General features: G+C 37.8%; 1 protein-coding gene, 1 long non-coding RNA gene and 1 pseudogene across 10 annotated transcripts; all 3 read left to right on the top strand.

Moving 5' to 3' along the window:
• The first annotated feature begins 5904 nt into the window (after positions 1-5904).
• Positions 5905-9315, top strand: LOC6620694 (annotated as a pseudogene).
• Positions 9316-31492: 22177 nt separating this feature from the next.
• Positions 31493-60706, top strand: LOC6621301. 9 transcript variants are annotated; one of them, XM_032717856.1, is made up of 9 exons: positions 31494-31655; positions 32403-33219; positions 33275-33447; positions 48505-48874; positions 48930-49102; positions 58785-59154; positions 59210-59382; positions 59892-60091; positions 60148-60238. In XM_032717856.1, the coding sequence occupies exons 2-8, from the start codon at positions 32822-32824 to the stop codon at positions 60017-60019; spliced, it is 1785 nt and encodes a 594-aa protein (XP_032573747.1). In that variant the 5' UTR covers positions 31494-31655; positions 32403-32821; the 3' UTR covers positions 60020-60091; positions 60148-60238. The 9 variants fall into 9 exon arrangements, with proteins under 9 accessions (XP_032573754.1, XP_032573747.1, XP_032573746.1 ...); XM_032717855.1 differs by lacking the exon at positions 59892-60091 and having other exon boundaries at positions 32850-33219; positions 60148-60706; XM_032717854.1 differs by lacking the exon at positions 59892-60091 and having other exon boundaries at positions 60148-60706.
• Positions 55054-58777, top strand: LOC116800958. Its single transcript, XR_004361697.1, has 2 exons — positions 55054-58511; positions 58567-58777. It is a non-coding gene; the product is annotated as an uncharacterized LOC116800958 (long non-coding RNA).
• Positions 60707-72089: the final 11383 nt, after the last annotated feature.

Raw genomic sequence — 72089 nt, 5'->3', positions numbered from 1 at the left:
GATAAACGCAAGGAAATCAAAGTACAGCAGATTTCTACCAGCAAGTTTATACCCACTTATCCCATATTTTGAACAAAATTACATGCATGGAAATGGGAAAAGAATCAATAGATCTTTTTTCCAAATCCTACAGAGGCAAGGCACTTGACACCTTCGTCAGAGGCCTGAACGGCGACTTGCCCAGACTGTTGGGAACCAAAGAGCCCGCAGATCTCCCATCAGCACTTCAGTTATGCGAGAAGTTAGAAAACCAAAAATTTAGGACCAATTACGCAAATAATAGCCAAACCCATTTAAGAAAATTCGAAGGCCCTGGTAGAGGACCACCCCTACCAAGAAAACCCGTACAACAATTCTCAAACGCAGGTCGACAACCATTCATTCCACACTTGGCTTATGTTCCACAGACCCCTAGAATAACTCATTATGTACCACAGCAACAATATGAAGGGAATTATCAACAACACTATGGCAACCTACCAACACAGCCACCAAGACCATCGGCCCCAATGCCACAACCGAGGCCAGAGCCTATGGACATAGATAGAAGTATGCAGACAAAACAAGTTAACTACATGAACAGACCCAGATTTGGACAGCAGAAAAACAGAGAAATTTTCATATCTTCGTTACCCTACTCTTCGTTACCCTACTTCCCATGTAAAGCAGGTAATGGAGAGATGATCAACATTCTGATATACACTGGATCCAACAAAAATTACATCCAACCAAGATTAGCTAAGAAACCAATCAAAAACAACCAACCCTTTTTCGTTAACTCTATGGGCGGAAAAATTCTTATAACACACCATACAATCGCCAATCCTTTCGACCTAAAAAATACTTTTTTGCGCGAAGTAAAAGCCCAAATTAATATGCAAAAGGGGTATATTTCAATACAGAATACGAGAGCCCAATATACTCAAGACACTACCCAGAGGCTCTTAGACCAGAATTAGAAAAACAAATACAAGAGCTACTCGCAAACGACATAATTAGACCCTCACGATCTCCATACAATTCCCCAATATGGATTGTCCCAAAAAAAATGGACGCATCAGGACAGAGAATGCACAGAATGGTAATTGACTATAGGAAATTTAACATGGTTACCATTCCAGACAGATACCCCATACCGGACATTAGCAACGTACTTGCACAACTAGGACAGAATAAGTTTTTCTCAGTCATTGACCTCAAAAGCGGCTTTCACCAAATCCCACTAAGAAAATGCGATATTAAAAAAACGGCATTCTCGTTTAACCAGGGAAAATACGAGTTTACCAGACTACCCTTTTGGGCTCAAAAACGCTACTTCAATTTTTCAACGGACACTGTACGATATCCTTAGAGAACATATAGGAATAAGGTGTTTCGTATACATCAATGACATCATCATCTTTAGTTAAAATGAGGAAAACCATCTAAAAGACATCAAGATAATATTTTCTAGAATACTAGAAGAAGCAAATATGCGAATTAAGCTTGACAAATGTGAATTCTTCAAAAAAGAAGTGGAATTCTTAGGGTTTTTAGTGGCCGATACTGGAATAAAAAAGAATCCTGAAAAAGTCAGGACTATCAAAGAATTTCCCGAGCCAAAGTCCATCAAAGATCTTCGTTCCTTTTTAGGACTCTCAAGGTTTTACCGTCGCTTTATCAAAGATTATACGAAACTCGCAAAGCCCCTTACAGCCCTTTTAAGAGGGGAAGAGGGCCGAGGCCATATTTCAAAAAATGTCTCAAACAGAACGCTAATCTACATGGACGAAAACGCTAGGGAAGCATTCAATAAACTAAAACAAACTCTAGCTTCCGAAGAAGTCATGCTGGCTTATCCAGATTATAGTAAAGAATTTCAATTGACCACCGATGCCTCCGATTATGCCATAGGAGCCGTATTAGCTCTGGAGGACAAACCAATAATGTTTATTTCTAGGACCTTAAGTAAGGCAGAAGAAAGTTACGCACCGAACAAAAAAGAAATGCTGGCCATAATTTGGGCAATACAAACTCTTCGAAATTTTTTGTATGGTCCAACCAAAATAGAGATATTCACAGATCACGAGTCTCTCACACACCCAACCAATCCAATGTTGAAAAAATGACGGTAAGAATGAATAAAAGGCGAAGCCCTCGCAGCAGCGAGACAGTTAGATTCAAACACCCGAATTGAACTCATTAAGTGTACGCACAAGTATATAGTGTGAACAGCATTTATTATCAACTACGTGAAATAACAATTCAAGATTAAATTCAGAAATTTTTACAGTGGACAGAATTTGCAAATTACTCTTGACAACATTGTCGCCTATGCCTCTCAAAACTACAAGATTATGGCGTCTCTTGCCGGCAAGCTTCTCGCCAATAGTCTCTTTTATTAACGAGCATTCGGAACCAGAATCAAAGAAAAATGGAAACCGCTCTATGGTTATATTCGCTGTTGCTGTTCGCGCCACATTTGAAACACGTAACTGTAGATCTGCCGCTGCTATCGCCTGGTCTCGTCTCGTTTCTCTCGTTCCTTTCTTCTGCTCTTCTCTTTCGGCACTCCATTGCCTTGTGTCCGAGTTTACCACAACTATGGCATCTAATCGCTGTTTGCATTTTGTGCCTCTTCTTTTCGGGACCTTGCTCGATTCCAGCCAATTCGGCATTTCTGACGAACGAGTGAGCTCTGAGTTGTTCTTGTAGCTCCGCTCGTGTCTTTACGTTCGTTGTGAAAACCAAATGCTGAAGTCTGGGGTCTATTTGCGATGTATGTGCCAGGGCCAATGATACCGCAATCTCCTCGTGCCTTCCACTTCCACTTGGTCAGTAAAGTTGTAACCAAACGGCTGGAGTACACCGAAAGGCATTTATGTTGCAACAGCACGTGCGCCAGGCACCGACGCTTTTAATAATTCAGCTATCACTTTTTTTTGCCTTTCGACTATCGCGCGTAAACTTTGTTCCGAATTGTTTTTTAGATGTGGTGATCCCACTTCTGATGTCGGAGATGTATTTTCGTTAGCGTCGTTCATATTTTATGATTTATTTCACGGCACACGCAGCGAGTCGCAATGGTCACTTCTGTTCTTCTTGGAGGCCAATTCGAACTGTCTTTCATCTTCCTGTTTCTTCTTCCTCCTCACCTCCCATTGCGCCACGATCAACAGGGATTTTCGCTCTCCTTCCCCACAGCGCTCTCATACAGAAACTCTCATACACGCGCTCTCTCAATATAGCGCTCTCTCTCTCTTCTCATTCCTTTTCATCATAATTTATTTCCATAGCGAATACACAGAAAGACTTGTAATTAACATTAAATCTTATAAACCAAGTATATTCCCGACATGTGTATAATAAAATTTAATAGTTTTAATTATAATAGTCAGGGCGTGAATTATTAATTTTAATTTTTTTCATTTTGGCAATATAAATTCCAAATATGTAAATTCGTTTCTTCGATCAGAATTGATTTCGTCCCGAAAATCGTCTTCTAGCACAACATGCACACATATATGCGTTCTCGTCTCTTGTTTTTACTCACACAAGCAAGCAAATTCTATTTTTAACTTTCTTACGCTCTTTTGTTGTTGTAAGCACGCTCAACTTCTTGATCTTAATCATTAATGTATGCAACGAAAAGATATCTGTACAAGCAAGACCACCACACCCAACGCCATGAGCTAGAGCCAGCCTCTAAAGCGTACACCAGCAAGTACAGGTACTCTCGTTTTCCATCCCTTTATTTCGTTACACGTTACACCTTCCATCTCTGCTAAGTCCCAATTCTGTTAATTTTTCTCGAACCTCTGCAACTGGCAGTGCCTAAATCTTGCCTGTTCATTCTCAAACTTAACTATAGTTCTAGAAAATACCTTTAGAATATTATATTAAATATCAAGGTAATGTAAGGTATCAAACATAACAGTTTAAATCAAAAATGCCACTTGGCCAATGAAATAATACAGTTTAACTCCAAGAAATGTTAATTTAAAATACTGCAACTCTTAACACTACTTAAAATTGAACTTCTGTTAATGCAACATCGCAATTACGTAATATTCATCCGTTAACATGGTATCATCCAGTTCTGTCTTCTTTTTGTGGCGTCTTTCGCTGGCAATCGCCTACCGCCACTCGTTAAGTTTGCTGCCAGTTGCCAATGTTGCAACTATCTGAGTGTCTCGCCAACTCACAAATACAAATTCGGTCTCGTTGTCTCACCAATACTTCTCCCTATATGACGAGTTCGTTTTTTTCCAGATCATTCTTTTTTCCAGCTATTCGGCGTCACCAATACTTCTCCAGATATATTTGTAACTCGTTCTTCTCCTTCTCTTTCCCTACACAGCGCGTTACCAATACTGCTCTACCTTGGATTTCTCGATCTTAGCTGCCACTTTGCATATCCAAGCGCCACCTCTTCAGATCCTCTTGTAGACTAGTGACAACTTTCCCAACATTCTTGTAGATCGCTACCGCCTTGTTATCGCTCCGCTTCCTTTACTTGCTTTTACTAGCCACTTGAAGTTCTCTGCTGATGCACAACTTCTGCTATCCGCCATCCACCAAAACTGATTAACGCCTTGCACCTTGTCCAGTTGACTACGTCCACAATCCTGTCTCTAGATTTTTGACGTCCACCACAAAGTCGTTACGCTGCTCTCCGATTTGGTACTCTCGCTGATCAATCGCCTTCTAGGTTGCTCACATCAATTCTCTTAGAGTCGGTTTCTCTGTCATTCCATCACGTTGCAGCAAGACAATTTCACAATATCATGCAATTCGCAAATTTGCCTTCTCGATCCCACACAAATCGTTTTCTTTGCAAATTTTGCACCAGAGTTTTATAATTTCTTTAATTACTGCCAACACCACCGCATAGCACAAAGGCTTACATACTTTTTACACACAACCTTGTTTGATGACTGATTTTTGCAAATAACCTGGTTGAGCCCCAAAATTGTGGCCCAATGTTCCGTTTAATGGCACAAAACTCCTACGGCGACGTTGTGTTATTATAATTGTTTAATATATTATTATTAACATTTAGCATAACGTGTGGTTAAACTTTAAAGAGTTTACAACAATGTGTGGTTCATGTGTTACGCTTGAGATCTCGGCACCGACTCCCCATCAATTTTATTCATCTCTCTCTCTCTCTCATGCTCTCTTGTGGCGTTATTAGAACCGAAGACCACTCCGCGTCTCACGGCATATTTGCTCTTCGAGCTTGGTTCCGATTCCTACATATGTACATAAATATCCTTCATATAGCTGTAAACGCTTCCTTCTGCCTGTTTAATACTTTTCAACGGATCTATGTAGTATGTTTTGATATTTTTCATATTATTTTAAAATAATAAATTTCTATGGATTTGCACAAAACGTAAGAGTCGGTGTGACGATTAGACATAGTGCACGATAAAATTTTAGCTTTTGTTATTTCTAGCTTATTAGTTTAAAGATCTTGACTAACATGAATAGATCGAGTCTGTAATGATTCTTATCAAACTAATATACCAATTCTGTCCTTATCTTTGCCAATATGAACATTCATAAAACATTAAGGACAATTATTTGCCAAGTAAACAGCTCATCAAACTAAAAATCGTAATGTCGGTTTAATATGTGTATTGTCTTCAAAAAGTTTAATCCAGATCAGTTAAACAATTTTTGAACAATTAAAAACAAATTTTAAATACTGGTCTCCCATAAAATATATAGCAGAAGAAAAAACATTGTTTATAAAAAGGGAAATAGAGGGAATCCGCTCCTTGCAGTGACTTGAAACTCAAAATTGAGTCGACATATGTTTTAAGATCTGAGTGACTTTTAAAACGAGCCTTATTATTAATACTGTATGTATAGGTACATCTCAAGTAAGTGAGAGCTGTTAAATATACAATAATTTATAAATATACACGTAGTCGTCAATTGAGCAGAGCCAGTTCAAGCTCATCCCATTTTATGGAATAGAAAATAACAAAAAGTAGCACGAATTTTAGTTTAAACCTAACGAACCGTGTTGACATGAAGTATACAAACAAACATTATTTAGCTTAACAACGATCTTCACGTAAGTCATTCTTTAATGATAATTAGCGAAAAAAATACCTAGTAAAGAATAAACAATATTATAAACAAATATATATATAAAATCCACCAATAATTAACTTTTACCAATTTGAGATGAACGTTGATGAACGATAAAAGTTAAAAACGATGCATTCTGATGTTAAACGAAAACCTCTCTTAGTTTGAATTTGAATTAAGTGAAGACATATTCTGTAATGAGAGACCCCAAATAAAGGATTAACTCAAAATACACCGGCTAAAAATGCAACGGCTTTCAATTCTCTAAAAATTCAGATATGTTTAGCAGTTTATGACTAAATTAGCGCGTCTAATTTCTTTTTAGCAATCCCACTAGCCTCGACAGAAGTATCTGATAGTGGAGGAGCTGAACTATAGCGTTCTCTCTTGTTTATGTTGTAGATCACGTAGAGAATGCTTTGACTTAATAGTTTTATTGGTGATTCACAAATCAAAAGTAGTTACGGAGGATCCCTGAGAAAAGTATCCCATTTACAGTATAAAAGCTTAAATATTGCAAAGCTCCAAATAGAACTTGTTAAATAAAATTGGCAACTGTCGGGCTTCGTGATTAAACTAAATATTTTACAACGGACGAAGCTATTCTATCCTCCTAGATCAGCTTTGACTAAGTATGTTAAGCACCATTCAAATCTGTACTCTATGAAAACTCTTCTCCTCGGAAGGCATACCTACTTTTAATGAGTTATATTTTTATGTCTTTTTCCAGGAAGTTGGAAACGGCTTGAGTTACATATCCATAAGTCTACATAATTAGCTTTAAAAACTTCCACTTCCACAGATTCTTTTATATTTTAAATTCTTTGAGTAATTTTACTCTCCAGAATCCATAATCTAAGCACCCAACATAACATAAAAAAACTGTTGTTTTACGAAAGGTATAGAAGATCATTACATTTATAGGCATAACGTAAATCTTACTATATTTATTTCTGCAGATTTAAATACGCAATTTTTTAGAAGCTACCTATAAGATATTACCATTATTACCTATAATTATAATTAATTATTAATTAATAATTATTAATAATTATGATTATATTACTTACTCATGAACTCGTTAATATTTGATAATAATCGTAGACTATAAAAAAATTTATATGATAATTAAGCTTTGTTTATATTTAAATGAATATTTTGAATTCCCGACTTAAAGCATTTATGCCGGGAACGAACATGGTATTTGCAGTGAAATGGTACATTGCCTTCTTTTTTGCTGCTTCAATTTTTGTAATGTCGTGTAGTGGCCATGGCAGACTGGTCGAACCACCCAGTAGAGCATCAGCTTGGCGTTTTGGATTTCAAACACCACCAGACTATAATGACCATGAACTATACTGCGGAGGGCTTAGCCGGCAATGGCAAAGAAACGGCGGTAAATGTGGAGAATGTGGAGACGCGTGGGATGTTCCAGAACCCACGAATATGGTGGCCACTGGGGAAAAGGCTTAATTGTGCGAAGCTATTTGCCTGGATCTCAAATGACGATTCGTGTAGAATTGACAGCTAGTCATATGGGGTAACTAATTTTTTTGTGTTGCTTAAAATCAGTATATACATAATTATATTTCCAGATATTTTGAGTTTCGAATATGCCCAAATCCAAATGCTAAGCAGTCATGCTTGGATAAAAATGTATTGTCAATTCTTAATGGATCTCCTTCTCAGCCAAATAAATCAGATCTAGATAACCGATTTTATCCTCGGAACGGAAGTTGCATATATGAAATTTTGGCACAGTTACCAGGTGAATATATTTTAACACTAGATCAGAATCTTACTTTGGTAGAAAAACCTGCAATTATAATCTGTCTAAGTAGATTTTACCATAAAATAAAGAATATCAATATTTTATGAAATAAATTTTATCTATATAAATTAATTTATATTCAAATATAAACATGGTATATAAAGTAACAAACATGGTAAACAAGAGAGATTGCTATAGTCGAGTTCCCGGACTATCAGATACCCGTTACTCAGCTAGTGGGAATGCTAACGCAAATTCATAACTTTTCTGATTTGATATCAAAAGGTGAAAGGAGGGGCGTGGGCACAGTGTTTTTGGTATACCGATACAGTTGACAAGACAAATAATAAAACGAAGAAAAATCTATACATTTTTAGTTCTGGGCGGTTCTGGGCGGCTTGTGGGCGTTAGAGTGGGCGTGGCAGTATGGATCAACAAACTTGCGTTGCGTCTATGTCTCTAGAATCTGTGTGCCTAATATAAACCTTCTGGCCTTTAAAGTTCGTGAGATCAAGGCGTTCATACGGACGGACGAACAGAAGGATATGGTCAGATCGACTGGACTATTGATCCTGATCAATTATATATACGCTTCCTTCTGCCTGTTACATACTTTTACACGAATCTAGTATACCCTTTCACTCCACGAGTAACGGGTATAACAAAGGAGACTGCTATAGTCGACAGCAAGATATTTAAACGTAATTCTTAAAAAATTTGTTAATATAATCAAATTAACTATTTCAATAACATTGCAGATTTTACATGTGAACACTGTGTTCTGCAATGGCGTTATGTTGCAGGCAATAATTGGGGTATGTGTAGCAATGGTATAGGAGCTATTGGATGTGGTCCACAAGAAGAATTTCGTTCGTGCTCTGATATTGCCTTAACTACAGAATATTTGCACCCATATCTAGGTCCTATTAGCGCACCACCTACACAATATAATGGAATGCCTGCGAACACGACACATAATTCTGTTAATACACAAAGTGACAAATTAAAGTATATTTTCATCATTTTACTGCTGTTAATACTAATATTAGTTTGCCTTGTTGTTATACGTTTGAAGTGCCACAATCACAACAGCTTTTGTATTCAACAATTTGTTAATAATCTTAAAAAATATTTATTTTGGAATTCATTTCAACACAATAATTTTATATGTGATGTATTTACCCCTGGCAATGATAAATTAGGTAGCCGACCCAGTCCACTTCCACGAAATAAGAGATTAAATAATGAAGTAAAAAATTTAGTAATAGAAACAAGCACAGTATAAATACCTGTAAGTTGTAATTATTTTTGCACGTTTTTAAACACATTAATAAAATAGTTTACAATTAGTTTATGTTAAGAATGGTTATATATATCATGTGATTAAGTAAATATTTATTACAAATTGTTATTTTATGTTAAGCTGTGCACTATAAAAAACCAAATTCAACGTGTCCTCATAATTTTTGTATTTTACGCACTCAAAGGATCGATCTACGGTTTTATACGAAGGGTAAGTTAATTGTTTTAAATATCATACTAGAACAAAAAGCCTTTTAATTAAAAGAATCAATGGGGCCGAACGAACCCTTTCTTGGGGTGAAGTCAAGTGGGTAGAAGAGTACCACCACATACTTTCCCAAATACTGGCACAGCGACAGCTTCACAATATCCTTATTAACTACTGGTCGGCTTGGCAGCTCCAACAAGTGCCGCGGACAGCAGTAGGATAGATAAGTACTTGGCCATGACTGGGACGAAATTTGAACAGTAACGGACGACACATCGTGCGGCCCACCATAGCATCCTTGGTCTTATTGGATTTGGGTTGTCGGCGAAGATCCGAATGCACAAGCTTTCTGAGCTTACCACTGCTAGTTGCTTTACTTTGTCTTACAAAAAAATGACCTGCCTTCAGGGTCAGCAAATCTGTCGAATTCTCAGTAATAAGCAGATCGCTCTGGAGTTGATGCACGTAAGCACATAGAACACATAAAACATAACATTCTACGCCTGCTTTCCAAAGGCCTATATTGCCCAAATAGTGAAGGCGCTACACTCTCTTGGAAACAAAACTACTAAAACTAAAAAATCTTTTCTAAGAGCTTGTTGAGCTAATAAGATTTTTAATAGCTGGCTTTAAAGAACCGCAAAAAAAATGCCACAAATTGATATTAGTCTTGTAAATTTCATTTTTAAAAAATTGCTGGATATTTTTTCGCTCTGGAGTTGATGCACGTAAGCACATAGAACACATAAAACATAACATTCTACGCCTGCTTTCCAAAGGCCTATATTGCCCAAATAGTGAAGGCGCTACACTCTCTTGGAAACAAAACTACTAAAACTAAAAAATCTTTTCTAAGAGCTTGTTGAGCTAATAAGATTTTTAATAGCTGGCTTTAAAGAACCTCAAAAAAAATGCCACGAATTGATATTAGTCTTGTAAATTTCATTTTTAAAAAATTGCTGGATATTTTTTCATAATTTTATTAGTCTTGTAAGTTTCTATCGGTTTGCCAAAAACTTTTTGCCAAGACTAGTCTAACGCATTTAGCCGCCCAAAACCGCCACGTCCACACTTTCGAAAACTGTTTAGATTTTCCATCGTTTTATTTTTCATTCATATTCACGCCCCTCCTTTCACTTACAAAACGACCAAACTGGTCACGTCCACACCTTTGAAAATTTTTTAAATATCTGTCGATATCCCAGATAAATTATGAAATTTCGAATTCACACTAACGGATATGTGATAGTCGGGGAACTCGACTATAGCATTCTCTAAAAATAAATTAAAATAATGATCCACTAAGATATATTCCAAACACTTTCACTTTTTCCCGAAATAAGCTTTGATTTTATAAAGAATACAAAAGGACTTAATCAGTTGTCGATTGTAGCAAATCCTTAAATGTTGCTATGATCGGCAGATACAAAATTTTTAAAGCAATCCGATTAATTCGTTGTGATAGTCGCAGCACAAACTTTTCTTTCCATTATTATTCGCCACACGTACGATAGGTGAAGTGTACTCCGAAAAAGTGTGCTTAATAATCTTTTGGTCAAGCCACTCTTGAACCAACGACACTAGAATAACAAGATGCGTAACGCCATACAAATTTTTGGCACGCGATTTTTTGGCCGTGGCTCTAGAGGTGGCTCCAGGCTCTCTCGAGTTTTTTGTTCGATAGAGAAAGAGCGGAGAGCGCTACAGCAAACAGCTCTTTTCTACGCATACAGTGATAGCAGACAACTGTATGTGTGCACACGTATGCTCATGCATTGTAAATTTGACAAAATATGCCCTTCACCTTAGAAGTTCTTAGACTTTAAATGTATATTATTTTTCATCAATTGGCACCATGCGAAAAATTCTTGTTTTGCATTGTCTTAACGTTATTATTATTTAAGTATAGCTTAGAAATAGTAATAACCGAATCTATGTACATAATATACCAAAATAAATTTCACAAATGACTTTATATTAGAATATTTGTCATTAGAGTATTCAGCTTGCGACGTGAGATGTTGTAGTTTATAATTTATATTTCCTTTCTTAATAAATAAATAAATAGTCAAGTTTGTGTTTGAGTTTTATGTTTTATATTTTAAGTTATTTTCAACTGCAACACCAGCACCACGACCTACTCTCAGCAAAAAAACGTACAAGAATGAGAAAACAAACAAAAAGTGTGGCCATTCATGTTGAAGTGGAGTGGGCGGAAAATCCTGGGGTGGTGGTTGCTGCGGCTGCTGCTGATTTTTTCCCTGAAATGAAACACTCGGGAACGACTTCACGAGAGTTCCGCTCTTTATTCGCGCACTTGTAACTTAAGACTACCTTAACACTAACAGTGGAAATACCGCGGGACCGCGGAGTGGTGAATACATTGCGGGAAGGGAGGAGAGCGAGAGAAGAGAAGGAGAGCGCGAGCAGCGGTGCTTGCGAGCCGTGGAGAAGCTTCGAGTAAAAGCATTGGCCGCTTACACTGCCGCTCAACTGTTTGCGCCCTTCTGGCGTGAACATTCTCCCCCCCCTTGCGTAGGCAAAGGTATCCCTGGCCGGCTAGACATCAGGATCGGCCTCTTCATTCCGTGCACGCTCCAGAAACGGTCCATCCGAACACCGTGTTCTGCGCGACGGGCAAGCCATCATCAATTTTTAGGAACCCCGGTTGGATCAAGTTGGCATATACATCTGATCCCAACACGAGGGAGATGGAGGCCGGCCGGTGGAAGCGCTCGTCCGCGAGACGAACACCGTCAAACTTGGCCCTGGCGGCGTCGCTCAGAGCTTGGATGGGTGTCCGGATCCTTAGGCTGGGTTCGACCTTCAGGACGACGTTGAGTCGGAAGGTGCTTGTTCGGGACCGGAGTGTCACCGAGCAGACCTCGTTGCCTCCCAGCCGGGCGATGGGCAGCCGGAACGCAGCCGCCAACGACCGGTCGATGCTGCTCACCGGCATGCATGGGTCGATCATGGCCCCGGTCTCGAAGGTCTTCGAGCCCGTGTCCAGCACGACGATGGCTGTAGGCAGAATGGGAACAGCCTTCTGCTGCCCCGTTGCCACCGCCGGAGACGCGACGGAGACCTTCGGACGCCGCTGATTGTTGGCGACTGGGGCTGGTGGTGGAATGCGGGAAATCCGGACCGGACGAGGTGCAGCGGGATGGCGCTCTCTGCGCGTCGGAGCTGGTAGCGCTGCTGGGGACGGAGCGGGACGGACCTCGTGCATGTGGAGTAGAGTGTGGTGGTCTCCTCCACACTTCTTGCATCCCTCTTGGCTTCGGCAGTCTCCTCCTGAGTGCTGATGGGCGAGGCAGTTCGAGCAGTACTTATTAATAAGTACTGCCCGAAGGCGCTTTTCAGCGCTCAGTTTGTGGAACCTCTTGCACTTCCGAAGAGGATGGATTCCAGAGCAGACTCGGCAGCGGTAGGATTTGATACCTCGAGTACGTCTGCTCTCCAACGACTGTGTGGCACGAGGACGAGGAGCCATTATTGGAGGAAGTGAGTAAGTCTGCCAATAAAAGAAATGAAGAAGCTTAGTATGAGCCGACTACTCTTTTGGCCCCGGAATGGGGGAAGTGCCCTAATCCCTAGGAACGGAGGACTCTTTGTCCTCCATCGGTAGCAGAATAACTTTGTGGATAGGGCGTTTTATGGTGCCGCGAGACGTACGGATCTCGACGACTCGAATGCGGTCGTCGGCTCCTGGAAAGGCAGAAACGATTCTGCCGAGCCGCCATTCGTGCGGTGGTAGATTGTCCTCCTTGACAACTACCATATCGTCGGCTTGGAGATTCCTGGTCGGAAATTGCCATTTGCTTCGTTTATGGAGTTCCTTAAGATACTCCTCTTTCCACCGTGCACTAAACTGCTGATGTTGTGCCTTTTTTTTCTTGCGGCGTGCAGCGGATTGTAGGACTGGACCAGCATGAAGGATATCATTTTTTGCCGACGGACTCGAAGCGTTGAATACAACGCGAAGCTTTGTAGTGGTGCTTTCGGGCTTAACTACCGCTTGATGAGGAAGATGATACGATGGAGAATTGTGAGTCGGCGGAACTTCTTTCATATGACCCAGATCCAGGTACTCCTGGATCACGCTGTCATATTGCTCTTTTAATGGAAAGTCTCTTTTTAAACGATTTTCGTTTCTAAGAAACTGAGCTAGCGCAATGGACCTTGAATATCCTAAATCGGATCCGATATTCTCGGGATCCCGGAACGGGAGCGTCACCACGTATCTCCCGCTTGCGTCTTTTGTCGTTGTTTGGAGGAAGTTCCTTTCACAATAGGAGTCCGACTCTTTTACCATCTTTACTGGTAGATCCTCCACCTCCCAGAACTTGCTGAGAAGCGTGTCGAGCGTATCAGGGTCGCCTATTTCATGCACCTGGGTCGTGAAGGATGCGACCCGTTTCGGCTTGCCCTTGGAAATCGGCCCCGTTAGCACCCACCCGAAAATAGTTTCTTGGCCCAGGAGCGAGCCGCAAATATTTTGTCGGGTGCCATCCATCATTATGGATGGTAGAATGTCAGCCCCGATCAATACATCAATTTGAGAGCTCTCAAAAAAGGTAGGATCTGCCCAGCGGAGTGCGGGCAGGTCCTTCAAGGAATTCCGAGGGATCGGATAGGAGGGCAGTTTGCCTGAGAGCTCCGGAAGGACGTAAGCTTCAGTGTCTAACTGTAGACCTGGCTTAGTAGGAGAGCGAATCCCGAAGTGACACAGCTTCGAGGACTTCGCGGAGACTGAATGATTTAACCCGGAGACTTGGGTCTGGGTGTTGCGGAATGGCAACTTGATGAGGTTGAACAGGCGTTCTGAAATGAACGTCGCCTCGGATCCCGAGTCGATTAAGGCTCGGGCTCGGTAGCTCATCCCCAAATGGCACACGTCAATCATCGCTGTGCTCAGTAGGACGGCTGAAGTGCCGGACGCGAAAAAAGTTTGCACCGCTGAGGTGCCTGCCGATGCATTTCTGCTAGACGGTCTCGGAAGTTGCTGTGTAGGGGGCGAGGTTGAGGAACTCGCGTTTTCGGAATTTGGGGGGCTGCGATGCAGCAGCGTATGGTGCCTGCCCTTACATGTAAAGCAGCTGTGCGTGCTTGTGCAGTCACGTAGCTGATGACCTCTGGCAAAACAATTCAGACATAGCTGCTTCTTTTTGATATACCCGGAGCGCGAGTCAACAGACATTTGAAGAAAACGCGGGCACAATCTTACCGGATGGTTCTCCTTCGAACATAAGTCACACCCTTTCTGTTTGGTGCTGACCTTTGTCTCGAAGGATTGAAGCCTTTTTGGAACTGCCTGAGTCGGTTTCATATCTTCGATGGCTTCCAATGTCCGATACCTTTCGCTCAGGAAGGCATTCATTTCTTCCCAAGCTGGGATCTCGGATTTAGCAGTTAGCGACTGTTCCCATAAGGACAGGGTCTGCTTGGGCAGTTTGCTCGCGCAAAGGAAAACCAAGATACAATCCCAGTTCTCTGTGGATACCTGGGAATGCTCTAGTGCTATTAAACACCCCTGAATCGTGGATTGTAGCTCTTTTAGAGCATGACCAGATTCTTGTGAAATTGAGCTCAAGTTAAAAAGAAGCTTGAGCTGGCTGTTGACTAAAAGTCGCTTATTTTGGAACCGATCTCGAAGCGCCTCCCAAGCCGAAGCAAAACCATCATTCGTGAGAGGAGATTTCGCCACGATGGCTTTTGCTTCGCCACTTGTTTTGGTAAGGAGGTGGAATAGCTTCTCGACCGGAGTCAACCTGGGGTTGTTTACGTAAATTGCCGTGAATAGGTCCCGGAAAGTGGGCCATCGGAGGTAGTCGCCATCGAAGACTTCCGTGTCGCATGGAGGTAAGCGGCAGCCGGACGAAATTAGCGGCTGAGAGGGTGCTTGCGCGACTTGAGGCGTTGCTCTGTCGATTGTTTCGCCAATTTGTGCTGCACATGACTCGTATACTGAGTAGCAGTAGTCATATTTGGCCTGGAGAATAGGCACTGTGTCGAGGGATCCTTGTTGGGCCATTAGGTCAGAGCATGTTTCGTACTCTCTTTCCACTTTGTCCCATAAGGCTCGCACCTGTTGCAGACGGACTTGTAACGTGTGTAGGGACGGAGAGGCTTGATCAGGAGTGTTGATCTTCGCTTCGAAAAGGCTTACGCGATCGCTGACGGCGATGAATTTATGCAACGCTGCGTTTGCGGGCGTTGGCTGCTCAGAGGATGCCATTTTTCTTGTGTTAGAGCGTGTGACGCGGAGGAAATCAGTCCCGACAGCGGAGGGACTCTCGGATTTTCTCGATAGAGAAGACTCACTAGACGCTCGCGTCACTGGTCGGGAAATGACCAACCTAGGAGTTGTCTTCGAACTGGTCGATGGCAAACCCTTTGCTTTCGGAGTGGGAGTCGCGGGTTTGACCCTAGGACTAACGGACTTGGGTGCTGGCTTACCGCGAGTGGATAGCGGAGATTGCGGGTTGAACTTTTGTTCTTTTCCAGGTGCGGTGGTCTTTTTCTTGTCTCCCTCTAGGGGCATGCTCAGCTATGCCCTAAGAGAAGGAAGTCACGAAGGCCTGCACGCCGCAAACAAAAAAAGTGTGGAATTGAGAAAAAAAGAACAAGAACCAGACACAGAGGGCACCAAATCTGGATGGACAAAGGATCCCGTCGGAATTCGGGAGAAAGTTGCAATTGGGATCTGGAGATTGGAGCACGAAAGAAACAAAAATCGCAGTCTTTGTGAAATAAGGCCCAATAGATCTTCAATCAACTTGAAAAAAGCTTAAATGAAGCACAATATAGCTAAAATTCAGTGTGAAAAAAAAATAGCTAGGAGGATTCACAAAAGAAAACCAACAGCTAGAGTGAAGTCCACAAGAAGATATAGCTATATTGGTGGTCCAGAAAAACAATAGCTCAAATTTATATAAAAAAAAAACTATGAATTGCAATTTCTGAAAAAATTGCTAAAAAATTGCTACCAGCTGGAGTCTGGAAAATAGCCAAGGATTTATAAAAAATCGCTATCGACTGGAAATCCCAAAAAATCGCTAATATATAGAAAATGGCTAGAAAATAGCTAGAAAATAGCTAGAAATTGGCTAGCTAATAGCTAGCTATAGCTAGAAAACTCAAGTTTAAATTTATAAAAATAGCTACCGGCTGGAGTCTGGAAAATTGCCAAGGATTTATAAAAAATCGCTATCGACTGGAAAACCCGAAAAAAATAGCTAATATATGGAAAATAGCTAGAAAATTCAAGTTTAAATTTATAAAAATAGCTACCGGATTTAGGACCACAATTTTATTATTTTAATTTAGTAACCAGAAATGGGAGCCAGAAATAGCTTGTAAAAAAAAAAATTATTATTTGGGTTAAATAATTATTAAATAATAATTATTAAATAATAATCAATAATAATAATAATTAAAACAATCGTTTATTTCCCTTTTTTTTTTTTTATTAAATTATTTATTTTTAAATTTTATCGTCGGACTTATTTATTTTATTTTATGTCTCGACAATAGGGTATTCTCTCGTCGCTATGCGCTGGTTTTTGTCAGGGCAATAACGAACAAAGAGGAGACGAAAGACCTTGCACTTGGAAAGTCTGCGTAAGTCGCGACTGTGTGTATGTCAATATCGTTGGAAGCTAGGTCTGACAATGGATATGTCGTAATGTATGTATATGGCTATGTATATTTGTGTGTATGTGAACTTTATTTGGGATATTTTGTATGTGAATATATTTGGTGAATATATGTATGTATATATTTAATTTACAATAATTATATATTTAATATATATGTGTATATTTAATTTAATTTAATTGTATTTGTGGATTGTATTTTATTGAGGCACACACAAAAAAAACAGCAGTTTAGCAGCGGACGATAACAGTGAATTTTGGACAGTGTATATATGTGTGTACATGCGCTTGGATATCAGCGGAGCACCGTAATTAGGAGGCCGGTATTGGCAAAGTGCTTGTTTATGCACTTAAAAAAAAGTAATCACGGTGGCTGGGCGCATGTACTTATATATTTTCACTTTTCACTTGATACGGATGGACGGAAAGAATAAACGCCGTTGGAAAAACGAAAATGGCGACCACGGACGGAATAGGATTTAAAGCCGTACTTATCTTGAATTTTCCGCAAGGAGCGCTGGCAGGATCAGAGCTCATCCGGCTCGAAGGACCATGAAGTGGAGTGGGCGGAAAATCCTGGGGTGGTGGTTGCTGCGGCTGCTGCTGATTTTTTCCCTGAAATGAAACACTCGGGAACGACTTCACGAGAGTTCCGCTCTTTATTCGCGCACTTGTAACTTAAGACTACCTTAACACTAACAGTGGAAATACCGCGGGACCGCGGAGTGGTGAATACATTGCGGGAAGGGAGGAGAGCGAGAGAAGAGAAGGAGAGCGCGAGCAGCGGTGCTTGCGAGCCGTGGAGAAGCTTCGAGTAAAAGCATTGGCCGCTTACACTGCCGCTCAACTGTTTGCGCCCTTCTGGCGTGAACATTCTCCCCCCCCTTGCGTAGGCAAAGGTATCCCTGGCCGGCTAGACATCAGGATCGGCCTCTTCATTCCGTGCACGCTCCAGAAACGGTCCATCCGAACACCGTGTTCTGCGCGACGGGCAAGCCATCATCAATTTTTAGGAACCCCGGTTGGATCAAGTTGGCATATACATCTGATCCCAACACGAGGGAGATGGAGGCCGGCCGGTGGAAGCGCTCGTCCGCGAGACGAACACCGTCAAACTTGGCCCTGGCGGCGTCGCTCAGAGCTTGGATGGGTGTCCGGATCCTTAGGCTGGGTTCGACCTTCAGGACGACGTTGAGTCGGAAGGTGCTTGTTCGGGACCGGAGTGTCACCGAGCAGACCTCGTTGCCTCCCAGCCGGGCGATGGGCAGCCGGAACGCAGCCGCCAACGACCGGTCGATGCTGCTCACCGGCATGCATGGGTCGATCATGGCCCCGGTCTCGAAGGTCTTCGAGCCCGTGTCCAGCACGACGATGGCTGTAGGCAGAATGGGAACAGCCTTCTGCTGCCCCGTTGCCACCGCCGGAGACGCGACGGAGACCTTCGGACGCCGCTGATTGTTGGCGACTGGGGCTGGTGGTGGAATGCGGGAAATCCGGACCGGACGAGGTGCAGCGGGATGGCGCTCTCTGCGCGTCGGAGCTGGTAGCGCTGCTGGGGACGGAGCGGGACGGACCTCGTGCATGTGGAGTAGAGTGTGGTGGTCTCCTCCACACTTCTTGCATCCCTCTTGGCTTCGGCAGTCTCCTCCTGAGTGCTGATGGGCGAGGCAGTTCGAGCAGTACTTATTAATAAGTACTGCCCGAAGGCGCTTTTCAGCGCTCAGTTTGTGGAACCTCTTGCACTTCCGAAGAGGATGGATTCCAGAGCAGACTCGGCAGCGGTAGGATTTGATACCTCGAGTACGTCTGCTCTCCAACGACTGTGTGGCACGAGGACGAGGAGCCATTATTGGAGGAAGTGAGTAAGTCTGCCAATAAAAGAAATGAAGAAGCTTAGTATGAGCCGACTACTCTTTTGGCCCCGGAATGGGGGAAGTGCCCTAATCCCTAGGAACGGAGGACTCTTTGTCCTCCATCGGTAGCAGAATAACTTTGTGGATAGGGCGTTTTATGGTGCCGCGAGACGTACGGATCTCGACGACTCGAATGCGGTCGTCGGCTCCTGGAAAGGCAGAAACGATTCTGCCGAGCCGCCATTCGTGCGGTGGTAGATTGTCCTCCTTGACAACTACCATATCGTCGGCTTGGAGATTCCTGGTCGGAAATTGCCATTTGCTTCGTTTATGGAGTTCCTTAAGATACTCCTCTTTCCACCGTGCACTAAACTGCTGATGTTGTGCCTTTTTTTTCTTGCGGCGTGCAGCGGATTGTAGGACTGGACCAGCATGAAGGATATCATTTTTTGCCGACGGACTCGAAGCGTTGAATACAACGCGAAGCTTTGTAGTGGTGCTTTCGGGCTTAACTACCGCTTGATGAGGAAGATGATACGATGGAGAATTGTGAGTCGGCGGAACTTCTTTCATATGACCCAGATCCAGGTACTCCTGGATCACGCTGTCATATTGCTCTTTTAATGGAAAGTCTCTTTTTAAACGATTTTCGTTTCTAAGAAACTGAGCTAGCGCAATGGACCTTGAATATCCTAAATCGGATCCGATATTCTCGGGATCCCGGAACGGGAGCGTCACCACGTATCTCCCGCTTGCGTCTTTTGTCGTTGTTTGGAGGAAGTTCCTTTCACAATAGGAGTCCGACTCTTTTACCATCTTTACTGGTAGATCCTCCACCTCCCAGAACTTGCTGAGAAGCGTGTCGAGCGTATCAGGGTCGCCTATTTCATGCACCTGGGTCGTGAAGGATGCGACCCGTTTCGGCTTGCCCTTGGAAATCGGCCCCGTTAGCACCCACCCGAAAATAGTTTCTTGGCCCAGGAGCGAGCCGCAAATATTTTGTCGGGTGCCATCCATCATTATGGATGGTAGAATGTCAGCCCCGATCAATACATCAATTTGAGAGCTCTCAAAAAAGGTAGGATCTGCCCAGCGGAGTGCGGGCAGGTCCTTCAAGGAATTCCGAGGGATCGGATAGGAGGGCAGTTTGCCTGAGAGCTCCGGAAGGACGTAAGCTTCAGTGTCTAACTGTAGACCTGGCTTAGTAGGAGAGCGAATCCCGAAGTGACACAGCTTCGAGGACTTCGCGGAGACTGAATGATTTAACCCGGAGACTTGGGTCTGGGTGTTGCGGAATGGCAACTTGATGAGGTTGAACAGGCGTTCTGAAATGAACGTCGCCTCGGATCCCGAGTCGATTAAGGCTCGGGCTCGGTAGCTCATCCCCAAATGGCACACGTCAATCATCGCTGTGCTCAGTAGGACGGCTGAAGTGCCGGACGCGAAAAAAGTTTGCACCGCTGAGGTGCCTGCCGATGCATTTCTGCTAGAGGGTCTCGGAAGTTGCTGTGTAGGGGGCGAGGTTGAGGAACTCGCGTTTTCGGAATTTGGGGGGCTGCGATGCAGCAGCGTATGGTGCCTGCCCTTACATGTAAAGCAGCTGTGCGTGCTTGTGCAGTCACGTAGCTGATGACCTCTGGCAAAACAATTCAGACATAGCTGCTTCTTTTTGATATACCCGGAGCGCGAGTCAACAGACATTTGAAGAAAACGCGGGCACAATCTTACCGGATGGTTCTCCTTCGAACATAAGTCACACCCTTTCTGTTTGGTGCTGACCTTTGTCTCGAAGGATTGAAGCCTTTTTGGAACTGCCTGAGTCGGTTTCATATCTTCGATGGCTTCCAATGTCCGATACCTTTCGCTCAGGAAGGCATTCATTTCTTCCCAAGCTGGGATCTCGGATTTAGCAGTTAGCGACTGTTCCCATAAGGACAGGGTCTGCTTGGGCAGTTTGCTCGCGCAAAGGAAAACCAAGATACAATCCCAGTTCTCTGTGGATACCTGGGAATGCTCTAGTGCTATTAAACACCCCTGAATCGTGGATTGTAGCTCTTTTAGAGCATGACCAGATTCTTGTGAAATTGAGCTCAAGTTAAAAAGAAGCTTGAGCTGGCTGTTGACTAAAAGTCGCTTATTTTGGAACCGATCTCGAAGCGCCTCCCAAGCCGAAGCAAAACCATCATTCGTGAGAGGAGATTTCGCCACGATGGCTTTTGCTTCGCCACTTGTTTTGGTAAGGAGGTGGAATAGCTTCTCGACCGGAGTCAACCTGGGGTTGTTTACGTAAATTGCCGTGAATAGGTCCCGGAAAGTGGGCCATCGGAGGTAGTCGCCATCGAAGACTTCCGTGTCGCATGGAGGTAAGCGGCAGCCGGACGAAATTAGCGGCTGAGAGGGTGCTTGCGCGACTTGAGGCGTTGCTCTGTCGATTGTTTCGCCAATTTGTGCTGCACATGACTCGTATACTGAGTAGCAGTAGTCATATTTGGCCTGGAGAATAGGCACTGTGTCGAGGGATCCTTGTTGGGCCATTAGGTCAGAGCATGTTTCGTACTCTCTTTCCACTTTGTCCCATAAGGCTCGCACCTGTTGCAGACGGACTTGTAACGTGTGTAGGGACGGAGAGGCTTGATCAGGAGTGTTGATCTTCGCTTCGAAAAGGCTTACGCGATCGCTGACGGCGATGAATTTATGCAACGCTGCGTTTGCGGGCGTTGGCTGCTCAGAGGATGCCATTTTTCTTGTGTTAGAGCGTGTGACGCGGAGGAAATCAGTCCCGACAGCGGAGGGACTCTCGGATTTTCTCGATAGAGAAGACTCACTAGACGCTCGCGTCACTGGTCGGGAAATGACCAACCTAGGAGTTGTCTTCGAACTGGTCGATGGCAAACCCTTTGCTTTCGGAGTGGGAGTCGCGGGTTTGACCCTAGGACTAACGGACTTGGGTGCTGGCTTACCGCGAGTGGATAGCGGAGATTGCGGGTTGAACTTTTGTTCTTTTCCAGGTGCGGTGGTCTTTTTCTTGTCTCCCTCTAGGGGCATGCTCAGCTATGCCCTAAGAGAAGGAAGTCACGAAGGCCTGCACGCCGCAAACAAAAAAAGTGTGGAATTGAGAAAAAAAGAACAAGAACCAGACACAGAGGGCACCAAATCTGGATGGACAAAGGATCCCGTCGGAATTCGGGAGAAAGTTGCAATTGGGATCTGGAGATTGGAGCACGAAAGAAACAAAAATCGCAGTCTTTGTGAAATAAGGCCCAATAGATCTTCAATCAACTTGAAAAAAGCTTAAATGAAGCACAATATAGCTAAAATTCAGTGTGAAAAAAAAATAGCTAGGAGGATTCACAAAAGAAAACCAACAGCTAGAGTGAAGTCCACAAGAAGATATAGCTATATTGGTGGTCCAGAAAAACAATAGCTCAAATTTATATAAAAAAAAAACTATGAATTGCAATTTCTGAAAAAATTGCTAAAAAATTGCTACCAGCTGGAGTCTGGAAAATAGCCAAGGATTTATAAAAAATCGCTATCGACTGGAAATCCCAAAAAATCGCTAATATATAGAAAATGGCTAGAAAATAGCTAGAAAATAGCTAGAAATTGGCTAGCTAATAGCTAGCTATAGCTAGAAAACTCAAGTTTAAATTTATAAAAATAGCTACCGGCTGGAGTCTGGAAAATTGCCAAGGATTTATAAAAAATCGCTATCGACTGGAAAACCCGAAAAAAATAGCTAATATATGGAAAATAGCTAGAAAATTCAAGTTTAAATTTATAAAAATAGCTACCGGATTTAGGACCACAATTTTATTATTTTAATTTAGTAACCAGAAATGGGAGCCAGAAATAGCTTGTAAAAAAAAAAATTATTATTTGGGTTAAATAATTATTAAATAATAATTATTAAATAATAATCAATAATAATAATAATTAAAACAATCGTTTATTTCCCTTTTTTTTTTTTATTAAATTATTTATTTTTAAATTTTATCGTCGGACTTATTTATTTTATTTTATGTCTCGACAATAGGGTATTCTCTCGTCGCTATGCGCTGGTTTTTGTCAGGGCAATAACGAACAAAGAGGAGACGAAAGACCTTGCACTTGGAAAGTCTGCGTAAGTCGCGACTGTGTGTATGTCAATATCGTTGGAAGCTAGGTCTGACAATGGATATGTCGTAATGTATGTATATGGCTATGTATATTTGTGTGTATGTGAACTTTATTTGGGATATTTTGTATGTGAATATATTTGGTGAATATATGTATGTATATATTTAATTTACAATAATTATATATTTAATATATATGTGTATATTTAATTTAATTTAATTGTATTTGTGGATTGTATTTTATTGAGGCACACACAAAAAAAACAGCAGTTTAGCAGCGGACGATAACAGTGAATTTTGGACAGTGTATATATGTGTGTACATGCGCTTGGATATCAGCGGAGCACCGTAATTAGGAGGCCGGTATTGGCAAAGTGCTTGTTTATGCACTTAAAAAAAAGTAATCACGGTGGCTGGGCGCATGTACTTATATATTTTCACTTTTCACTTGATACGGATGGACGGAAAGAATAAACGCCGTTGGAAAAACGAAAATGGCGACCACGGACGGAATAGGATTTAAAGCCGTACTTATCTTGAATTTTCCGCAAGGAGCGCTGGCAGGATCAGAGCTCATCCGGCTCGAAGGACCATGAAGTGGAGTGGGCGGAAAATCCTGGGGTGGTGGTTGCTGCGGCTGCTGCTGATTTTTTCCCTGAAATGAAACACTCGGGAACGACTTCACGAGAGTTCCGCTCTTTATTCGCGCACTTGTAACTTAAGACTACCTTAACACTAACAGTGGAAATACCGCGGGACCGCGGAGTGGTGAATACATTGCGGGAAGGGAGGAGAGCGAGAGAAGAGAAGGAGAGCGCGAGCAGCGGTGCTTGCGAGCCGTGGAGAAGCTTCGAGTAAAAGCATTGGCCGCTTACACTGCCGCTCAACTGTTTGCGCCCTTCTGGCGTGAACACATGTCAAATTTAAAGTAGTGTTGTTTAACGTTATTTTTGTAGGTTGAATAGTATATTCCAACACGCCCCCTCAAAAATAACGTCTATAATTAAAAACATAACAATAATATTCATTAGTAACTATCAAATGTGGGTGGTGTGCATTCTGGGAAGTGTTAACTGATCCAGCATTTGCTGCGAGGATACGGGGAAAACCCAGAAAAACCCGATCAGATCATTGTAACAAAATATGTTTACAGGAATTTAAATTTGAAAAATATATATAAAAATTTCATTCAGCATTCGATTGGTCGTCTTGCAGCAAACCCAATTTGTCTCGTAACTCCACAAATCTCGCAGCAGGCAACGGTTTTGTAAATATGTCAGCCAGTTGATTCTCTGTAGGAATATACTCAAGACAAATCACATTATTCTGAACTTGCTCTCTGGCAAAATGATATTTAATATCAATATGTTTAGCTCGTTTATGACATGAGGGGTTGTTTGCTATGCTAATACAGCCTTGATTGTCTTCGTAAATTTTAATGGGGTTTTCTAGTTTAATGTTTAATAGTTTAATTAATCTAGTTAATAAAAATTTAAGCCATAGAGCTTCTCTCACGGCTTCAAATAGGGCCATATACTCAGCTTCAGTTGATGAGGCTGCTACTGAGTTCTGTCTCTTTGTATTCCAACAAATGAGATTAAAATCAAACATTTTGAATAAATACCCTGTTGTACTTTTTCTATCAATTTCACTACCGACCAATCAGAATCCACATAACCAATAATTTTATTTTCAAATGCCAAGTTCTTTTTAAAAATCAATTTCATATCGGTAGTGCCCTTCAAATATCTAAGAACTCTTTTTAAGTTCTGCCATAACTCGGAGTTATTTTTGCTACTATATCTGCTCAAGATATTTACTGCAGTAGTTAAATCTGGGCGTGTACAAAGCATTATGTACATTAAACATCCTATGAGGTTACGGCATGGGGTATTGCAGTCTTCATCTGAATTAAGTAATTCATAATTTATTTTACTAGGTAAAGGAGTACTAACTGCATTACAATTTTCCATGTTAAATTTACTTAAAATTTTTTAACATATGCAGATTGGCTTAAATAGATTTTATCTTCATGCATTTCTATCCTAATTCCAATAAAATGTTTTATTTCATTTAGGTCAGTCATCCTAAACTTTTCCATTAAATACCTTTTGAAGTTATTCATTCTTGTCATATCTCCTGTAGCTATAACCACATCATCTACATATAATAATACATATATGTTTTCATTGATGTTACCTTTGTCTAAAATATATATACAGCGATCAACTGAAGAGTTTACAAACTCACACTCTTTCAATGCTTGCTCAAATACTTCAAACCAGCATCTAGCCGCTTGCTTGAGTCCGTAAATTGCCTTATTCAATTTACACACATTGTCACTATTACACGATATACCTTGAGGAAGTCTCATATAAATTTCCTCTTTTAACGTGCCATTTAAGAAAGCTGTTTTTACATCCATTTGATGGACTTTCAAGTTATACTGTATTGCTAATGACAATATAAATCGGAAACTTGAAATTCTAGCTACAGGAGTAAATGTCTCTTCATAGTCTATTTGGTATTTTTGAGTGAATCCTCGTGCAACCAATCTAGCTTTGTATCTAATTGGATTTCCAAGTTCATTATATTTAACAGAAAATACCCATCTGCTATCTACAATATTTTTGTTTTCAGGCCTTTTTGTAATTGTCCAAGTATTATTAATTTTAAAAAACTCTGTATTAATGGCTTCTTCCCAAGAAGATTTATCATCCCTATATTGAATTTCATCAAATGAATTTGGGACATCGTTAAATATAGTGTGAGCATTTAGAACAACTTTATTTAGACTATTATCCTCTTCATTATAGGATATCTGAGGCTTAGTCTTTAATCTCTCACTTCTTCTATTAATAATTTCTATGCCATCATTTTTAGTTGGATTATCAATTCCAATTTCTTTTAAGTGCTCTGCTGTTTCACTTTCCCTACTCTCATTCGGGTTGCCTGATCCCTTACTTTCATTCAGGTGATCATCTCGCTTTCTTTTCTTACTCTCATTCAGAAAATATTTATTACTTTCCTTACTATCTTTCAGGAATTGTATGTTGTCGCATTCCTTACTCTCATTCGGGAATTCTGTTTGTATTATTTTCCTACTGTCATTCGGAAAATTTTTATTTTCACTTTCCTTACTATCTTTCAGGAACACTGTTTCAAATTTAACAGCTCTAGAATTAACGATATTGGTTTCATCGACAACAACATCTCTTGCGACAATAAATTTTTCATTTACAGCATCCCACAACTTAAAACCATTGGGTTCATAGCCCACAAAAATACTTTTAAATGATTTATCATCAAACTTTCCTTGTTTGTTTTTAATATGCACATAAACAGTTGCACCAAATGTTTTAAGTATGGCTTCTTATTGTGCCACATCTCATATGGGGTCTTTGAACTATCAACTAGTGCTCTGCTAGGAATTCTGTTGATTAAATAAGTAGCAGTTAATACTGCTTCGCCCCAAAAGCTTTTATCTAGTTTTGCACCACTAACCATGGTTCGAGCTTTTTCCGTAATGGTTCTTATCATTCTCTCAGAAACACCATTTACCATAACTGAGGTGTATGTGGCACTGTTAAGTGATAAGAAATTCCTTTCTTAACACAAAATTGTCTCATCTCATTTGACAAGTATTCTCTACCATTGTCAATGTATAAATACACAACCTTTAAACTAAAATGAGCTTCACTCTTGGCTACAAAATCTTGAAACATGCTAAACACATCAGATTTATATTTAATTAAATAAGTTACACAATAATGTGTAAACTGATCAACAAAGATCACAAAATAATTTTTATCATCTAAAGTAACTGGAGTAATAGGCCCACAGACATCTGAGTGTACTACAAAAAGTGGTCTTTTAATATGGGTCTTATCTTTCAATTGTTTAAAAGGAAGTCTTGCCTGTTTACCATTTAAACAGGGTTCACAAATTTCACATGATAACTCTAAGTTGTTTAGAAGACTTTGATCACTAAACATATTCTTTCGTTTTATTTCTAATAATTTGCCATCGCTTATATGGCCAAACCTCTCATGCCATAAACGAAAATTATTTTTATGCTTAGCATTTATAGAATATGCTTGAAAATTGATCACAGGTACATTGTTTAACATACCTGAATTTTTTGACAACCATTAACCCATTTTTCGAAATGGTTACACCGCTTTTGTCAAATTCGATCGACATTCCTGCCTCTTGGAGACGCTTTACGGACATCAAATTACCAGCAGCTTCCTTACAAAAGAGTACATCCTCCAGTGTAATCTCATGGTCATTCCGTAGTCGGACAATACCACGCTTAGTGGCATAAATAAATTCGCCTTGCTTGGCCACTGCAATCTTAAGTGGAGGCACAACCTCCACACTGTCGGTATACAGCGACTCATCATTTATAAGATGGTCACTAGCACCAGAATCAAGGACAAACCCGCAGTTATCCATCACTGAAGTATTATTCACTTCTTTTACCATAAACGCAATGCCGTGTGATGTTGCAGTTTGAACTTGTTTTTCATTTTCTTTATTTTTATTATTTAATATTCTTTTATAATGGAAGCAGTCTTTTTTAATGTGGCCTTCTCTGCCACAGTGGTGACACTTGACTTTATACTGTGAATTTCCCTTGAATATTTTCTTTGGTTTAGTTACCCGATTTTTAAACAAATTATTTTTATAAGTGTTATTTTTGTTGTGCACGATCGCGTTCATAACTTTCTTGCCTGTATCGTTGTGGTCATTTTTAATTTTAATTTCTTGATCCAGCAATCTATTTTTCACAAACGCCAATGTCAAATTTTCTTCAGATAATGTCTCTATCGCTGTAATAATTCCATCGTAACACGAAGGCAATGTGATCAGTAGATGAGAAATTTTATCCATCTCTTCTATTTTTGCACCAGCTGCCAACAATTCACTTATAAGTTCGTCAAAAATATGAAAATGGCTTAATAGTGACATCTCACTCGATAGCTTCAGAGAAAGCAAGCGTTTTCGCAGCGCCAGTTGCGACGCCAAACTTTTTCGTTCATAAACGGCGTCCAAATTCTCAAGAATCTGACGCGCCGTAATGTCGCTTGTTGCGAAATTTAAAAACGAGTCGCTTAGGTACTCTATTATTGTACTTTTTGCACAACGCTCTGCCTTTTTCCAGGAGTCATCTACCTCGTTAGGCATTAAACCATCAACTACTTTAAGCACATCTTGCTCGGCTAAAAGAGCCCTAATTCTAAATTTCCAAATCGCGTACTTCTCGCCATCAAACGGCTTAATATTACGTTTAGCCTTGTCCATTTTTCACTCAAATTCTGAGAAGGAATTAATTTCACAAGAATGTGAAAAAAAAAGCTATTTCACAATTTATTTTCACAATCTTTAATTCACAATTTAATTGTTTATTAGGCATGGACTGGGCCCATAACCTGTTGTAGTTTATAATTTATATTTCCTTTCTTAATAAATAAATAAATAGTCAGGTTTGTGTTTGAGTTTTATGTTTTATATTTTAAGTTATTTTCAACTGCAACACCAGCACCACGACCTACTCTCAGCAAAAAAACGTACAAGAATGAGAAAACAAACAAAAAGTGTGGCCATTCATGTCAAATTTAAAGTAGTGTTGTTTAACGTTATTTTTGTAGGTTGAATAGTATATTCCAACATGAGAAAAATAAATAAGGCAATGATTGTTGAGTGCTTGTGTCCGCACTTCGTGCATCAAGATATGACTTTTGCAACAAACTGTTTTCATATTTTTATTTATTTTATAAATTTTTATTACTTAAATTTTTAAGACTTCGGAAAACTAAATGCACATTCTGATTTTTTTTTTAATATTTGTAAAATACACATTAAAGTTTTTTAAATATTTTTAAAAATAAAAAAAAAACACATGTGTCTAAAAAAATGTATTGTGGACAAGTTGAAAAAAAATGTGTATAATATGTATATATTACACATAATTAATTATCAACATAAATATAAATATGTAAAGGGTAGCTAATTCGAGCGGCGATCTTAATAAACGAATTTAAAAAACTTTAAAATTATAATAGTCAGGGCGTGAAATATTATACACACATATTCGCGTTCTCGTCTCTTGTTTTTACTCACACAAGCAAGCAAATTCTATTTTTAACTTTCTTACGCTATTTTGTTGTTGTAAGCACGCTCAACTTCTTGATCTTAATCATTAATGTATGCAACGAAAAGATATCTGTACAAGCAAGACCACCACACCCAACGCCATGAGCTAGAGCCAGCCTCTAAAGCGTACACCAGCAAGTACAGGTACTCTCGTCTTCCATCCCTTTATTTCGTTACACGTTACACCTTCCATCTCTGCTAAGTCCCAATTCTGTTAATTTTTCTCGAACCTCTGCAACTGGCAGTGCCTAAATCTTGCCTGTTCATTTTCAAACTTAACTATAGTTCTAGAAAATACCTTTAGAATATTATATTAAATATCAAGGTAATGTAAGGTATCAAACATAACAGTTTAAATCAAAAATGCCACTTGGCCAATGAAATAATACAGTTTAACTCCAAGAAATGTTAATTTAAAATACTGCAACTCTTAACACTACTTAAAATTGAACTTCTGTTAATGCAACATCGCAATTACGTAATATTCATCCGTTAACATGGTATCATCCAGTTCTGTCTTCTTTTTGTGGCGTCTTTCGCTGGCAATCGCCTACCGCCACTCGTTAAGTTTGCTGCCAGTTGCCAATGTTGCAACTATCTGAGTGTCTCGCCAACTCACAAATACAAATTCGGTCTCGTTGTCTCACCAATACTTCTCCCTATATGACGAGTTCGTTTTTTTCCAGATCATTCTTTTTTCCAGCTATTCGGCGTCACCAATACTTCTCCAGATATATTTGTAACTCGTTCTTCTCCTTCTCTTTCCCTACACAGCGCGTTACCAATACTGCTCTACCTTGGCCTTCTCGATCTTAGCTGCCACTTTGCATATCCAAGCGCCACCTCTTCAGATCCTCTTGTAGACTAGTGACAACTTTCCCAACATTCTTGTAGATCGCTACCGCCTTGTTATCGCTCCGCTTCCTTTACTTGCTTTTACTAGCCACTTGAAGTTCTCTGCTGATGCACAACTTCTGCTATCCGCCATCCACCAAAACTGATTAACGCCTTGCACCTTGTCCAGTTGACTACGTCCACAATCCTGTCTCTAGATTTTTGACGTCCACCACAAAGTCGTTACGCTGCTCTCCGATTTGGTACTCTCGCTGATCAATCGCCTTCTAGGTTGCTCACATCAATTCTCTTAGAGTCGGTTTCTCTGTCATTCCATCACGTTGCAGCAAGACAATTTCACAATATCATGCAATTCGCAAATTTGCCTTCTCGATCCCACACAAACCATTTTCTTTGCAAATTTTGCACCAGAGTTTTATAATTTCTTTAATTACTGCCAACACCACCGCATAGCACAAAGGCTTACATACTTTTTACACACAACCTTGTTTGATGACTGATTTTTGCAAATAACCTGGTTGAGCCCCAAAATTGTGGCCCAATGTTCCGTTTAATGGCACAAAACTCCTACGGCGACGTTGTGTTATTATAATTGTTTAATATATTATTATTAACATTTAGCATAACGTGTGGTTAAACTTTAAAGAGTTTACAACAATGTGTGGTTCATGTGTTACGCTTGAGATCTCGGCACCGACTCCCCATCAATTTTATTCATCTCTCTCTCTCTCTCATGCTCTCTTGTGGCGTTATTAGAACCGAAGACCACTCCGCGTCTCACGGCATATTTGCTCTTCGAGCTTGGTTCCGATTCCTACATATGTACATAAATATCCTTCATATAGCTGTAAACGCTTCCTTCTGCCTGTTTAATACTTTTCAACGGATCTATGTAGTATGTTTTGATATTTTTCATATTATTTTAAAATAATAAATTTCTATGGATTTGCACAAAACGTAAGAGTCGGTGTGACGATTAGACATAGTGCACGATAAAATTTTAGCTTTTGTTATTTCTAGCTTATTAGTTTAAAGATCTTGACTAACATGAATAGATCGAGTCTGTAATGATTCTTATCAAACTAATATACCAATTCTGTCCTTATCTTTGCCAATATGAACATTCATAAAACATTAAGGACAATTATTTGCCAAGTAAACAGCTCATCAAACTAAAAATCGTAATGTCGGTTTAATATGTGTATTGTCTTCAAAAAGTTTAATCCAGATCAGTTAAACAATTTTTGAACAATTAAAAACAAATTTTAAATACTGGTCTCCCATAAAATATATAGCAGAAGAAAAAACATTGTATATAAAAAGGGAAATAGAGGGAATCCGCTCCTTGCAGTGACTTGAAACTCAAAATTGAGTCGACATATGTTTTAAGATCTGAGTGACTTTTAAAACGAGCCTTATTATTAATACTGTATGTATAGGTACATCTCAAGTAAGTGAGAGCTGTTAAATATACAATAATTTATAAATATACACGTAGTCGTCAATTGAGCAGAGCCAGTTCAAGCTCATCCCATTTTATGGAATAGAAAATAACAAAAAGTAGCACGAATTTTAGTTTAAACCTAACGAACCGTGTTGACATGAAGTATACAAACAAACATTATTTAGCTTAACAACGATCTTCACGTAAGTCATTCTTTAATGATAAATAGCGAAAAAAATACCTAGTAAAGAATAAACAATATTATAAACAAATATATATATAAAATCCACCAATAATTAACTTTTACCAATTTGAGATGAACGTTGATGAACGATAAAAGTTAAAAACGATGCATTCTGATGTTAAACGAAAACCTCTCTTAGTTTGAATTTGAATTAAGTGAAGACATATTCTGTAATGAGAGACCCCAAATAAAGGATTAACTCAAAATACACCGGCTAAAAATGCAACGGCTTTCAATTCTCTAAAAATTCAGATATGTTTAGCAGTTTATCACTAAATTAGCGCGTCTAATTTCTTTTTAGCAATCCCACTAGCCTCGACAGAAGTATCTGATAGTGGAGGAGCTGAACTATAGCGTTCTCTCTTGTTTATGTTGTAGATCACGTAGAGAATGCTTTGACTTAATAGTTTTATTGGTGATTCACAAATCAAAAGTAGTTACGGAGGATCCCTGAGAAAAGTATCCCATTTACAGTATAAAAGCTTAAATATTGCAAAGCTCCAAATAGAACTTGTTAAATAAAATTGGCAACTGTCGGGCTTCGTGATTAAACTAAATATTTTACAACGGACGAAGCTATTCTATCCTCCTAGATCAGCTTTGACTAAGTCTGTTAAGCACCATTCAAATCTGTACTCTATGAAAACTCTTCTCCTCGGAAGGCATACCTACTTTTAATGAGTTATATTTTTATGTCTTTTTCCAGGAAGTTGGAAACGGCTTGAGTTACATATCCATAAGTCTACATAATTAGCTTTAAAAACTTCCACTTCCACAGATTCTTTTATATTTTAAATTCTTTGAGTAATTTTACTCTCCAGAATCCATAATCTAAGCACCCAACATAACATAAAAAAACTGTTGTTTTACGAAAGGTATAGAAGATCATTACATTTATAGGCATAACGTAAATCTTACTATATTTATTTCTGCAGATTTAAATACGCAATTTTTTAGAAGCTACCTATAAGATATTACCATTATTACCTATAATTATAATTAATTATTAATTAATAATTATTAATAATTATGATTATATTACTTACTCATGAACTCGTTAATATTTGATAATAATCGTAGACTATAAAAAAATTTATATGATAATTAAGCTTTGTTTATATTTAAATGAATATTTTGAATTCCCGACTTAAAGCATTTATGCCGGGAACGAACATGGTATTTGCAGTGAAATGGTACATTGCCTTCTTTTTTGCTGCTTCAATTTTTGTAATGTCGTGTAGTGGCCATGGCAGACTGGTCGAACCACCCAGTAGAGCATCAGCTTGGCGTTTTGGATTTCAAACACCACCAGACTATAATGACCATGAACTATACTGCGGAGGGCTTAGCCGGCAATGGCAAAGAAACGGCGGTAAATGTGGAGAATGTGGAGACGCGTGGGATGTTCCAGAACCACGACCCCACGAATATGGTGGCCACTGGGGAAAAGGCTTAATTGTGCGAAGCTATTTGCCTGGATCTCAAATGACGATTCGTGTAGAATTGACAGCTAGTCATATGGGGTAACTAATTTTTTTGTGTTGCTTAAAATCAGTATATACATAATTATATTTCCAGATATTTTGAGTTTCGAATATGCCCAAATCCAAATGCTAAGCAGTCATGCTTGGATAAAAATGTATTGTCAATTCTTAATGGATCTCCTTCTCAGCCAAATAAATCAGATCTAGATAACCGATTTTATCCTCGGAACGGAAGTTGCATATATGAAATTTTGGCACAGTTACCAGGTGAATATATTTTAACACTAGATCAGAATCTTACTTTGGTAGAAAAACCTGCAATTATAATCTGTCTAAGTAGATTTTACCATAAAATAAAGAATATCAATATTTTATGAAATAAATTTTATCTATATAAATTAATTTATATTCAAATATAAACATGGTATATAAAGTAACATATTCTTTATATTAAAATAATAAACAAGAGAGATTGCTATAGTCGAGTTCCCGGACTATCAGATACCCGTTACTCAGCTAGTGGGAATGCTAACGCAAATTCATAACTTTTCTGATTTGATATCAAAAGGTGAAAGGAGGGGCGTGGGCACAGTGTTTTTGGTATACCGATACAGTTGACAAGACAAATAATAAAACGAAGAAAAATCTATACATTTTTAGTTCTGGGCGGTTCTGGGCGGCTTGTGGGCGTTAGAGTGGGCGTGGCAGTATGGATCAACAAACTTGCGTTGCGTCTATGTCTCTAGAATCTGTGTGCCTAATATAAACCTTCTGGCCTTTAAAGTTCGTGAGATCAAGGCGTTCATACGGACGGACGAACAGAAGGATATGGTCAGATCGACTGGACTATTGATCCTGATCAATTATATATACGCTTCCTTCTGCCTGTTACATACTTTTACACGAATCTAGTATACCCTTTCACTCCACGAGTAACGGGTATAACAAAGGAGACTGCTATAGTCGACAGCAAGATATTTAAACGTAATTCTTAAAAAATTTGTTAATATAATCAAATTAACTATTTCAATAACATTGCAGATTTTACATGTGAACACTGTGTTCTGCAATGGCGTTATGTTGCAGGCAATAATTGGGGTATGTGTAGCAATGGTATAGGAGCTATTGGATGTGGTCCACAAGAAGAATTTCGTTCGTGCTCTGATATTGCCTTAACTACAGAATATTTGCACCCATATCTAGGTCCTATTAGCGCACCACCTACACAATCTAATGGAATGCCTGCGAACACGACACATAATTCTGTTAATACACAAAGTGACAAATTAAAGTATATTTTCATCATTTTACTGCTGTTAATACTAATATTAGTTTGCCTTGTTGTTATACGTTTGAAGTTCCACAATCACAACAGCTTTTGTATTCAACAATTTGTTAATAATCTTAAAAAATATTTATTTTGGAATTCATTTCAACACAATAATTTTATATGTGATGTATTTACCCCTGGCAATGATAAATTAGGTAGCCGACCGACCCAGTCCACTTCCACGAAATAAGAGATTAAATAATGAAGTAAAAAATTTAGTAATAGAAACAAGCACAGTATAAATACCTGTAAGTTGTAATTATTTTTGCACGTTTTTAAACACATTAATAAAATAGTTTACAATTAGTTTATGTTAAGAATGGTTATATATATCATGTGATTAAGTAAATATTTATTACAAATTGTTATTTTATGTTAAGCTGTGCACTATAAAAAACCAAATTCAACGTGTCCTCATAATTTTTGTATTTTACGCACTCAAAGGATCGATCTACGGTTTTATACGAAGGGTAAGTTAATTGTTTTAAATATCATACTAGAACAAAAAGCCTTTTAATTAAAAGAATCAATGGGGCCGAACGAACCCTTTCTTGGGGTGAAGTCAAGTGGGTAGAAGAGTACCACCACATACTTTCCCAAATACTGGCACAGCGACAGCTTCACAATATCCTTATTAACTACTGGTCGGCTTGGCAGCTCCAACAAGTGCCGCGGACAGCAGTAGGATAGATAAGTACTTGGCCATGACTGGGACGAAATTTGAACAGTAACGGACGACACATCGTGCGGCCCACCATAGCATCCTTGGTCTTATTGGATTTGGGTTGTCGGCGAAGATCCGAATGCACAAGCTTTCTGAGCTTACCACTGCTAGTTGCTTTACTTTGTCTTACAAAAAAATGACCTGCCTTCAGGGTCAGCAAATCTGTCGAATTCTCAGTAATAAGCAGATCGCTCTGGAGTTGATGCACGTAAGCACATAGAACACATAAAACATAACATTCTACGCCTGCTTTCCAAAGGCCTATATTGCCCAAATAGTGAAGGCGCTACACTCTCTTGGAAACAAAACTACTAAAACTAAAAAATCTTTTCTAAGAGCTAATAAGATTTTTAATAGCTGGCTTTAAAGAACCGCAAAAAAAATGCCACGAATTGATATTAGTCTTGTAAATTTCATTTTTAAAAAATTGCTGGATATTTTTTCATAATTTTATTAGTCTTGTAAGTTTCTATCGGTTTGCCAAAAACTTTTTGCCAAGACTAGTCTAACGCATTTAGCCGCCCAAAACCGCCACGTCCACACTTTCGAAAACTGTTTAGATTTTCCATCGTTTTATTTTTCATTCATATTCACGCCCCTCCTTTCACTTACAAAACGACCAAACTGGTCACGTCCACACCTTTGAAAATTTTTTAAATATCTGTCGATATCCCAGATAAATTATGAAATTTCGAACACTAACGGATATGTGATAGTCGGGGAACTCGACTATAGCATTCTCTAAAAATAAATTAAAATAATGATCCACTAAGATATATTACAAACACTTTCACTTTTTCCCGAAATAAGCTTTGATTTTATAAAGAATACAAAAGGACTTAATCAGTTGTCGATTGTAGCAAATCCTTAAATGTTGCTATGATCGGCAGATACAAAATTTTTAAAGCAATACGATTAATTCGTTGTGATAGTCGCAGCACAAACTTTTCTTTCCAAATTTTTTCGCCACACGTACGATAGGTGAAGTGTACTCCGAAAAAGTGTGCTTAATAATCTTTTGGTCAAGCCACTCTTGAACCAACGACACTAGAATAACAAGATGCGTAACGCCATACAAATTTTTGGCACGCGATTTTTTGGCCGTGGCTCTAGAGGTGGCTCCAGGCTCTCTCGAGTTTTTTGTTCGATAGAGAAAGAGCGGAGAGCGCTACAGCAAACAGCTCTTTTCTACGCATACAGTGATAGCAGACAACTGTATGTGTGCACACGTATGCTCATGCATTGTAAATTTGACAAAATATGCCCTTCACCTTAGAAGTTCTTAGACTTTAAATGTATATTATTTTTTAACAATTGGCACCACGCGAAAAATTCTTGTTTTGCCTTGCCTTAACGTTATTATTATTTAAATAATGCTTAGAAATAGTAATAGCCGAATCTATTTACATCACAAAATAAATTTCGAAAATGACTTTATATTAGAATACTTGTCATTAGGGTATTCAGCTTGCGACGTGAGAAAAATAAATAAGGCGTGTGTCCGCACTTCGTGCTTACAGATATGTTTTCATATTTTTATTTATTTTATTAATTTTTATTACTTAAATTTTAAATATTTCGGAAAACTAAGGCACCATCTGATCTTTTTATTAATATTTGTAAAATATTAATTATTATTATTATTATTTGAATTATTTTTAAAAATAATAAAAAACAAATGTGTATAAAAAAATTTTTTGTTGAGCATTAGTGCACAAATAAAAGTAGTGTATATATATTACACATAATTAATTATCAACATAAATATAGTGAAATTGTTGTTTTATTTTTGAGTCGAACTAATGTCCCGTCAGTTGACTAAGGACAACGCCAAGAAATAAAAAATAGTTTTAAGGAGAAATAGTTTCACGACTTTATTCTTTGGATCTCAGCTTAAGACTAAAAATCAAATGCAAATTGGGCCGCTGCCAATGAATTTTTTATTAGAAACGGATCTAGCTGGGATACATTATGGTATAGTTCTTTGAAATAATTGAAGTGGCCGGTTTGGACCACCCAAATACGTCACTCCCCTCCCCTTAAAGAGAAGCCTATACTTGGGCTGGGATTGATGGATATAGTGTGGGAAATGGAGTTTCTTCTGTTTTTTTTTGTTGTGGTGTGTTTTGATTTTGATTTTATCTTATTTTAAGTTTTACATACAGCATCATAAATGGCTTAAATGATACATATCTTAAATATAAGTACAATAAAATTAGTGCAATTATTACAATGATCATTAGTATGTAAAGTGTATATTGCTCTATGAAATCATCTCAACAATGACGTTGAGTTTTATAATTTTTATTTTTGTTATATTAAGTGGTGTGTATAGTGGTGTCAAATCTATTTCTGGTTTCAAAAGATTTTCACTTAAAATTATACTATTGATTTATATTTTGCATTGCGTTCCTCTTATCATTGTTTCCTTTGTTTTTGTTTCCTTCTATTTTTATATTATTAATTGAATTTTGGCAATTTTGGTTAAGAATTGTTTGGGTTAAGTTCCAGGTTACAATTGTGTTTGGTCCTATGTATTTTATTATTTCGTTCGTGTGCACTGGCTTAAAATTACAAATTGGTTTTAAGTGTTTAATAACATTGGTGACACATTAATTTTTTATTTCTTTATTTTCGGCATTATAAACTTTATTTTCTTTTTCAAAATATGATTGTGTGTCTGTGTAATCTAGCTCATAGCCGTTGGAGTCTGGGTAAGGGGTTATTTTAATTGTGTTTATTAGTGAAAAGTAAATGGGTATGTGGCATATGACTAATAAATGGTTATCATTGTAGTTATCCAAGAGGATGTTTTAATGTTTAAAATATTTTGGCTGTTCACATTTTATTTGAGAGTTTATTAATTTTCTTTTGTTTTTTGAATTGTGTTTTGTAGTAGTGCGTAACTCTATTTCTATTAGTGATTTTGTAATGGTCAGGGTCTGCCTGTTCTACATATTTGGTTGGTTTAAATGGGTTTTCTAATTTGCCTTTCTGTAGTGGACCTTTTCTGTAATTAGTGTCAATATTAAATTCCTGTCTGTCTTCATTTACTTTGTCTATTTTCTTCTCTTTAATTTTTTGAGTGTCTAATATTGGATGCCCAGCGTATAAGAAAATTTGAGCAGGTGTCTGTCCAGTAGTGTCATGTTTAATTTTATGGTTGTATGTGTAGAGGATTGTTTCTATCTTGCTTAATTTTACTTCTTCATCATCAGATGAATTGATTATACGAATTTTTTCATTTATTGTTTTGTGTAATCTTTCGACGTCTGCTACCCCGTTTATTGCTGCATTGAGCTGTAATTCGACTTCTTCTTCCTCAAGCCATCGCTTCAAAGCTAAACTGGAGAAAGCTCCGTCTCTTTAGTAATTTGGTTTTAGTAATTTTGGTTTACCTAATTGATTAAAAATGCGCATTAATGCGTTTCTGCATTCTATCCAATCCTTAGTTTTAATTTGCTCAAGTGTAGCGAATTTAGAATAAATATCAATGCAACTGATGTAACGTTTTCCCTCAGATGAATAAATATCTACTACAAATTTTTCTCGGCAATGTTCCGGGTTGGGTGTGATTTTTAAAGGCATTTGTTGTTTCTATGTTCTGTTTTGGCCAAATTGCATATGTTGCATTCGTTTATTATATTCTGAATTAATAGTTGGCTATTTGGAAAGAAGTGATTTTCTTTAAATAATTTTGTCATTTTCTGTATACCAGGGTGTTTTTTATGTCATTGAAGTATGATTTCTTTGAATTCGGCGTATGAACCAACGTTCTTTAATAGGAAAAGACTGCGAATTACTTTTGTGTAGGTGGTATTAACAATTTCTATGTGTGCTCTTTGAATAATTTCAAAATCTACATCGCTCTCAATATAAATGGTAATGTTTCTATAGATAAAGTGATCGAGTAAAATTTGTTTGGCCTTTTCAAGTGTCATTACATCATATTGAATTGTGGTAATGGAGTTACCGAATATTTTTGAATGCTCTACTTTATTTTTATCGGATTTAATACGGATTATTTGTTTTTTGAAATAATTTATTGGTTTTTCTGTTAAATGAATAAGGTTGCTATTGTCTTCTTCTGCACTATGTTGAGTTGCTTCACTTTGATGATTTTCTTCAATTTTAATTCTTGATAATGCATCGGCAACTGAATTTTCTTTTCCTTTAATATAATCTATTTTAAATTGGTGTTCGCTTAATTTAACTCTCTACCTTTCTAACTTATCATTCGGTTTCTTTAAGGTATGAAGCCATCTCAGAGGTTAATAGTCACTAGCATTGAGAAATTGTCGCCCTACTAAATAATGTCGAAAAGTTTTAGTGGCCCAAACTATGGGGAGTAATTATTTTTCTATAGCACTGTTATTTAATTCGTGATCGTTAAGTGTTCTACTAATAAAAGATATAGGATGACCGTTTTGAGAAAGGACAGCCCTGTTAGTCCGAGGAAAGCTTTAATCTCTTTTACTTTTGTCGGGATTGGGTATGAAACTATGGCTTTAACTTTAATAGGATTTGGTTTAGTACCATCAGGGGTAACTATGTGACCAAGAAAGTTAGCTTCCTTTTTTAAGAACTCACATTTGTCTAGTTGCAATTTTAAATTTGCATCTGCAAGCTTTGAAAAAACTATTGTATTGAATTTAATTGTTCTGTAAGGGATGTTGAAGAAATATAATATTATCCAGGTACACCGAACAGTGTTTGTTAAGCAACGATCGAAGGATATTTTTTTATTTAATTTATTTATTAAGGCATACGGGGAAGTCTTGGAGCCCCTTTGTATCCTTCTTATCTAATAATTCAGCCCATTTTGGCTCGCCGGCTAACTATAGTTAGCTTTTTCAAATTTACAGTAATTTTACTACAATTACATAACAATCACATATAAGAAATAGGATTTAAGATAAGGGTCAGCTTCTGCTGACCCTTGTCAAAGGAGATCGGGTAATGAGATCCCTCGGTTGCCTTCTATTGAGCCTCCTTGGTGGGCGAGATCTGTTTAGAGCGCTGGCCAGCCGATTTCTGTGGCGCTCCAGCCTGTCATGGTATCTGCTCGATTGCTGGTTTATTTCGTCAAATACCGTTGCTAGTTTCAGGTCTCTGTGCAGAGTGGTGTTTCGAACAAACCACTCGCAGCCGGTGATGAGTCTTGCTACCTTATTTTGAATAGCCTGGATTCTTTTGATTTGGCTGTCGCATGCCAAGCCCCAGATTTGGCACCCATACTTCCAGTTTGGTGCTAAGATCTGTTTGTAAATTGTCAGCTTGTTGGATAGCGACAATTTACTGCGAGAAAAAAGTAGCCAGTAGTGCTTCGCCACCTTAGCACGTAGGCGCGATCTGATGTCGGTCACATGCTTGCAAAATGTGAGTCTGCGATCCAGAAGCACTCCAAGGTACTTTGCTGCGTTCGGCTGTGGTACGGGGGCTTCCTCGATGTAGACGGGCGGTGGCGTTCTCCGCTTTAAAGTAAAGCAGACGTTGTTGGATTTACTGCTATTGATGCCAATGTTCCAACGTCTTGCCCATTCCGAGAATTGATATGCAAAGTCCTGGATACCACCGGCTGCGTCGCGCTCGCATCGGGACCTGTAGGTGACGCACACGTCATCGGCAAATGTGGCCAACATAGATTTCCCGTAAAAGCTTACATCCGGCTGCGGCATGTCGTGGCTATACAGGCAGTAGAACAGGGGGCCGAGTACACTACCTCGTGGAACACCAGCACAAAGCACAAAGAGATGCGCAAGTAAACCAAATCGGTTTGAGTTGCCGCCATATCTAGGTTCTGTAGACTAATGGTTTTCCCCTTGTTTGCCGATGCTTGATTTGGATTTTTTCCTTTCAGTCTCCGGAGAAACACGAGACTTTCGCTTTATTTTTTGAAAGCGCTGCGGGGCAGCACATTAGGGGCTCGAGAGAACCGCAGTATCCAATGATTCATCAGCCGCAGCGGTTTCATTTAAAAAGTTCATACTGAAGTGTGCACCAAACCACCAGGGTTCTAGCCAGAACTTGAACCCTGGGCAAGAGAAGCTTTAAGCTCGCAAACAGCTGTTTGTGCGATCGCGTGGCAGCTGGGCAGCGGAGCCCCAGTTCGAGTAACTTAACTTTGTATTTTTGAATGAAAATGTTTTCGTTTCACTATTATTTCACTGTTAGTGACTTGGTGGGTCACTATTTGCGATATGTGCCAGTATTCTGGACTTGTCCATAAGTTTATTACCGCGAAAACTAATTTCACTTTATCCACTTTGTCAGGTGCGTATTGTTAGACACGAACCTTCTCATTTACTCGAAGGATATTAATCATGCATCTTTGAAAAGTAGCGGGTGCATTCCTAAGGCCAAATGGCATTCGAAGGTATTCGTAATGACCGCTTTTTGTGGAGAATGCAGTTTTAGAAATTGATTCTTCGTCCATTTCTATTTAATGAAATCCCTTTGCCAGATCGATCGTTGTAAAATATTGGCATTTACCCAGTTTGCCAAGAATTTCGTTCATATTTGGAATTGGATATCTGTCAGGTATGGTTATTTCATTTAGCTTTCTATAATCAATTACTACCCTGTACTTATTTACGCCAGAAGCATCCGGTTTCTTTGGTACGACCCAAGTAGGACTATTGTATGGCGAATTACTTTCCCTAATTAATCCCTGATTCAGCATTTCCCGTACTTGGTTTTCTACTTCGATTTCGTGTGTTTGCGCAAGTGGGTATTGTTTCGAATAAATTGGGGAGTTATGTGTTGTATTTAGTACGTGTTTCATTGTATTTGTAAATGTTAATTTTTCTCCCTCCTTATATTCAAGATTTCTAAATTTATTTAATAAGCCTTTTAACTTAAAAGTTTCCTCCTGATTTAGGTGATCTAATCGAAACTGTGAAAAATCTAATTTCTTTATTGATTCCTGATCTGAGCTTGCAATTGATTCTGGTGTCCTTTGGATATACAAATTTTGGTTTCTTTCGGATTCTGAAGTAATTAATTTGTATGTTTGATCAAACTGATTCAGCATTTTTCAACAATTTTCTGCCAATTAGCATATCGTAATTATTAGAAAATCTGTGCACATAAAATGGTTCGGTTTTTTTGAAAATACTATTTCTGGGCAACATTATCAAGTCGTTCAAGGTAATAGGGCCATTTGATGTTGAAACTTCACATCTACTACTTTGAACGGAAAGACAAAATATATTTTCATTGATCATATTAATTGTTGATCCTGTGTCTAGAAGGCATTTGTATGAGCGCCCTTTGTATACTATTTTTATGAATTCGTATTTTTCCGGGGCTGTTAACCGAAAATTTTCGTTTAGTTCAGAATTATTTTGGTTTTGTTTGTTATTAATTTGTTGTACAGATTGGACTTGTTGTTGCCCTTCATTAATGAAGCTATGATTTTGATGCGGATTGTATTGATTTTGGTTATAATACTGTTGCTCGTAATAATTAGGTTGGACTTCTTCGAATTCATGCCCGTCTTGGAATCTAATTTCGTCAATAGACATTTTAGTTTGTTCACTGTCCGATGGTCTTAGTCGTTTAGTAATCGGGAAGTTAGTATTTTTATATGTAGAGGGTTGTTGTAGTCGAGGGTATGTATTTCCTCTAAAATGCGTTGTTTGGGGATTTTGAGCTTTGTTGGGATATTGTTGGAAATGATTTTTTTGAATAATGGGTTGTGGGTTTATGTATTGGTTGGGTCTGAAATAATTAGGTGCGTGCCACTTGGGTGGGTTGTTAGTCATCTGCTGTGTATAGCTAGGTCTAAATGGTTGAATGTATTGATTAAAATTAGGTTGGAAGGGTTGGGAATATTGTGAGTAACTTGGTCGATTTTGAGTTTGAACATTTGTATTGAATTTTTGTGCTTTCGAATTCTGATTAGAATTTGAATTTTTATTACGATATTCTGGGTTTTTATAAAATTCAAAATTAATGTGTTCTTCATAAATTCCCTCATTTTGTGCAATGGTAATTAAGGATCTTAAGTCTGTAATATCGTGATGGGCTAAAATAGTGAATAATTGTATTGGTAGTTTCCTTATCAGTATCTTAATAGATTCTTTAATAGCCTGAATATAAATAAGAAAATCCGATTGGTTACCTTCCAGGTGTAGTTTCGAAATTAGTAATTGACGTCGTCTTTCCGCTTCTTCGCATAATGCTCTTAGGTTTCCTCTGTATGGTGTCTCCCTGAAGTTCTCCAGAAGTTTGTAGTTTGGTGTTTGAGTTTTAAATTCCGCGATGAGTCTTGCTTTAAGGGTAGACCAATCTTCGATGTTCGGAAGTCGCAAAGATCGTGTAATCTGTCCGTCCAAGTTCCTTTCGATGGCTCCCAGTAGAACCCTCTGTTGTCGGACATCATTTGTTTGGTAGAGCGAAATTACGTAATCCACTCTGCTGATAAAGGTGTGAAGGGTTTCTGGATCACCCTTGAATGGCATAATGTCTTTAAGCTGCCGACGGGCTTCGGCAAGGTTGATGTCGCTCAGCGCAACAATTTGGGGTGCGGCAATAATTGGTTGTGACATTTTTATTGTAAAATTTTTAAAATTTGTGTTTTATTTTTTTGTTTTGTTTCGGATTCAATTTTATTATTATTTTAAGCTTTCTAGTTTCACTTTTTTTTTTTTTTTGTAAATTTTTGTGTTGTATTATTAAAATTCTATATTGTTTTTATTTTTTATTTTTATATGTTGGTTTTAAAACTTAGTTGCCTTTGGACTTAATGTTTTTGTTTCGTATTTCACTTCCACTTATTATTGGATAACCGAATTGGAATTATAATCCAAGTTGAAGACTTTTCACGAATTTATTTTGGGAGATGTTTCGAGCACTGGACTATACAATTTAACTTATTTCCACTCGAAGGTTCTTTTTTTCGGATACTTTTGTATCCTACCGACTGCGCCAGTAAAATTGTTGTTTTATTTTTGAGTCGAACTAATGTCCCGTCAGTTGACTAAGGACAACGCCAAGAAATAAAAAATAGTTTTTAGGAGAAATAGTTTCACGACTTTATTCTTTGGATCTCAGCTTAAGACTAAAAATCAAATGCAAATTGGATTGAGGAGAAGCCTCAGTATTTGAACAATATTTGTATTTCGGGAGAGCCTCGCTCTTGGGTCCTTAAGATTAGGTAGCGTTGAAAGAGGGCAGTCAAATCTGCTTAGGTCAGGCTTTAGGATGTTTACAAGAACGGCTGCGCTGCCAAAGATAAACGAATGCTGCGCAGCTGGGATACATTATGGAAAATTACTAGAGTGCATTACTGATTTCTTTGAAATAATAGAAGTGGCTGGTTTGGACCACCCAAATACGTCACTATATAAATATGTAAAAGGTAGCTAATTCGAGCGGCGATCTTAACAAACGAATTTTAAAAATTTTTAAATTATAATAGTCAGGGCGTGAATTTTTATTTTATTTCATCATATTGCTACGAAATTGGCCAAAACTTCAAATATGTAAATTCGTTTCTTCGATCAGAATTGATTTCGGCCCGAAAATCGTCTTCTAGCACAACATGCACACATATATGCGTTCTCGTCTCTTGTTTTTACTCACACAAGCAAGCAAATTCTATTTTTAACTTTCTTACGCTCTTTTGTTGTTGTAAGCACGCTCAACTTCTTGATCTTAATCATTAATGTATGCAACGAAAAGATATCTGTACAAGCAAGACCACCACACCCAACGCCATGAGCTAGAGCCAGCCTCTAAAGCGTACACCAGCAAGTACAGGTACTCTCGTCTTCCATCCCTTTATTTCGTTACACGTTACACCTTCCATCTCTGCTAAGTCCCAATTCTGTTAATTTTTCTCGAACCTCTGCAACTGGCAGTGCCTAAATCTTGCCTGTTCATTCTCAAACTTAACTATAGTTCTAGAAAATACCTTTAGAATATTATATTAAATATCAAGGTAATGTAAGGTATCAAACATAACAGTTTAAATCAAAAATGCCACTTGGCCAATGAAATAATACAGTTTAACTCCAAGAAATGTTAATTTAAAATACTGCAACTCTTAACACTACTTAAAATTGAACTTCTGTTAATGCAACATCGCAATTACGTAATATTCATCCGTTAACATGGTATCATCCAGTTCTGTCTTCTTTTTGTGGCGTCTTTCGCTGGCAATCGCCTACCGCCACTCGTTAAGTTTGCTGCCAGTTGCCAATGTTGCAACTATCTGAGTGTCTCGCCAACTCACAAATACAAATTCGGTCTCGTTGTCTCACCAATACTTCTCCCTATATGACGAGTTCGTTTTTTTCCAGATCTTTCTTTTTTCCAGCTATTCGGCGTCACCAATACTTCTCCAGATATATTTGTAACTCGTTCTTCTCCTTCTCTTTCCCTACACAGCGCGTTACCAATACTGCTCTACCTTGGCCTTCTCGATCTTAGCTGCCACTTTGCATATCCAAGCGCCACCTCTTCAGATCCTCTTGTAGACTAGTGACAACTTTCCCAACATTCTTGTAGATCGCTACCGCCTTGTTATCGCTCCGCTTCCTTTACTTGCTTTTACTAGCCACTTGAAGTTCTCTGCTGATGCACAACTTCTGCTATCCGCCATCCACCAAAACTGATTAACGCCTTGCACCTTGTCCAGTTGACTACGTCCACAATCCTGTCTCTAGATTTTTGACGTCCACCACAAAGTCGTTACGCTGCTCTCCGATTTGGTACTCTCGCTGATCAATCGCCTTCTAGGTTGCTCACATCAATTCTCTTAGAGTCGGTTTCTCTGTCATTCCATCACGTTGCAGCAAGACAATTTCACAATATCATGCAATTCGCAAATTTGCCTTCTCGATCCCACACAAACCGTTTTCTTTGCAAATTTTGCACCAGAGTTTTATAATTTCTTACCTTCTTACAACCTTGTTTGATGACTGATTTTTGCAAATAACCTGGTTGAGCCCCAAAATTGTGGCCCAATGTTCCGTTTAATGGCATAAAACTCCTACGGCGACGTTGTGTTATTATAATTGTTTAATATATTATTATTAACATTTAGCATAACGTGTGGTTAAACTTTAAAGAGTTTACAACAATGTGTGGTTCATGTGTTACGCTTGAGATCTCGGCACCGACTCCCCATCAATTTTATTCATCTCTCTCTCTCTCTCTCATGCTCTCTTGTGGCGTTATTAGAACCGAAGACCACTCCGCGTCTCACGGCATATTTGCTCTTCGAGCTTGGTTCCGATTCCTACATATGTACATAAATATCCTTCATATAGCTGTAAACGCTTCCTTCTGCCTGTTTAATACTTTTCAACGGATCTATGTAGTATGTTTTGATATTTTTCATATTATTTTAAAATAATAAATTTCTATGGATTTGCACAAAACGTAAGAGTCGGTGTGACGATTAGACATAGTGCACGATAAAATTTTAGCTTTTGTTATTTCTAGCTTATTAGTTTAAAGATCTTGACTAACATGAATAGATCGAGTCTGTAATGATTCTTATCAAACTAATATACCAATTCTGTCCTTATCTTTGCCAATATGAACATTCATAAAACATTAAGGACAATTATTTGCCAAGTAAACAGCTCATCAAACTAAAAATCGTAATGTCGGTTCAATATGTGTATTGTCTTCAAAAAGTTTAATCCAGATCAGTTAAACAATTTTTGAACAATTAAAAACAAATTTTAAATACTGGTCTCCCATAAAATATATAGCAGAAGAAAAAACATTGTTTATAAAAAGGGAAATAGAGGGAATCCGCTCCTTGCAGTGACTTGAAACTCAAAATTGAGTCGACATATGTTTTAAGATCTGAGTGACTTTTAAAACGAGCCTTATTATTAATACTGTATGTATAGGTACATCTCAAGTAAGTGAGAGCTGTTAAATATACAATAATTTATAAATATACACGTAGTCGTCAATTGAGCAGAGCCAGTTCAAGCTCATCCCATTTTATGGAATAGAAAATAACAAAAAATAGCACGAATTTTAGTTTAAACCTAACGAACCGTGTTGACATGAAGTATACAAACAAACATTATTTAGCTTAACAACGATCTTCACGTAAGTCATTCTTTAATGATAATTAGCGAAAAAAATACCTAGTAAAGAATAAACAAAATTATAAACAAATATATATAAAAAATCCACCAATAATTAACTTTTACCAATTTGAGATGAACGTTGATGAACGATAAAAGTTAAAAACGATGCATTCTGATGTTAAACGAAAACCTCTCTTAGTTTGAATTTGAATTAAGTGAAGACATATTCTGTAATGAGAGACCCCAAATAAAGGATTAACTCAAAATACACCGGCTAAAAATGCAACGGCTTTCAATTCTCTAAAAATTCAGATATGTTCAGCAGTTTATGACTAAATTAGCGCGTCTAATTTCTTTTTAGCAATCCCACTAGCCTCGACAGAAGTATCTGATAGTGGAGGAGCTGAACTATAGCGTTCTCTCTTGTTTATGTTGTAGATCACGTAGAGAATGCTTTGACTTAATAGTTTTATTGGTGATTCACAAATCAAAAGTAGTTACGGAGGATCCCTGAGAAAAGTATCCCATTTACAGTATAAAAGCTTAAATATTGCAAAGCTCCAAATAGAACTTGTTAAATAAAATTGGCAACTGTCGGGCTTCGTGATTAAACTAAATATTTTACAACGGACGAAGCTATTCTATCCTCCTAGATCAGCTTTGACTAAGTCTGTTAAGCACCATTCAAATCTGTACTCTATGAAAACTCTTCTCCTCGGAAGGCATACCTACTTTTAATGAGTTATATTTTTATGTCTTTTTCCAGGAAGTTCGAAACGGCTTGAGTTACATATCCATAAGTCTACATAATTAGCTTTAAAAACTTCCACTTCCACAGATTCTTTTATATTTTAAATTCTTTGAGTAATTTTACTCTCCAGAATCCATAATCTAAGCACCCAACATAACATAAAAAAACTGTTGTTTTACGAAAGGTATAGAAGATCATTACATTTATAGGCATAACGTAAATCTTATTTATTTCTGCAGATTTAAATACGCAATTTTTTAGAAGCTACCTATAAGATATTACCATTATTACCTATAATTATAATTAATTATTAATTAATAATTATTAATAATTATGATTATATTACTTACTCATGAACTCGTTAATATTTGATAATAATCGTAGACTATAAAAAAATTTATATGATAATTAAGCTTTGTTTATATTTAAATGAATATTTTGAATTCCCGACTTAAAGCATTTATGCCGGGAACGAACATGGTATTTGCAGTGAAATGGTACATTGCCTTCTTTTTTGCTGCTTCAATTTTTGTAATGTCGTGTAGTGGCCATGGCAGACTGGTCGAACCACCCAGTAGAGCATCAGCTTGGCGTTTTGGATTTCAAACACCACCAGACTATAATGACCATGAACTATACTGCGGAGGGCTTAGCCGGCAATGGCAAAGAAACGGCGGTAAATGTGGAGAATGTGGAGACGCGTGGGATGTTCCAGAACCACGACCCCACGAATATGGTGGCCACTGGGGAAAAGGCTTAATTGTGCGAAGCTATTTGCCTGGATCTCAAATGACGATTCGTGTAGAATTGACAGCTAGTCATATGGGGTAACTAATTTTTTTGTGTTGCTTAAAATCAGTATATACATAATTATATTTCCAGATATTTTGAGTTTCGAATATGCCCAAATCCAAATGCTAAGCAGTCATGCTTGGATAAAAATGTATTGTCAATTCTTAATGGATCTCCTTCTCAGCCAAATAAATCAGATCTAGATAACCGATTTTATCCTCGGAACGGAAGTTGCATATATGAAATTTTGGCACAGTTACCAGGTGAATATATTTTAACACTAGATCAGAATCTTACTTTGGTAGAAAAACCTGCAATTATAATCTGTCTAAGTAGATTTTACCATAAAATAAAGAATATCAATATTTTATGAAATAAATTTTATCTATATAAATTAATTTATATTCAAATATAAACATGGTATATAAAGTAACAAACATGGTAAACAAGAGAGATTGCTATAGTCGAGTTCCCGGACTATCAGATACCCGTTACTCAGCTAGTGGGAATGCTAACGCAAATTCATAACTTTTCTGATTTGATATCAAAAGGTGAAAGGAGGGGCGTGGGCACAGTGTTTTTGGTATACCGATATAGTTGACAAGACAAATAATAAAACGAAGAAAAATCTATACATTTTTAGTTCTGGGCGGTTCTGGGCGGCTTGTGGGCGTTAGAGTGGGCGTGGCAGTATGGATCAACAAACTTGCGTTGCGTCTACCATATGTCTCTAGAATCTGTGTGCCTAATATAAACCTTCTGGCCTTTAAAGTTCGTGAGATCAAGGCGTTCATACGGACGGACGAACAGAAGGATATGGTCAGATCGACTGGACTATTGATCCTGATCAATTATATATACGCTTCCTTCTGCCTGTTACATACTTTTACACGAATCTAGTATACCCTTTCACTCCACGAGTAACGGGTATAACAAAGGAGACTGCTATAGTCGACAGCAAGATATTTAAACGTAATTCTTAAAAAATTTGTTAATATAATCAAATTAACTATTTCAATAACATTGCAGATTTTACATGTGAACACTGTGTTCTGCAATGGCGTTATGTTGCAGGCAATAATTGGGGTATGTGTAGCAATGGTATAGGAGCTATTGGATGTGGTCCACAAGAAGAATTTCGTTCGTGCTCTGATATTGCCTTAACTACAGAATATTTGCACCCATATCTAGGTCCTATTAGCGCACCACCTACACAATCTAATGGAATGCCTGCGAACACGACACATAATTCTGTTAATACACAAAGTGACAAATTAAAGTATATTTTCATCATTTTACTGCTGTTAATACTAATATTAGTTTGCCTTGTTGTTATACGTTTGAAGTTCCACAATCACAACAGCTTTTGTATTCAACAATTTGTTAATAATCTTAAAAAATATTTATTTTGGAATTCATTTCAACACAATAATTTTATATGTGATGTATTTACCCCTGGCAATGATAAATTAGGTAGCCGACCCAGTCCACTTCCACGAAATAAGAGATTAAATAATGAAGTAAAAAATTTAGTAATAGAAACAAGCACAGTATAAATACCTGTAAGTTGTAATTATTTTTGCACGTTTTTAAACACATTAATAAAATAGTTTACAATTAGTTTATGTTAAGAATGGTTATATATATCATGTGATTAAGTAAATATTTATTACAAATTGTTATTTTATGTTAAGCTGTGCACTATAAAAAACCAAATTCAACGTGTCCTCATAATTTTTGTATTTTACGCACTCAAAGGATCGATCTACGGTTTTATACGAAGGGTAAGTTAATTGTTTTAAATATCATACTAGAACAAAAAGCCTTTTAATTAAAAGAATCAATGGGGCCGAACGAACCCTTTCTTGGGGTGAAGTCAAGTGGGTAGAAGAGTACCACCACATACTTTCCCAAATACTGGCACAGCGACAGCTTCACAATATCCTTATTAACTACTGGTCGGCTTGGCAGCTCCAACAAGTGCCGCGGACAGCAGTAGGATAGATAAGTACTTGGCCATGACTGGGACGAAATTTGAACAGTAACGGACGACACATCGTGCGGCCCACCATAGCATCCTTGGTCTTATTGGATTTGGGTTGTCGGCGAAGATCCGAATGCACAAGCTTTCTGAGCTTACCACTGCTAGTTGCTTTACTTTGTCTTACAAAAAAATGACCTGCCTTCAGGGTCAGCAAATCTGTCGAATTCTCAGTAATAAGCAGATCGCTCTGGAGTTGATGCACGTAAGCACATAGAACACATAAAACATAACATTCTACGCCTGCTTTCCAAAGGCCTATATTGCCCAAATAGTGAAGGCGCTACACTCTCTTGGAAACAAAACTACTAAAACTAAAAAATCTTTTCTAAGAGCTTGTTGAGCTAATAAGATTTTTAATAGCTGGCTTTAAAGAACCGCAAAAAAAATGCCACAAATTGATATTAGTCTTGTAAATTTCATTTTTAAAAAATTGCTGGATATTTTTTCGCTCTGGAGTTGATGCACGTAAGCACATAGAACACATAAAACATAACATTCTACGCCTGCTTTCCAAAGGCCTATATTGCCCAAATAGTGAAGGCGCTACACTCTCTTGGAAACAAAACTACTAAAACTAAAAAATCTTTTCTAAGAGCTTGTTGAGCTAATAAGATTTTTAATAGCTGGCTTTAAAGAACCGCAAAAAAAATGCCACGAATTGATATTAGTCTTGTAAATTTCATTTTTAAAAAATTGCTGGATATTTTTTCATAATTTTATTAGTCTTGTAAGTTTCTATCGGTTTGCCAAAAACTTTTTGCCAAGACTAGTCTAACGCATTTAGCCGCCCAAAACCGCCACGTCCACACTTTCGAAAACTGTTTAGATTTTCCATCGTTTTATTTTTCATTCATATTCACGCCCCTCCTTTCACTTACAAAACGACCAAACCGGTCACGTCCACACCTTTGAAAATTTTTTAAATATCTGTCGATATCCCAGATAAATTATGAAATTTCGAACACTAACGGATATGTGATAGTCGGGGAACTCGACTATAGCATTCTCTAAAAATAAATTAAAATAATGATCCACTAAGATATATTCCAAACACTTTCACTTTTCCCGAAATAAGCTTTGATTTTTTAAAGAATACAAAAAAAAAAAACAATATATAATGTCTGCTCTCAACACAAAAGCCGTCAGGTAATCATAATCATAAGCTGTTAGAGTTGTTCCAAGGCGCAAAATATCCGCTGGTAGTTGCCTGCATAAAAGGCATGACCCGTAGCATTCGGGAAGTGATCAAAAGGACTTCATCAGGACTTAATCAGTTGTCGATTGCAGCAAATCCTTAAATGTTGCTATGATCGGCAGATACAAAATTTTTAAAGCAATCCGATTAATTGTTTGTTGCCCGACCACTGCACCATACTCCTCTATTACTTCTTCCAATTCTTGAAACTAACATCTAGCCCCACTGCAAGAAGCTGGCTTAATAGTAGCATTGATTGAAACGTTTACTTATACAAGCGGGCTGTTTTATTTAGCTTCAAAAAGCAGAAACCGTCCAAAGGTGGCGTATTGTTCGAATCTACTTTTCGAACCACAGTGTTTACTTTTATTTATTTTAACGGTATCATTTCAAACATGCTTCAGTCATAAAAGTATGAAAATCACTATGACGGGTGTCGTAGCCGCCAGTAAACCTTAAATTTATTGAACTTCCACATTGGATACTTCAGGTGTGCAATAATATTTTTCGTTATCTATACAGACGTGCTGCGGTGGCATCTAGGCACGCCTCTCTCTATCTCTTTCGCGCCTTTTGCTTAGCGTTTTGCTAAAACTCAAACTTTTTACTTGTAGAGCAAAAGGGTATAGTAGATTAGTTGAAAAGTACATATTAGGTATCAGGTAGAAGGAAGCTGAAGCAGCCCGCAGCCAGCAGCAGCTCATCATAAATTTGAGTTATTTTATTTATCACTCTTATACATTGCTGTGTGCAAAAAGAAAGATTTTGAATTCCCCTTTATGATGTGTTCCTCTCTCTCAATAGAGAGCGAGCACAGCTGTTTTAATCTTTAGTGTGTGATCAGGATGTCCGTTAGTTTATCTAACTTTCTGTTCGTCTGTTCGCCCTTCAAGAACTATAAATACCAGAAAAATGTTGCACGCGTGTGTCAATAATATTTTCTGTGCTTAAGAAAATCGAAGAAACGGATGATGATATCTTGGCTATCTAGCTCATGGCGTTGGGTGTGGTGGTCTTGCTTGTACATATACCTTTTCGCTACATACATTAATGAATAAGATCAAGAATTGAGTGTGCTTACAACAACAGAATAGAGGAGCTAGGACACAAAATCGGAGGAAGCAAATTAATATATTCGGAAGGGGGCAGTTCTAGAACAGAAAAGCTTGAGAATTTGTAGCCTGCGAAACACCAGTGGAATCGTGTTCGCGGATTGCCCTGCCCTACCTATGACCACTTTCCTTAAAAGCATGACTCTAGTGGCCCCTTTGGTACTTGGTAAGAAAGTAAATTGGTACAAATAAAAACGAACTAAAGTAAGTCGAGGGAATAAAAGGCAGAGGGTTTTTGTTTATTTTTTTTTGTTTTTGTCGTTTTTTTTTGCGAATTCAGAAAACAAGTTTATAAAGTTATTCAAGAAAGGTATAATTAAAGGGTTAAAGGGTACAGGTTGCTAATTATAACAAAGCATTTATTTATTATTATTATTATTATTTATTATTATTATTATTATTATTATATTTCAATTGATTATATATTTACGAATTCAGACTGGGAGTTTAATAAAAAAAAGAACACAGTTAGGTTTTTATGTATTTAATAATATTTATTATATTGTTATTTCCAATAAAGGAAGAACTAGAGCCTTTGGCACCATCGAAGTTGAAGTGGGCTTAGCAGTATTATCGCGATTGATAACTTACTCAGAACTGAACTACTGTATGGGTTTATATAGGCAAATTGGGATACCTTAAGGGCGAAGTTTAAGAGAATAAAGTTATCAACGTCTATTCTCCCGAAAAGAGAGGTGTCTATTCTCCCGTTAAGAGAGGAGCTTCCGAAAAATAGGAGTAATTTGAGAATCCTGAGACGATTGTGTGGGCGGAAGTTTTTGTTATTTCAGTTGGCTCGCCAAGTGATCGAATGTTTAGGGGACGTGGACGTTGGCTCGGCCCAGAGTCTAGACTTTGGACTTCGGACTTTTGCACTTTGCTGTGCGTAAATGACAGCTAAGCATAATCGAAGGTCTCTCGATCTTTGACATTAATGTGTGTGAGTCATTGTTTACAATAGTGTGTGTGGTTATAGTTGGGAAGTTGTGGGTGTAGATATGTTACTTCCCCATACTTAAGAAAAAAGCCCTTCCAGGGGCGTTTAGATTAGTGTACAATACAGGGGTATTGGAGGGTTTTTTTTTATTGAAAGATATTATTCGTCTGATTGAGTTGCTCGATTATTTCCTTTGTTCGAGTGGTTCATGTTTAGTTACATTATTGTTAAAATAGATAGTTTGATTATAGTCTAACATTGTGTTGGTAATTAATATTTCTTCTAATTTGACAGAACAATTAAATGCTTTTATCATATTATTGCCTTCTATTATAGTTTCTCTATTGATACAGTTTTGGTTTAGGATAGTCTTGGAAAGGTTCCAAGTTGTGATTATATTAGGTTCTACATATTTTATTTCAAAATCAGAATGTGTTTTACTGTATCTACATTGTGTTGGGACCTGGTTTAGTATACCAATTATACATTTATTTACAACTAAGCTTTGAGAACTTGCCGTGTATGTTTGATTATTGTGTGAAAAATATTAGTCATGTATTGTTTCGGTTTGTATGTTACTTTTTCCGGATTATTTAAAAAACGGGTGATTTGGTTATTTCTCGTGGAATGTGGGATATTATCAGAATTTCGTTCGTATCAGATTTAAGCCAAGCTGAAGTTTTAATATTTCGAAGTTTTTCATAATTGACGTGGATTAATGAACAGTGTTTTAGAAGTTTTGGATTAAAGATACCTAAGCGTGTCAGTTGCAAACCAAGCTCTATGTCTTCAATGTATTCAGTGAATTGTTGTAAGTTGAAAATTATTAAATTTACAATTTTTTCTCCTTTAAAGTTATTATTTAAATGATTAGTCAATTCGATTCCTTGGTTAATGACTTCTATTACGTGGTTAAGTTCGCTTATTTGTACATTATTTTTAGTGTTAGTTCTTTATATAAAGTACCGTATAAGTATTTGTAAATTGTTCCCATAAAGTTACCAAGACCGCGTTTGCTACGTTTTACAATTCGTATAGCGTTCATTTCTCTTTTAAGTTTTTCTTGATACTGATACTGTATTTGTGGTGAGGTATTAAAATGTTGAGTTTGTTTAATAAGTTCTTCATAAGTAGTTTTTAGTTTTTAGTTAAGTTAATAGATAAGTAATGATTTTCGTGGTTTGTCGGTAAATCTATTGATCCGGATTGAAAGATTAGGTCGCCGTTTTTGGACTGGATAGGGGTTACTTTTAGGTATTGTGTGTTGATTGTCGATAGGAGGCATAACATGAATATCATGCTCGGGAGTAGGCCTGGAATTATCGTTATTATATTTACTTTTATAAATTTTCTTTTTTTTCACTTAGATTTATAGTGTATCTTTCTACCTCTATTTGTTTCTTCGAAATGTTTATCATCTATTTGTCTTAAATTTCTTGTCTTTTTGAATGGGTTAGTCGTTTTTGATCTAACTAGAGGGGATTCTTTGAAGTTTGTGTCTATGTTAAAATCGTGTCTATTTTCATTGAGTTTGTCAATTTTGCTTACTTTATTTTTTGAGTGTTATAGGTAGGGGTTCCTGCAAAAATGAAGATATCTGATGGGGTTCGACCAGTTGTGTTGCGTTTTGTTTTGTGATTGTCAATGTAAAGTATTTTTTTAAATTTTAAAATTAAAAATTAAAAAAAATAAAAAATTAAATATTATTAATTTTTCATTAACGGTTTTAAGTTTAAGTGCAATGCACATGAAGGCGGAGTCTTTGTCGGCTTTTATTTCTATGGGTTTACCCATATCGTTGAATATGCGTAAAATATCTCTTTTAGTTTCAAGCCAATCTCTACTGTTTACCTCTATCAGGAAGGCGTATTTAGAATAAATGTCAATACATGATAGGAATTGTTTATTGTTTACTAATTAAATATGGTGTCCATGACATACTTTTCTCTGGGAGTAAAGGTTTCTGGGGTTGTTTCAAGGGTTAATTTTGTATTTCTATGTTCAGTTTTAGCGATGTTACAGATTTCCCATTCGTTTATGATGTTATGGATAAGTTTTTGATAATCAGGGTAATAGTAAAGTTCTTTGAACTGAAGTGTGAGTTTTTCTATACCAGGGTATATTAATTCTTTATGCGTTTTGAGAATGATTTCTTAAATTGGGCGTATGTTTGAATGTCTATTAGTTTACTACTAGTTTTCATAGTTTTAGTGAAACTGTCGGGACTTATGATTTGACTATACGCATTTTGAAATATTTGAAAGTCGATCTCATCAGGAAAGTAAATAACACTTTTCTTAGTCCAGAAGTATTCTTTAATGATATCTTTTGAAGGGTATCAGTCATTTCTTTATAACTGATTTTAATTCTGGTTTTATGGAAATATTTTATTATTTGGATGTCGTCAAAATTGTCTTTTATGAATTCGAATTGTCTGTTGTAATAATTAAGAGGTCTTTCTGTTATTGAAATGTCATTTTGGTTGTCTTCTTGTGCACAATGCACAGTAACTGCTGTGGAAAGGGAAGCTGGGTCATCTTCTCCTAGGAAGTTTTCCTGAATTTCAACTCTAGATAGAGCGTCAGCTACATGATTTTCTTTACCGGGTAGATATTGAATATTATAATCGTATTCGTTAAGTTTTATCTTCCATCTCTGTAATTTCATATTGGGATCTTTTATGTTACTTAGCCGTACAAGTGGCCTATGATCGCTTAATCTGTCGAACTTTCTACCGAATAGGTAGGTCCTGAAATATTTTGTTTCCCATACTATAGCTAATAGTTCTTTTTATATTGCCGAATAGTTAAGTTCGTGTTCGTTTAAAGTTCTGCTTGCATAGCAGGGTGGTTTATGCTCTTGGGATAATACAGTACCTATGGCTATATTACTTGCGTCTGTTGTCAGCGATAATTTCTTTTCGAAGTTGGGGTATATTAGGATTGGATCAGACTTGATGAGTACTTTTAGTTTCTCGAAGGCGGAAAAGTAATCATTATCTTTTGTGTCAATTACTGCTCCTTTTTTTAATTTGGACGTCATAGGTTTTGCTATTTTTGCAAAATTGGGAATGAACTTACGGTAGAATCCGCAGAGTCCAAGGAATGTGGTTTTAGGAATAGGAAAATTAATAATTGTTAGGGTTTGGTTTTATAGCGTCTGTTGTGATAATGTGACCGAGAAATTCTGTTTCTTTATTCAGAAATTCACATTTATCAACTTCCAATTTTAGATTGTGTTCTTCCAATGAAGTGGAATAAATGATTATATCATCTAAATAAACTAAACAAATTAAATTAAGTCTTCTAGAAGATTGCTCATGCAGCGTTGAAATGTTGGTGGTGCATTTTTTATACCAAAAGTCATACGAGTATATTCGTAATGTACATGTTTTGTTGAAAATGCTGTTTTGGATATTGATTGCTGGTCCATTTGAATTTGATGGAAACCTTTAGTTAGATCAATGGTTGTGAGGTATTGAGAGCGTCCAAGCTTCTCTAATATTTCGTCCATTACTGGAATAGGGAATTTGTCGTCAATGGTTATTTCATTGAGATAGTCTATGACTAATCGAAATTTTGGTTTGCCAGAAGCATCACTTCTCTTTGGCACAATCCAAATGGGAGAACAATAGGGGGATTTAGATTTCCTAATTATGTTTTGTTCTATCATTTCTTTGATTTGCCTGTTGACTTCTTGATCAAACGCTTGGGGATATTTATATGGTTTTTTATAGATAGGGTCTTCGTGTTTTGTATGAATGACATGTTTGTGAAGGCCAAAGTTTCACCTTCTTTGTACTGAATATCACGGTATTCAAGCAAAACGTGGGAAAGTTGCCTTTCTTCTGTATTTAGATGTTCTAATTTAAATACGTTCGATTTTCTTAACTCGTCATCTAAGTCGTAGTTAGAGGATGTTACTAGAAAGGCTTCTTCTATGTATGGGGTGATAAGAGGGTTTTCCTCAGATCCCATTTACAGTATAAAAGCTTAAATATTGCAAAGCTCCAAATAGAACTTGTTAAATAAAATTGGCAACTGTCGGGCTTCGTGATTAAACTAAATATTTTACAACGGACGAAGCTATTCTATCCTCCTAGATCAGCTTTGACTAAGTCTGTTAAGCACCATTCAAATCTGTACTCTATGAAAACTCTTCTCCTCGGAAGGCATACCTACTTTTAATGAGTTATATTTTTATGTCTTTTTCCAGGAAGTTCGAAACGGCTTGAGTTACATATCCATAAGTCTACATAATTAGCTTTAAAAACTTCCACTTCCACAGATTCTTTTATATTTTAAATTCTTTGAGTAATTTTACTCTCCAGAATCCATAATCTAAGCACCCAACATAACATAAAAAAACTGTTGTTTTACGAAAGGTATAGAAGATCATTACATTTATAGGCATAACGTAAATCTTATTTATTTCTGCAGATTTAAATACGCAATTTTTTAGAAGCTACCTATAAGATATTACCATTATTACCTATAATTATAATTAATTATTAATTAATAATTATTAATAATTATGATTATATTACTTACTCATGAACTCGTTAATATTTGATAATAATCGTAGACTATAAAAAAATTTATATGATAATTAAGCTTTGTTTATATTTAAATGAATATTTTGAATTCCCGACTTAAAGCATTTATGCCGGGAACGAACATGGTATTTGCAGTGAAATGGTACATTGCCTTCTTTTTTGCTGCTTCAATTTTTGTAATGTCGTGTAGTGGCCATGGCAGACTGGTCGAACCACCCAGTAGAGCATCAGCTTGGCGTTTTGGATTTCAAACACCACCAGACTATAATGACCATGAACTATACTGCGGAGGGCTTAGCCGGCAATGGCAAAGAAACGGCGGTAAATGTGGAGAATGTGGAGACGCGTGGGATGTTCCAGAACCACGACCCCACGAATATGGTGGCCACTGGGGAAAAGGCTTAATTGTGCGAAGCTATTTGCCTGGATCTCAAATGACGATTCGTGTAGAATTGACAGCTAGTCATATGGGGTAACTAATTTTTTTGTGTTGCTTAAAATCAGTATATACATAATTATATTTCCAGATATTTTGAGTTTCGAATATGCCCAAATCCAAATGCTAAGCAGTCATGCTTGGATAAAAATGTATTGTCAATTCTTAATGGATCTCCTTCTCAGCCAAATAAATCAGATCTAGATAACCGATTTTATCCTCGGAACGGAAGTTGCATATATGAAATTTTGGCACAGTTACCAGGTGAATATATTTTAACACTAGATCAGAATCTTACTTTGGTAGAAAAACCTGCAATTATAATCTGTCTAAGTAGATTTTACCATAAAATAAAGAATATCAATATTTTATGAAATAAATTTTATCTATATAAATTAATTTATATTCAAATATAAACATGGTATATAAAGTAACAAACATGGTAAACAAGAGAGATTGCTATAGTCGAGTTCCCGGACTATCAGATACCCGTTACTCAGCTAGTGGGAATGCTAACGCAAATTCATAACTTTTCTGATTTGATATCAAAAGGTGAAAGGAGGGGCGTGGGCACAGTGTTTTTGGTATACCGATATAGTTGACAAGACAAATAATAAAACGAAGAAAAATCTATACATTTTTAGTTCTGGGCGGTTCTGGGCGGCTTGTGGGCGTTAGAGTGGGCGTGGCAGTATGGATCAACAAACTTGCGTTGCGTCTACCATATGTCTCTAGAATCTGTGTGCCTAATATAAACCTTCTGGCCTTTAAAGTTCGTGAGATCAAGGCGTTCATACGGACGGACGAACAGAAGGATATGGTCAGATCGACTGGACTATTGATCCTGATCAATTATATATACGCTTCCTTCTGCCTGTTACATACTTTTACACGAATCTAGTATACCCTTTCACTCCACGAGTAACGGGTATAACAAAGGAGACTGCTATAGTCGACAGCAAGATATTTAAACGTAATTCTTAAAAAATTTGTTAATATAATCAATTAACTATTTCAATAACATTGCAGATTTTACATGTGAACACTGTGTTCTGCAATGGCGTTATGTTGCAGGCAATAATTGGGGTATGTGTAGCAATGGTATAGGAGCTATTGGATGTGGTCCACAAGAAGAATTTCGTTCGTGCTCTGATATTGCCTTAACTACAGAATATTTGCACCCATATCTAGGTCCTATTAGCGCACCACCTACACAATCTAATGGAATGCCTGCGAACACGACACATAATTCTGTTAATACACAAAGTGACAAATTAAAGTATATTTTCATCATTTTACTGCTGTTAATACTAATATTAGTTTGCCTTGTTGTTATACGTTTGAAGTTCCACAATCACAACAGCTTTTGTATTCAACAATTTGTTAATAATCTTAAAAAATATTTATTTTGGAATTCATTTCAACACAATAATTTTATATGTGATGTATTTACCCCTGGCAATGATAAATTAGGTAGCCGACCCAGTCCACTTCCACGAAATAAGAGATTAAATAATGAAGTAAAAAATTTAGTAATAGAAACAAGCACAGTATAAATACCTGTAAGTTTTTTTTTTTTTTTTTTTTTGCTTTTCTTTTATTTATTGAATCTTCTTGTATAAGAACTAACAATAAGTTTAAAAATCTTAACTATAACAAGTATTTTTTGAACAGTTGTATTATTTTTCCAACTGTTCTATGATTAAGCGGCCCTAATAATTTATTCGCTGGGTTGGTAGGTCCTTTCGCCGGAGTCGGGAACGGCTGCTGAGCTGGATTAGACCTCGCGCTAGGTGGTTGGGGTGCGTGTAAAGCTTGCTATGGTATTTTTCCTTAAGTTCCGTGATTGCGTTGGTAACTGATGGGATATTTAAGTCTCTTTGGATGTTTTCACTCCGAACGTACCACGGTGCCCCAGTGATGGTTCTCAGGATCTTTGATTGTGCTCGCTGTATGATGTCAATATTGCTGTTGCTGGCATTGCCCCATAACTGTGAGCCATAGGTCCAGATAGGTTTCAATACAGAATTGTAGAGCAAGACCTTGTGGTCTAGGCTGAGCGGAGAACCAGAGTTGATGAGCCAGTGTAAGTTGTTGGCTTTGAGTTTAAGTTGGGTTTTTTTGGCTTCAATGTGCCTGCGCCATGTGAGTCTTCTGTCAAGGTGTACTCCTAGGTATGCTACCTCATCTGCTTTCGGGAGTGGTATGTTGTTCAACAAGAGCGGAGGACAGTCTTGTCTGTTTAGCGTAAACGTCACGTGCTTGCATTTTTGCTCGTTTACTTTTATTCGCCAGTCAGAGAGCCACTTCTCAATGTCGATGAGGTACAGTGCCAACTGTGCTGTGGCTTGGATAGGGGACCTTGAACGGCTAAGGATAGCTGTGTCGTCGGCAAATGTGGATACCGTTAAGCGACTATTTGTAGGGATGTCGGCTGTATATATGAGGTATAATGTTGGCCCAAGAACGCTGCCTTGGGGGACTCCAGCCTCAATTGTATGATCAGTGGAAGTGGCAGTGTTGCACCGCACTGCAAACTTTCTGTTATAGAGGTAAGACTTTAGAAGTTTGTGTGTGCTTTCGGGTAGGGATGTTTTAATTTTAAACATTAGGCCGTCGAGCCAGACTCTGTCGAATGCTTGGGATACGTCTAAAAATACTGCTGTACAGTATTCGCGATATTCAAATGCAGTTCTTATTTCCGTTGTAATACGATTCACCTGTTCAATGGTTCCATGGCTTTCGCGAAATCCAAATTGGTGGGCTGGGATTATATTGTGGTATATCAGATGTTGATTAAGTCGGATCAGCAGGCATTTTTCAAATAGTTTCGAAATACATGAGAGTAGACTTATTGGTCTGTAAGATGAAGCGACTGTGTGGTTCTTACCAGGCTTTGGAATCATTATGATAATCGACCTCTTCCATCGTTGTGGAAAGTAACCAAGTTTGGTGATGGCATTAAAGAGCTTGGTTATGTAGCGAACTGCAGAATGTGGCAGCTGGATGATCATTTCCGGTGTTATAAGGTCGCAGCCGGGGGATTTTTTCGGGCTGAGATTGTCTTTGATTATTTTAGTTACTTCTTTAGGGCGAAACACAATTGGGGTGTGTTGCTGGTGGCAGTTTACGGGATAGGACGGTAGCGCGAATGTGCTAGTAGCCTGGTTTGGCGTGAACACATTTTGTAGGTGAGCGGCAAATGTGGTGGCTCTGTCTTCATCACTACGGGCCCAGCCACCTGAGGAATTCCTTATCGGCAAAACGGTTTCAGTCGGTGGGCGAAGAGTTGAGAGGGCTCGCCACAGTGACTTTTGTTTTGTGCCTGTTGGTGTGAGTTGCTCTATGTATCGGCGCTGATCGTCGTCCTCTTCTTGTTTCAGAGCGTTGGCCAGTTTCCGTGTGGCTACTTTTAGCTTTTGTTTTGCAGTTGGGGATCTGGAGGATTGCCATTCTCTGCGTAAGCGTCGTTTTACGTGGACGAGTTGCTCGATTTGTACGTTGGTCTTTTTTGAATTAATTGTATTATTTGTTATTTTGGGCGTTGCAGTAAGAGCTGCTGCAGTAAGGATGGATTGCAATGCACACGTGCAGCTCTCTATATCAGATTCAGTATTGAGTTTTGGGTTTAGCTCAATATGTGAACTTATATATTTTTTATACCTGAGCCAGTTTGTTTTGTGGGAAGTCAGTCTGGATGGTGGTTTAACGTTTTCTGCGTGCCGGCGGAGGTGAATTAGTACAGGCGAGTGGTCAGATGACAGATCCGGCAGACATTCAGCTTTAACCAAACTGCGGGAAATATTTTTCGTAACTGCGAAGTCGATCAGGTCAGGCAGCTTATTGAGGTCTGATGGCCAGTATGTAGGACTCCCGGGGGAAACATGGTCGAGTTTATTAGTGGCTTTAATTATAGTCTTATAAAGCTGTTTTCCTTTTGGGTTCACAAGTCGCGATCCCCAGTGAGTGTGTTTAGCGTTGTAGTCGCCTGCTGCAATGAAGTGTGGCCCTAGTGCTTGGAAGAAATCCAGGAATTGATCTTCTAATACTGTGAAACGGGGGGGCAGTATACGGCCGCTAGTGTAAGGAGAGTGTTGTCTTCCAGCTGAATGTTGATGGATGTGGCCTGAAGATGATTTTCCGCAAATTCTTTGTAAAAGTGGTGCTTCATACGGTTCCTTATGAGTATGGCGGTGCCACCGTGTGCTTTTCCGTCGGGATGATTTGTACCGTAGAAATGGTAGTCTCTTATTTGGAAATTGTATTTGCTTGTGAGATGAGTTTCCGAAAGAAGCATAACGTCGATATGCTTCTCATGTAGGAATTGAGCTAGCTCAAGTTTGCGCTGTGAGACGCCATTGGCGTTCCACGTAGCTATGCGTAAGGTAGCCATTGTTTATTTGTTTTGTTGGGCTACAAGCATTTGTATCAAAAGGTTTTGATTACGCATCATGTCTTGGATGGTGGTCTTCATGAATGTCATAAATTCCATCATGCTCTGTTGTAAGGCTTGGATCATAGCTTCAGTTTTTGTTTCCTGCTGCGCAGCTGGGCTATAGTTTTGTTGTGTGTCTAATTTTGTGTACACTTCATGTGGAGTTCGGGAATTTTGGGTTGGAGGCGTCATACCTGATTTTAAAACGTTTGCAAATGTTGTCTTGTTAGTGTTGGATGTAGGCCAGGGAGCGAAACTTGCTGCTTTCGAGAAAATTACTTCAGGATTTGTCTCTGATGGTATCAGCGTAGCTGTTCCTTGGTGTGCCCGCGCCGTGTTCATTCTTTTGTGAAGACGGGTTTTCAGCTCTTTGTAGATTGGACAGCCTCTGTAGTTTGCTGTGTGATTGCCCCCACAGTTATTGCATTTTTTCTCACATGCATTTTTTTTGTTAGTTTGACACTGTTTGGAGTCGTGGAGATCTCCACAGACTACGCACACCGGGCGAAGTGTACAATACGACCTTGTGTGGCCGTACTCTTGGCAGTTTGTACATTGTACAGGAGCGATACGTTTGTGCGGCTCTTCTACCGTGATCCTACGGTGCAGAAGGAGCTGGAGTTTGTAAATTGGGTGAACCTCGTTTTTTCTAAGAGGCTTGTTTTCTGGTTCAAGCTCAATCTTGAAGAGTGGTTGGGGTTGCCTGTTTCTGTTTTTGATATTGAACACGCTTTTGGCGTAAAATCCCTTTTCCTTTAGCGCCTCAGTTATCTCTTCGGGCGTAACATCAGACTCAATGCCCTTCAGGACTACTTGCAGACCCTTGCTGCTTTTAAGCTGGTAGGTGTAGAAGCCTATTTTTTGTGCGGTAAAATAGTTTGTGACTTTTCTGTAGTTGTCCTCCGTTTTCGTCTGAAGTTTGATTTCATTGATAGTACCTCTTACGAGGGGAATTATATGAAAGCTATCTTTTCCAATAAGGCCAATCAAAGTATTTACAAAACCGCTTGTGCTCTTCTCGCGGATGTATATTGGCGGAGGTTTTGTTTTCTTCGGTTCGATATCAACGGATCCCAGCGGCACGTCCTCAGCGGTATCTACCAGCAAGGCAAATCTGTTGGTATTTGCAGGGGCTACATTTTTGATCAAGGTAGAATTGTCGCGTGTATTTTTCGGCTTGTTTTCCAGATCTGATTTTTCCGGGCTGAGCTTTCGCTTTATTGTAATGTAGCGGTCCATTCCAGTTTGCCAGGTCGACCCAGCTTTTTTGTTTACGTTTTCGTTTAGTTTTGTTGGTAGTGCAGCAGTACCGTTTATTGCTTGCGTTTTTGCTTTCGCTGACTCAGTCAGAGCGTGAGCGGGTGCAGCCGATAACGAGGTAGAGCGGGCTGTCGGTCTGTCTCCAGCTGTTGTTGTTGGAGGTAGCGGAGGTAGCGGGGCTTCTGTCGGAGCTAGGAGAGCGGGGGAGCAGGAGCGCGCTCTTTCTTGATTTGTTGGTAGAATAAGGTTTTTTGGGCTATGGGTTATTGACCGCTCGATGTCTGCGTTTGGGATTGTCGGTGAGACGTAGGAGAAGTACGCGTTGTTGCGTTGAATTGAGAGCCGACGTTCGTCTTGCTCGCGCTGTCGCTGAGCGCGAGTGTCGTTCTGACTCATAGTTTTATAATTTAAGATAACAAATCACTAAATAATTAAGCGATCTTGCATCGCATAGAGCGTCTCTTTCGCTTTCGGATTTTTTATTTAGTTTACTTTTTTTGGCGTTCACTTCACTCAAAACAACCGATTTTGTGCGGAGCTCGGTAAAAACGTCTTCACACTTCGGCGGTCGAAATGTGAAAAAACGTTTGCACGTTTTTAAACACATTAATAAAATAGTTTACAATTAGTTTATGTTAAGAATGGTTATATATATCATGTGATTAAGTAAATATTTATTACAAATTGTTATTTTATGTTAAGCTGTGCACTATAAAAAACCAAATTCAACGTGTCCTCATAATTTTTGTATTTTACGCACTCAAAGGATCGATCTACGGTTTTATACGAAGGGTAAGTTAATTGTTTTAAATATCATACTAGAACAAAAAGCCTTTTAATTAAAAGAATCAATGGGGCCGAACGAACCCTTTCTTGGGGTGAAGTCAAGTGGGTAGAAGAGTACCACCACATACTTTCCCAAATACTGGCACAGCGACAGCTTCACAATATCCTTATTAACTACTGGTCGGCTTGGCAGCTCCAACAAGTGCCGCGGACAGCAGTAGGATAGATAAGTACTTGGCCATGACTGGGACGAAATTTGAACAGTAACGGACGACACATCGTGCGGCCCACCATAGCATCCTTGGTCTTATTGGATTTGGGTTGTCGGCGAAGATCCGAATGCACAAGCTTTCTGAGCTTACCACTGCTAGTTGCTTTACTTTGTCTTACAAAAAAATGACCTGCCTTCAGGGTCAGCAAATCTGTCGAATTCTCAGTAATAAGCAGATCGCTCTGGAGTTGATGCACGTAAGCACATAGAACACATAAAACATAACATTCTACGCCTGCTTTCCAAAGGCCTATATTGCCCAAATAGTGAAGGCGCTACACTCTCTTGGAAACAAAACTACTAAAACTAAAAAATCTTTTCTAAGAGCTTGTTGAGCTAATAAGATTTTTAATAGCTGGCTTTAAAGAACCGCAAAAAAAATGCCACAAATTGATATTAGTCTTGTAAATTTCATTTTTAAAAAATTGCTGGATATTTTTTCGCTCTGGAGTTGATGCACGTAAGCACATAGAACACATAAAACATAACATTCTACGCCTGCTTTCCAAAGGCCTATATTGCCCAAATAGTGAAGGCGCTACACTCTCTTGGAAACAAAACTACTAAAACTAAAAAATCTTTTCTAAGAGCTAATAAGATTTTTAATAGCTGGCTTTAAAGAACCGCAAAAAAAATGCCACGAATTGATATTAGTCTTGTAAATTTCATTTTTAAAAAATTGCTGGATATTTTTTCATAATTTTATTAGTCTTGTAAGTTTCTATCGGTTTGCCAAAAACTTTTTGCCAAGACTAGTCTAACGCATTTAGCCGCCCAAAACCGCCACGTCCACACTTTCGAAAACTGTTTAGATTTTCCATCGTTTTATTTTTCATTCATATTCACGCCCCTCCTTTCACTTACAAAACGACCAAACCGGTCACGTCCACACCTTTGAAAATTTTTTAAATATCTGTCGATATCCCAGATAAATTATGAAATTTCGAACACTAACGGATATGTGATAGTCGGGGAACTCGACTATAGCATTCTCTAAAAATAAATTAAAATAATGATCCACTAAGATATATTCCAAACACTTTCACTTTTCCCGAAATAAGCTTTGATTTTTTAAAGAATACAAAAAAAAAACAATATATAATGTCTGCTCTCAACACAAAAGCCGTCAGGTAATCATAATCATAAGCTGTTAGAGTTGTTCCAAGGCGCAAAATATCCGCTGGTAGTTGCCTGCATAAAAGGCATGACCCGTAGCATTCGGGAAGTGATCAAAAGGACTTCATCAGGACTTAATCAGTTGTCGATTGCAGCAAATCCTTAAATGTTGCTATGATCGGCAGATACAAAATTTTTAAAGCAATCCGATTAATTGTTTGTTGCCCGACCACTGCACCATACTCCTCTATTACTTCTTCCAATTCTTGAAACTAACATCTAGCCCCACTGCAAGAAGCTGGCTTAATAGTAGCATTGATTGAAACGTTTACTTATACAAGCGGGCTGTTTTATTTAGCTTCAAAAAGCAGAAACCGTCCAAAGGTGGCGTATTGTTCGAATCTACTTTTCGAACCACAGTGTTTACTTTTATTTATTTTAACGGTATCATTTCAAACATGCTTCAGTCATAAAAGTATGAAAATCACTATGACGGGTGTCGTAGCCGCCAGTAAACCTTAAATTTATTGAACTTCCACATTGGATACTTCAGGTGTGCAATAATATTTTTCGTTATCTATACAGACGTGCTGCGGTGGCATCTAGGCACGCCTCTCTCTATCTCTTTCGCGCCTTTTGCTTAGCGTTTTGCTAAAACTCAAACTTTTTACTTGTAGAGCAAAAGGGTATAGTAGATTAGTTGAAAAGTACATATTAGGTATCAGGTAGAAGGAAGCTGAAGCAGCCCGCAGCCAGCAGCAGCTCATCATAAATTTGAGTTATTTTATTTATCACTCTTATACATTGCTGTGTGCAAAAAGAAAGATTTTGAATTCCCCTTTATGATGTGTTCCTCTCTCTCAATAGAGAGCGAGCACAGCTGTTTTAATCTTTAGTGTGTGATCAGGATGTCCGTTAGTTTATCTAACTTTCTGTTCGTCTGTTCGCCCTTCAAGAACTATAAATACCAGAAAAATGTTGCACGCGTGTGTCAATAATATTTTCTTAAGAAAATCGAAGAAACGGATGATGATATCTTGGCTATCTAGCTCATGGCGTTGGGTGTGGTGGTCTTGCTTGTACATATACCTTTTCGCTACATACATTAATGAATAAGATCAAGAATTGAGTGTGCTTACAACAACAGAATAGAGGAGCTAGGACACAAAATCGGAGGAAGCAAATTAATATATTCGGAAGGGGGCAGTTCTAGAACAGAAAAGCTTGAGAATTTGTAGCCTGCGAAACACCAGTGGAATCGTGTTCGCGGATTGCCCTGCCCTACCTATGACCACTTTCCTTAAAAGCATGACTCTAGTGGCCCCTTTGGTACTTGGTAAGAAAGTAAATTGGTACAAATAAAAACGAACTAAAGTAAGTCGAGGGAATAAAAGGCAGAGGGTTTTTGTTTATTTTTTTTTGTTTTTGTCGTTTTTTTTTGCGAATTCAGAAAACAAGTTTATAAAGTTATTCAAGAAAGGTATAATTAAAGGGTTAAAGGGTACAGGTTGCTAATTATAACAAAGCATTTATTTATTATTATTATTATTATTTATTATTATTATTATTATTATTATATTTCAATTGATTATATATTTACGAATTCAGACTGGGAGTTTAATAAAAAAAAGAACACAGTTAGGTTTTTATGTATTTAATAATATTTATTATATTGTTATTTCCAATAAAGGAAGAACTAGAGCCTTTGGCACCATCGAAGTTGAAGTGGGCTTAGCAGTATTATCGCGATTGATAACTTACTCAGAACTGAACTACTGTATGGGTTTATATAGGCAAATTGGGATACCTTAAGGGCGAAGTTTAAGAGAATAAAGTTATCAACGTCTATTCTCCCGAAAAGAGAGGTGTCTATTCTCCCGTTAAGAGAGGAGCTTCCGAAAAATAGGAGTAATTTGAGAATCCTGAGACGATTGTGTGGGCGGAAGTTTTTGTTATTTCAGTTGGCTCGCCAAGTGATCGAATGTTTAGGGGACGTGGACGTTGGCTCGGCCCAGAGTCTAGACTTTGGACTTCGGACTTTTGCACTTTGCTGTGCGTAAATGACAGCTAAGCATAATCGAAGGTCTCTCGATCTTTGACATTAATGTGTGTGAGTCATTGTTTACAATAGTGTGTGTGGTTATAGTTGGGAAGTTGTGGGTGTAGATATGTTACTTCCCCATACTTAAGAAAAAAGCCCTTCCAGGGGCGTTTAGATTAGTGTACAATACAGGGGTATTGGAGGGTTTTTTTTTATTGAAAGATATTATTCGTCTGATTGAGTTGCTCGATTATTTCCTTTGTTCGAGTGGTTCATGTTTAGTTACATTATTGTTAAAATAGATAGTTTGATTATAGTCTAACATTGTGTTGGTAATTAATATTTCTTCTAATTTGACAGAACAATTAAATGCTTTTATCATATTATTGCCTTCTATTATAGTTTCTCTATTGATACAGTTTTGGTTTAGGATAGTCTTGGAAAGGTTCCAAGTTGTGATTATATTAGGTTCTACATATTTTATTTCAAAATCAGAATGTGTTTTACTGTATCTACATTGTGTTGGGACCTGGTTTAGTATACCAATTATACATTTATTTACAACTAAGCTTTGAGAACTTGCCGTGTATGTTTGATTATTGTGTGAAAAATATTAGTCATGTATTGTTTCGGTTTGTATGTTACTTTTTCCGGATTATTTAAAAAACGGGTGATTTGGTTATTTCTCGTGGAATGTGGGATATTATCAGAATTTCGTTCGTATCAGATTTAAGCCAAGCTGAAGTTTTAATATTTCGAAGTTTTTCATAATTGACGTGGATTAATGAACAGTGTTTTAGAAGTTTTGGATTAAAGATACCTAAGCGTGTCAGTTGCAAACCAAGCTCTATGTCTTCAATGTATTCAGTGAATTGTTGTAAGTTGAAAATTATTAAATTTACAATTTTTTCTCCTTTAAAGTTATTATTTAAATGATTAGTCAATTCGATTCCTTGGTTAATGACTTCTATTACGTGGTTAAGTTCGCTTATTTGTACATTATTTTTAGTGTTAGTTCTTTATATAAAGTACCGTATAAGTATTTGTAAATTGTTCCCATAAAGTTACCAAGACCGCGTTTGCTACGTTTTACAATTCGTATAGCGTTCATTTCTCTTTTAAGTTTTTCTTGATACTGATACTGTATTTGTGGTGAGGTATTAAAATGTTGAGTTTGTTTAATAAGTTCTTCATAAGTAGTTTTTAGTTTTTAGTTAAGTTAATAGATAAGTAATGATTTTCGTGGTTTGTCGGTAAATCTATTGATCCGGATTGAAAGATTAGGTCGCCGTTTTTGGACTGGATAGGGGTTACTTTTAGGTATTGTGTGTTGATTGTCGATAGGAGGCATAACATGAATATCATGCTCGGGAGTAGGCCTGGAATTATCGTTATTATATTTACTTTTATAAATTTTCTTTTTTTTCACTTAGATTTATAGTGTATCTTTCTACCTCTATTTGTTTCTTCGAAATGTTTATCATCTATTTGTCTTAAATTTCTTGTCTTTTTGAATGGGTTAGTCGTTTTTGATCTAACTAGAGGGGATTCTTTGAAGTTTGTGTCTATGTTAAAATCGTGTCTATTTTCATTGAGTTTGTCAATTTTGCTTACTTTATTTTTTGAGTGTTATAGGTAGGGGTTCCTGCAAAAATGAAGATATCTGATGGGGTTCGACCAGTTGTGTTGCGTTTTGTTTTGTGATTGTCAATGTAAAGTATTTTTTTAAATTTTAAAATTAAAAATTAAAAAAAATAAAAAATTAAATATTATTAATTTTTCATTAACGGTTTTAAGTTTAAGTGCAATGCACATGAAGGCGGAGTCTTTGTCGGCTTTTATTTCTATGGGTTTACCCATATCGTTGAATATGCGTAAAATATCTCTTTTAGTTTCAAGCCAATCTCTACTGTTTACCTCTATCAGGAAGGCGTATTTAGAATAAATGTCAATACATGATAGGAATTGTTTATTGTTTACTAATTAAATATGGTGTCCATGACATACTTTTCTCTGGGAGTAAAGGTTTCTGGGGTTGTTTCAAGGGTTAATTTTGTATTTCTATGTTCAGTTTTAGCGATGTTACAGATTTCCCATTCGTTTATGATGTTATGGATAAGTTTTTGATAATCAGGGTAATAGTAAAGTTCTTTGAACTGAAGTGTGAGTTTTTCTATACCAGGGTATATTAATTCTTTATGCGTTTTGAGAATGATTTCTTAAATTGGGCGTATGTTTGAATGTCTATTAGTTTACTACTAGTTTTCATAGTTTTAGTGAAACTGTCGGGACTTATGATTTGACTATACGCATTTTGAAATATTTGAAAGTCGATCTCATCAGGAAAGTAAATAACACTTTTCTTAGTCCAGAAGTATTCTTTAATGATATCTTTTGAAGGGTATCAGTCATTTCTTTATAACTGATTTTAATTCTGGTTTTATGGAAATATTTTATTATTTGGATGTCGTCAAAATTGTCTTTTATGAATTCGAATTGTCTGTTGTAATAATTAAGAGGTCTTTCTGTTATTGAAATGTCATTTTGGTTGTCTTCTTGTGCACAATGCACAGTAACTGCTGTGGAAAGGGAAGCTGGGTCATCTTCTCCTAGGAAGTTTTCCTGAATTTCAACTCTAGATAGAGCGTCAGCTACATGATTTTCTTTACCGGGTAGATATTGAATATTATAATCGTATTCGTTAAGTTTTATCTTCCATCTCTGTAATTTCATATTGGGATCTTTTATGTTACTTAGCCGTACAAGTGGCCTATGATCGCTTAATCTGTCGAACTTTCTACCGAATAGGTAGGTCCTGAAATATTTTGTTTCCCATACTATAGCTAATAGTTCTTTTTATATTGCCGAATAGTTAAGTTCGTGTTCGTTTAAAGTTCTGCTTGCATAGCAGGGTGGTTTATGCTCTTGGGATAATACAGTACCTATGGCTATATTACTTGCGTCTGTTGTCAGCGATAATTTCTTTTCGAAGTTGGGGTATATTAGGATTGGATCAGACTTGATGAGTACTTTTAGTTTCTCGAAGGCGGAAAAGTAATCAT

This window comes from Drosophila sechellia, chromosome 3L, assembly GCF_004382195.2.
Source record: "Drosophila sechellia strain sech25 chromosome 3L, ASM438219v1, whole genome shotgun sequence".
Classification (NCBI taxonomy): Eukaryota; Metazoa; Arthropoda; class Insecta; order Diptera; family Drosophilidae; genus Drosophila; species Drosophila sechellia.
This window is presented reverse-complemented; position numbering and strand designations above follow the sequence as displayed.

Bases quoted from the DNA above. Each gene is read 5' to 3' on its own strand.
- LOC6621301 (XM_032717854.1), top strand. From the start codon at position 32,822: ATGAATATTTTGAATTCCCGACTTAAAGCATTTATGCCGGGAACGAAC. The intron at 48,875-48,929 runs GTAACTAATTTT...TTATATTTCCAG, and splicing joins TTGACAGCTAGTCATATGGG to ATATTTTGAGTTTCGAATAT. The intron at 49,103-58,784 runs GTGAATATATTT...CCCGACTTAAAG, and splicing joins AATTTTGGCACAGTTACCAG to CATTTATGCCGGGAACGAAC.